The 70,774-nt window shown below is 44.1% G+C and overlaps 3 protein-coding genes across 6 annotated transcripts; 2 read left to right on the plus strand and 1 right to left on the minus strand.

Annotated features, from left to right (window-relative positions):
• The first annotated feature begins 5,593 nt into the window (after positions 1-5,593).
• LOC125720431 (uncharacterized) lies at positions 5,594-10,875 on the plus strand. The gene is made up of 7 exons (XM_048996274.1): positions 5,594-5,667; positions 7,596-7,907; positions 8,126-8,600; positions 8,995-9,163; positions 9,259-9,328; positions 10,656-10,761; positions 10,859-10,875. Exons 2-7 carry the CDS (start codon positions 7,896-7,898, stop codon positions 10,873-10,875), a joined length of 849 nt encoding a protein of 282 aa, XP_048852231.1. The 5' UTR covers positions 5,594-5,667; positions 7,596-7,895.
• Positions 10,876-13,221: 2,346 nt separating this feature from the next.
• Positions 13,222-25,405, plus strand: LOC125744904 (nck-associated protein 1-like). Of its 2 annotated transcripts, XM_049017199.1 has the most exons (32): positions 13,222-13,553; positions 15,933-15,950; positions 16,542-16,652; positions 16,906-16,998; positions 17,186-17,242; positions 17,339-17,481; positions 17,700-17,790; positions 17,884-18,021; positions 18,108-18,156; positions 18,252-18,408; positions 18,504-18,560; positions 18,643-18,739; positions 19,015-19,121; positions 19,199-19,331; positions 19,453-19,534; positions 19,720-19,778; positions 21,226-21,371; positions 21,474-21,606; positions 21,795-21,914; positions 22,002-22,141; positions 22,222-22,353; positions 22,619-22,837; positions 23,072-23,202; positions 23,299-23,396; positions 23,484-23,577; positions 23,680-23,762; positions 23,840-23,920; positions 24,002-24,095; positions 24,248-24,364; positions 24,441-24,550; positions 24,741-24,830; positions 24,919-25,405. In XM_049017199.1, exons 1-32 carry the CDS (start codon positions 13,446-13,448, stop codon positions 25,033-25,035), a joined length of 3,405 nt encoding a protein of 1,134 aa, XP_048873156.1. In that variant the 5' UTR covers positions 13,222-13,445; the 3' UTR covers positions 25,036-25,405. The 2 variants fall into 2 exon arrangements, with proteins under 2 accessions (XP_048873156.1, XP_048873164.1); XM_049017207.1 differs by lacking the exon at positions 15,933-15,950 and having other exon boundaries at positions 13,223-13,553.
• Positions 25,406-25,762: 357 nt separating this feature from the next.
• On the minus strand, positions 25,763-32,637 carry LOC125744914 (dnaJ homolog subfamily C member 10-like). 3 transcript variants are annotated; one of them, XM_049017229.1, is made up of 23 exons: positions 32,540-32,637; positions 31,790-32,079; positions 31,554-31,719; positions 31,357-31,407; positions 31,181-31,263; positions 30,947-31,078; positions 30,741-30,834; positions 30,463-30,540; positions 29,522-29,565; positions 29,289-29,420; positions 29,095-29,184; positions 28,882-28,992; positions 28,691-28,799; positions 28,467-28,594; positions 28,072-28,188; positions 27,878-27,979; positions 27,639-27,794; positions 27,369-27,502; positions 27,234-27,287; positions 26,980-27,127; positions 26,527-26,649; positions 26,321-26,434; positions 25,763-26,237 (listed from the first exon to the last, which is right to left on the minus strand). In XM_049017229.1, exons 2-23 carry the CDS (start codon positions 31,976-31,978, stop codon positions 26,226-26,228), a joined length of 2,367 nt encoding a protein of 788 aa, XP_048873186.1. In that variant the 5' UTR covers positions 31,979-32,079; positions 32,540-32,637; the 3' UTR covers positions 25,763-26,225. The 3 variants fall into 3 exon arrangements, with proteins under 3 accessions (XP_048873186.1, XP_048873193.1, XP_048873177.1); XM_049017236.1 differs by having other exon boundaries at positions 28,882-28,989; positions 32,258-32,625; XM_049017220.1 differs by having other exon boundaries at positions 32,258-32,624.
• Between the last annotated feature and the right edge of the window lie 38,137 nt (positions 32,638-70,774).

Below are 70,774 nucleotides of genomic sequence, written 5' to 3' on the forward strand. Positions count from 1 at the left end.
GATACAACGTTCTCACCTTCTCAACGTACAGGTTTCTAATTCCCGTTTTTAGCCTATGTATCATTCCAAAAGCAGCCATTGTTTACAGCGTAAACTTCGATACAACACCCAAATTTCTAGAGAAAATACGAAAACTAACCATCGTTACAACGTACAGCGCTCTCCCCGCCCACCACAACTTGCGTCGCTACATCTACCTGTATCTACCTGATCTTCGCCCGACAATGCACATTTGTCTATTGCGTTGCTTGGCGTTAAATGAGTTGCCTTGACCGATCGTTACTGGACTGCGTAGTAATAGCTTGTTAAGTGTTGTGTGCGTATTCTTTGTTTATTAAACCTTGTGAAATGCCGGTCATGCCGGTAATTGTGAATTCAGAATAATAATGGAAATAAAGGATTTTATGATTTAATTTGAGCAATATTTCATTAAAATTTTCAGGCCAAATCTTGCCAATTTGGATGCGAACGTTTATTTTAAAAATCCATTTTGACCAGCCGTTGTGTATTTTCGTTGCCGTTTATCGCAGGTGTTATGCTGAAAAAGGCATCCCTGCCGTAGAATGCATGCCTGTTTCGGGAGCGCGCACCACTGAAAACAGCGAAATGAAAGCTTTTTTGTAATGCGTAGAAATGATCGTTCCTGTTTACTTAAACTAATAAAACGTACGTAACACATCACATGACGTTGTATTTTGTTAAAATGCAGTGTAGCTGCAGTAGCTCCATTTTTAACAGGGGATGCCTTTTCCGGCAAGTACTTGCCGAAAAAGGCATCCCCTTGGATTTTGCATTTGTGCAGCTCCCATCATCAAGTGCCTTTGGGACTTTGTATTTGAGAGAGTGTTAACTTACCTGTGCAAGTTTCAGCAGTGTAGGTGCAATACAGCCAGTTTTAACAGGGGGATGCCTTTTCCTGCAGGTGGTTGCCGAAAAAGGCATCCCCTTGGATTTTGGATTTGTGTAGCTCCCATCATCAAGTACATAACAATAATAATAATAATAATAATAATAATAATAGATAATTCATTGATACTCATGGAGAAATTGTTTTTACACCTCCCTATTTACAGAGTAAGTTGTTTGCAAAGGGCAGCCATCATAGCTGTGGTGTCTCTTTGAAAACCCTAAAAGGTTATTTCCATCATCAAGAGCTACATAAAAATGAGGCACATTATCAGTGTGCGTGTTGTATGGCAGGTTGCAAGTCTAAATTCAGAAATTACAATGCTTTTAAGTGTCATGTTTACCGCCATCATCGGCAGTCATCTGCTGTGTTACAGTGTCAGTGTGTGCAAGGACCTTTTATATACAATCTTAATCACTGTCAGAAACAATTGATTGATCTGAAAGATCTTTTATGTCACCTAAAATCTCATGCTTAAAAAAAAGAGGAAGTGCATTGCCCATTCAAAAACTGTGATAGCAGTTTTTCAGTAAAATCATCTATTACATCCCATCTATTTAGAAAGCACAAGCACTCTACAGCTCTACATGTCTCTGGTACATACTGTTCTCCTTCAGCCCCTAGTGAATGTCAGTCCTCTGTTGCTGAAATCCAGTCAGATGAAGAGTCAACTGATGATCGGCCTGAGCAGGTATACAAGACCCTGCTCAAATGAAAAGTTTATACATGAGGAATCTATGCATGTTTTACATGAAATTGCAGGCAAACCATCTTATCCCTTCATCTACAATACAGTTAATCGTAGAAGAAATTAATAGTTTTGATGGAGTGTGCCAGCAGTACACAAAGACTCAGCTTACAGCATCTCTTCAAACAAAAACTAAATTATCAGAGATAGAAATTGAAGATGTATTGAAAACCCTAGATGACATAGATATTCATACATCCTGCAGTTCTGCCCTTTCCACAGAGTACAAAAGAAAACAGTATTTTGAAAAGAATTTTCCATATGTGCATCCACAATCAATTTTTCTGGGGTATGATGAAAATAGAAAAGAGCAATATGCTCAGTATATACCCATAAAACATACATTAACAACTCTACTAAATGATCCTGCTGTGTTGCAAGAATGCTGTACATCTGGAAATGAGAGTACACCTCTTATTTTAAATGATGTGTGTGATGGGTTGGTATTCAAATTTGATAGTGAATACAGCTGTGAAATGTATGTTTTCGGTGTTATCTACGTCACAAATAATATAGATGTACATGGATATTGCTTTAATCCTGTAATGGGTTGAAAAAATGACCAAGCATCCCCAAATTTTACACATTTTAAGTTGTTCTTGTTAGGAGAAAGCGCCGTAGCTTTCACTCCTACAATCTCCTGTGTGAGGAAGCGCCGCAGCTTACTACTCACACACTTCCACTTTTAGGACCCAGGAATAACGAGACAGCACACGTCTTTCTGTTTTACTTGCGCAAGGGTGCCCACTTCAGGTGCAACAGACAGTATCTGCGCCTCTGTTGAGTGTCACACCGGACAGTCCCTTGGCTTCTTTATTTATAGGGTAGGGGAGGGGTTACATGGGTCTTGTCTTTAAACTAGTCAATGCTGTGTGAGGCCTCCGTGAAACAGGGTTAATACAAAGCATTACATTTCTCAAGGTGGGCCCCCTGCTATGTTGACAGAATCTGTTTCCTTTCTCAAGGTCTCTTATTCCTGCTTCACAATCTGGTAGGCCCCTGTGAGGACATCTTGTCTGCAACCCTTTCTGGGCCATGGGTTAGTTGTTAAGGGTTGCACGTACACATATAGGAGGATAATAATATGATAAAATACACAGATACACTCTAACAGTCCCTCCTGTTTATCATGTTAATTATACATTTGCTTGTGAACAGACAGGAGCGAGGGTGTTGCGCCAGTATGCTTCAGGATCGGGCCATGCCGTTGAGGATTTCGGCTCGTCCGTCATGGTGCGTCATGCATCCACCCCTGCTCCTCTTCATCTGCATCTGTTTCCATGTTTTGGGTGAGGGACAAAAACATATTCTCCTGGGCTCGGAAAGCAGAGCTCAGGGCAGAATTAATCATTATACGAAAACAAGGTATCACTGTGATACAACAACAGAAGAACATCACAAAGAATGCAAAAAATGGTATACTCAATTTGAGTAATATGGACCACCAAGCCCCGGTAGTGAACCAGGACATCCAATAGTCGTTCTGCGTCCTTGTGTCGGTGGTCGTAGCAATTTGCAAGTCCTTCAGCCTTTGCATTGCCTTAGTCATGTTGGGTGAATGCACATTGTCAGGAATATATGTACAACAGGTTTGGTTCAACAGCACGCACACTCCTCCTTGCGCTGCAGTGAGGAGATCTAGCGCCATGCGATTCTGTAATACCATTTGCCTTTGTAGCAGTTAGTCAAATTCTTATTGGATACCACATCATATACATATCGATACCAATAGTTCCGTAGGAATGGATGGGTTTCGTCTCCTTTTATGCTAGTGAGGTGCACTCCGTCCGGAGTCCACCTTTTCTTCTCCCGCACCTCAGTGCCTGGTACCAGCCATAGAATCAATATTACCATAAGACAGAAAAGACTTCCTAATATTCCCTTAGCCCACCACGGACACCCTACCAGAGCCATCCTAAAGGAGTACAGTTCAGCTGTTTTCTTCACCGGGTTGAGACAACGAAAACCTATTGTTTCTTCGTGCCTTTGTAGCGGACTTCCACTGTTACTCCGCGAGTGAGGCGTCTGGTAGGGGTTGAATGAGCTTACAGTGGCTCTTGTGGATCCAGAAGGTCTTTCCGCGATTTTCAAGGCTGTTGGTGTCATCAGGAGGACTTGGTATGGCCCGTCCCACCGAGGTGAGGTCCAGTCTTTCCTTTGTAGGACTTTTATCAACACCCAATCACCTGGCTTCACCGTTTCCTGCAAAGTAGACACAGATGCTTCTGGCAGATTACCAGGGTGCTGGATATTCTGTTTGGAGATCAGCTTACGCATCCAATCAGCAAGTGTCTGTTCATGAGCCGCTTTCCCTACGTCAGTTGCTTCCCCTAGCAGCGGAAATGGCCTTCCGTGCACGATTTCAAAAGGGGTTAGTCCGTTTGCTGTGGGCGTTATCCGCATCCACAGTTTTACTAGTGCTAAGCATTCTGGCCATGGCCTGCCCGTTTCTTCCATTGTTTTCCTCAATCTGTTTTTTACAGTCCCGTTTGTTCGTTCCACTAAGCCTGCACTTTGTGGATGGTATGCACAGTGATTTTTTAGTGCAAAGCCCAGCGTTTGTGAGCATAACTCTATTATCTTGTTCACAAAGTGTGATCCATTATCTGACCGTATTACTTCCGGTATTCCATATGTGGGGAAGAAATGGGACACCAGACACTTGGCCACTGTGACTGCATCACAGTGTTTTACTGGGTATATCTCCACCCACTTTGAAAAAGTGTCTATTATCACTAGGCAGTATTTCACTCCCTGTGACCATGTTAATTCCACAAAGTCCATATGTATTGCCTGAAACGGTTGTGTAGGGTTAGGGAATTGGCCTCGTTTGGGTCTTAGATTGCCCTGCGCATTATGTTTACAACATATAAGGCATGCTCTACAGTAGTTTTTTGCAAAATTGGAAAAATTTATAGTGTAAAAATGTTGTTGTATTATATGTACCATCCCTCCTGTTGAGACATGTGTTACCCCATGACTCACAACCGCGGCGGTTTTATACAGGCTGCGGGGTAAGATAGGTTTTCTGTCTAACTTGAATAGGTCTTTCTCTTGTGTGGCTCCTCGCGAAATCCACTTGTCTTTCTCTGACATAGGAGCTTGTTGTTGTGCATCATATAGTACATCTTGTTCTATAAGGAATAACCCCTTCTCTGTTTTTTCTGGCGTTTGCTGGGCTGCTGCCTTTGCGGCTTGGTCAGCAAACGCATTGCCTTTCGTTTCCTCTGAATTATCAGTCTGGTGCGCTTTGCATTTACATAACGTGAGTGTCTTTGGTTTTTGTACAACGTCTAACAATCGAAGTAGAAGTGCTGCATGTGTCAAGGTTGCTCCTTGAGAACTTTTAAATCCTCTATTTTTCCATACTGCTGCATAGTGGTGTACTGCAGAAAACACGTATTGACTGTCCGTATATATTGTAATTTGTTGCCCTTCATATATCTCGCAGGCTCTGATAACAGCATATAATTCTGCTGCTTGGGCTGAGCATGTGGATGGCAAGGCTCCTGCCTCTATTACTTTGTCTTTAGTCACAACTGCGTATCCAACCTTATTTTTCCCGTATCTGTCTTTGACTGCAGAGCCATCGACAAATAAGGTTATGGCGCTTGGAATTGGAGTTAGTGCAATGTCAGCGCGAGGTTTTGTCTGTTCCTGTATTTCAATTTTGCAAGAATGTGCTTGTCCATCCGTTTCTAAGGGGAGAAGTGTACTGGGGTTCAGTGGACCGCATCTCTGTAGGGTTATATTTGGTTGCGAAAGCAGGAGTGATACCAAGGTTAAATGTCTAGTATGTGTCAAGAACGGTAATGGTGTTTGCAATAATATGTGAGATACCGCATGTGGAACTTTTAAGGTCAAAGGGTGGCATAACACTAATTCTGCTGATATTTTTACTGCCTCAGCAGCTGCCGCGCAGGCTTGTAAGCAATTTAGGAATCCTGCGGCCACAGCGTCTAACCGTTTGGAGTAAAACGCTAACGGTCTGTGTTTCGACCCGAAGGGTTGGGTAAGCACGGCTTTCATATACCCGTCTTGTGCATCTACACACAGTGTGAATGGTAGGTCGTAATTTGGTAAGGCCAGCACTACATCCGTCTGTAACATGTGTTTCAGTTTGCTGAACACCGCTTCTCCTTCGGGGGTCCATTGTATATGGTCTTTAAGGGTCATGTCTTTCCCATATATTAACTCCTGTAAGGGTTGTTTTAACGCTGCGTAGTCTGGTAGCCATTCCCTACAATAGGACAATTTACACAACCCGAGGAAAGACATCATCTGTTTCTTTGTTACTGGTTTAGGAGCTGTTTTAATGGCTTGTTTACGAGTTTCTAAAAGTGCTTTCCCATCCCCGGTAAGATAATGGCCTAAGTATTTCACTCTTTCCTGACAGTATTGTAATTTCTCTTTTGAGGCCTTGTGTCCCGTTTTGTACAAATGTTGGAGCACTGCCAAGGTCGTCTGTCTGCAATGTTCCTTTGAGTCTGCTGCTATCAGAATGTCATCCACGTATAGCAGGATCTGACTGTGCGCTGGCACTGGGCACGTTTGCATAGAATGGCGTAACGCCATAGTGTATACATGAGGGCTCTCGGAAAACCCTTGTGGTAGCCGGGTATACGTGTATTTCTTCCCTTTATACGTAAACCCAAACAGATTCTGTGAGTCTTTATGAAGTGGACTAATATTGTGGCTGGTGGGGCCTGGCCCTCTTCACCTGGGGCTGTACGGGGATTTGCAACCTCTACCATGGGAGCAAGCAATTCGGATTCATCTTCGGATTCCGATCGGTGCCATTGTGTTTTTTTTTCTCGGGATTTATTCGCATTCGTAAATGCGGGTCTGTCGCTCTCGTTTGGTGTGGCCTTGCACTCCCTCCTTCAGCTCCCCGCACAGCAGGAAGTGGGAGGTCTGGCATGTTATGATATGGTGGGGGTTGCTGTAGTACTGGTGGGCCGTCCGCTGGTGTCTGCGGGGGAGCAGACGGCGGTGTTTCCTCGTCTATGTTAACAAGGGCCGCTTGCAGCGTCTCCTTTTTCTTTTCCTGTTTCTTTTTTCTGGCTATATCACGGAGTTTGCTTTGTTCTAACCAAACATCGGATAAGACATATTCTCGTCTTTTCTGTACTTTGTCCTTGCCTGTACAGCGGCCGGACATCATTTCTAATTTCAATTCTGTCTGTAATCTCAGAATATTTTTTGTACTCAGGGTTCCTGAAAACCCATGCTTTTTCCGCCATTTTTGGTTGCTTATTATTCCTGCCCCCTCCTTATACCTTTCCATGAATTTCTCATCACCCGCTAATTCTACCTTGCTTTGACTTTGCCCCATTTTTTTTTATATACAAAAAATAATAAACCCTAAGTGCAAGTCCCTGGCATGAGACCTCGGGAGGACACTGGCACGGCCTTCTACTGTCCTCTAAAGAGACAGCGGTGTCAGTTTTCAGGGGTGAAACCCGTCCTTTTTCCCTTGGTCACCAGTATGTTGCACCTAGGTCGGGTGTATGGGGCCGCTACTGCCCTCTCAACTCACACCCGCTTTCCCTGCTGCAGCGTCGTGCTTCTCACCTGGTCCTTTATGACGAAGTGGCTCTAGTTCTTGTCCGGGGACCCGTCAGGCGCCAGCCCAGCCGTCCGGGAACAGTTCTAACCACCGGCCTGTGGCGAATTCACGTCGCAGGTCTTTCACTCACTCCCTATGAGCGAGACTGTCGACAGCTTTCGGTGTCGTTCGTTGGCGGACTGGTCGGCGCCCTCTGGTATCTCTCTCCGGATCCGGCTCGAAGGACCAATTTATGTTAGGAGAAAGCGCAACCCTTTCTGGGCCATGGGTTAGTTGTTAAGGGTTGCACGTACACATATAGGAGGATAATAATATGATAAAATACACAGATACACTCTAACAGTTCTTCATGTACTTCTGCAACCCTTCAGGTGGTCACAGCTCAGCAGGTTCAGACTCACCGATGTCAGCAAGTAGTTCAAGCACAGATTTCACACCTCGTCGGGTGTCTGACAACAGCTGGCATTTCAATTTTGAAATTCCTTGGAAGAAGATGCCATCTGAGATCATCAGAAAGTTGGAAACATGGAAGCGGCCAACAAAAAGTGAGAGACTTGAAATGATACGGCTGGTTGTTAGTGAAATCTTAACAATGTGCCCAACACCGGGGAAGAAACACATCAGTGAGATTGCAAGAAAGATGGCAAAGGCGTACCCTGTGGCATTCACAGATGTCATTGAAGGTGAAATTGACGGCAGTAGGTAATACTTGCACTCAAAACAGATGGTCAGCAGAGTGGATAACTTGAGGAGGGGAAGCACTTCACTCTCTTTTAAGAGACAAGTTATTAGTACCAGTGAAGGAGAGGATACACCACTTAGGAAGAGAAGACTAGACACTTACAGATGTATTAACTGGCAACCATAGCAGCTACCACCTGATGAAACCCTTGAATTCCAGACACATGCACAAGAGGAGTTAAAGAAAATGTACCAAGAAAGATGCCATGACACCAAAGCTATTGAGACCATGATGAGGGCCTCCTTCTTCACTCAGAGGAAAGATATTATCAGTGGAACTGAGACCTCTGACTTGGCAAAGGAATGGCCATATCTATTTGAGACAACTGGCATGAAGACTCATTTTAAAGAGCTTACAGGTGTGGACATTGATGAGAAAGCCATAACAAGTAAATGTGCCAGAGTTGTTTCATTCTTCAAGTCAACCGACAAGACAGTCAAGATGGAGACCATCTTCAGAGAAATGGAAACATCAGGCAAGAATATTGTAGATGTCAATGCTGCTGGGTTTCCTCAACTACTTCTCAAGTACTTCAATGAGGAAGAGGAACAGATTTTCCAAGTGGATCAAACAACCCTACCTGCCGAAGTGGACTATGCTGAACTTCCAAGTACATCCTGCATTGTTTTGTGTGGTATGTTTTTAAATATTTTTCTATTCTGTTTATTATTATTTTTTTATTCCTGCAGACTATTGGTATACTATTATTTTGCTATAATCTTTGGCTATTAAATGAGTAGTTCTCATGCTCCGACATGATGGAACAAGTTATTGATTAAGGAAAAATTAATTGATGGACTTTAGCTATGGCTACAGTAATGCAGATAAGGTGTCTCGGTTAGCGAGCATCTTTTCAGCCAGCAGGAAATGAAAAGAAATTTCAGAATACAATTCAGAACTCACTAAAATGTTAATGATGGACAACAAAATGCCATGTCTTGTGTTTCATAATTTTTGGACTTTCTTGCTTCTGGGTCAGATTGTAACAAAAAAATACTGTTTTCCTCTCTTGTCCCTATATATTACAGGAAATTCTCCTTTGGCAGCACAGTACTTCATGCTGTTTGTGGACCAGACCATTGTGAATAGCCACATCACTGCCTTCAGTGATGCTCTTATATTGATGTTTGGCTCTTATTACTGCATGAACATTTCTTACCCAGCAGCCCAAGGGGCGACACTTGAGTTCTTGCAGAGGTAAGAAAGCATAAGTTAGTTTTATACATCAGATATATATTATGTAACAGTTGGTCCACACTTTATTAATGAAGTTGTTGTATTTCAATCTATAGATGCCTTTTCAAGATGAACCCTGACAAGGGATCGAAAGTGGAGAAGGCAGCTTCCAGAAAGCAGCAGGCGGTCAGTCCAAAGGTTCTTTCCCTGATAACAAAAATCACAGACTATGAATGGAGGGAATAAAAGAGAAAGTCTTCAGAAAATTCCAGTTGTTGGATCCTGTGGATGGTGTAGTTTTTTTTTTTTTCTAATTTGATTTTTGATCATTTTCAGTTTTGCTCACTGAACCCTAGCTGCATCTGCTGTAAATGGAATGTAGATTGTAACCAATGATATCTGGTTGTTCAGTTATAAGTTTAATGGTCCTTTGTTGCAGTTGTTCTCAGTTGTCTGCAGACATCTGAATATTATTGCTTGATTTTTATTTGTCATTGTCATTGTGGATTCGTTGTCAATCCCTGTCCGATGCTCCCTAACCCTCGGTTCCTTAATAAAACCCCGTTATTCCCTGTACCTGGCTTCCCTTGCCTGTTTCCGGCACGATCGCCGCCACCTGTATTCCCTGATCGTGACAAGAGAGTTATTTTCTGTTATTTTACAGTTTTTTTTTTTGCGCCCCAGCTGCCGGAATATTACTGCTTTTTAACGTTTTTTTTTTTTACAGTGTGTACAGTTATATTATAAACTTCACCAAAGGCTTGAAATTTAAAGAGGTAATGTAATAGGAAGGGAGAGAAATAAGACTAGATTGAGAGGGTGTAACTACTTTCTCTAAGAAGGATCTAATAAAATATGCAGCGTTGGGCAGATTTGACAATGTTCACTGCAGTTACAATGGTAGGTACTTATTCCTGGGACCACATAAATACTTTTATTTTACATATTTCTGTGATTAAATGTATTGTTTGGACTGTGCTGTGCTTTTAACCAACGTTATTGAAGGTTCCTTTAGTTGAGATTTGAAAGTTACATAGTGCCGATGCACCCATGGACATTGCAAGTTCATGAATCATAAAATTTGTCAATAAAGATTGTTACATTTTAAAAAAATGTCTCATTCAATGTTGCATTATGTTTGTGACATCTACTCTCCTTGATGATTAAAATGATTTTTCCTTTTTTATTTTTGTGGTGACTTTGTCTGGCCTACATACTCAGACCAACACCATTGATGTCAGGAGAGGGTGCATCATCAAAGCCCTGTGTGCGTGAACGAAGAGCCTGAGAACTTCATGAAAGAATACATGTTAATTCTAGTTTTTATTCTCTAGTCCTTATATTGACATCTATAAACAAACCAGTTATGTACTTAGAAAAAGGGAATATTTAATTATAGAATCTTTCACTATGTAAATGAAATAAATGATAGCAGTAATGTTTACATGTATAAGTTAAAATGGGAGTGGTATAACATGTCTGTATATCCCCCCCCCTTTTTTTTCCTGTGAAGAATACAGACAGTAAAAGAAGTGAAGCTGCAATGATGGAGACAATGTTTGGAATCTATATCATTCGCAAAGAAGGTGCAGAGCCAGATGATGAATTGGAAGATGTAGGTATCATTCTGGAGGGTGTGCAAGTTCTGGATGAGTTGGAAAATGTACTACTTGCTGTGGTAATGTTGTTTGCACTTGTATGCACTCTTAACCTCAGCTACCCTGCAGAGCTGAGATACACGTTTGAGGCTTTGCAGAAAATAATCATGGAGCTTGATAGAAACAGACTCTCAAAAAAAATCAAGCACTGAAAACTCTACTTGCACGTTAGTCCTCATCAACAGTGATCAACAGCCACTTGAGCTTTTATTGCTACCTAGTCAGAATCCAGTCTTTAAAAACGTTCATTGTTTTCTACCAAGTTGTCTCCCTGAGTTTTTTTTTTATAGATTTGTTTTAATGAATGCATTTATATGTCGATGTTGAATATGAGTAATATGTTAACTGGGGCCAGGCTCAAACAGTGGGCTCCAATTCCCTAACTCAGCAGTTACAATTTTTGCTTATCCGTCTGCTTATTGTGCTTTCACAGCAATATCTTTTCAAGCAGTTGCTAAATCAGTGTTTCCTTTTCTGGTAAAGTTTTATTCCAACAAATCCAGTTTGGTTTGTGTTTTTCTTTTCCAAACTTCACGCCAGCTGGGAGTAAACTAGATATGACATATGTTTAAATTCCTGACTTTATAAACAGTCAAAAAACTTGTTGTCTGAATAATATACTTCTTATGATTAAAAAGGTCATCTCTTTGCCTAAAGCATTTCTGATAAATAAACATAACGTTGTTTTGTTGAATTAGCACAATTAATTCATGTAATTGTACTTACTATTTTAAAATGTAGTCGTAACTACCCAATTAAATTCAGTAACCCATAACCCTATCATACAATTTTAAATGCCCCAATAAAATCAAGTCAAATCCTACCTTTGTAAATATGTTACATTTACCCTTACAAATGTAGTTCTACTGAACCTTGGTAATTAACTAACAGTAGTCCCAATAAATCAGGTTGACCCAGCATGTTTACATTTAGGTCAGTCAAGAAAATTCTTTCTCGCTAAATTAAAGCATTTGACTTAGGTGGACATTCTTAATTAATTTATTTTATTACGTTCGCCTAACAAGTTATTTTTTGAGTGGTATAGTTGTATTGATTAGATTTACTAGTTAACATAGCTCACCAGTTAATCTATGCTGAAACCAACTGACAGATATACAGGAGAATAGTAAAACCTGCCAGACCAGATGAGGTTCACTGGTTTCTTATAGACCATTTATTTTTTGCGTACTTGCTTTCATATTCTTTGATTTGTCTATCGGACATGTCTAGAAAATTCACTCAGTAATTTTCAACGAACGGGTTGTGTGGTCTATTTTATAAAGTCGCACCATTTAAACAGTTAAAGAAAGATCAAACTTAAACATAAGCCGTTCATACAATGTAATACAATAAAAAACTTTTTAAAGTGCTTTAAAAAAAATAAAGCAAAAGGAATGCAGATAACCTCATTTACCTAGCAGCAGGCGAGGTCTGATAAGGCCGACTTGCAGGTCCCAGCTGTTGTCCTCTACATAACCGTGGCCTGTGCTGGGTTGTGCTGTGTCCTCTACTATAAGCACAGCGGCACCTTTCTACGTCTCGATTATCCGATTTCCACTGAGCGTCGTTATCTGTGTGAATTGCTTTCTCAAGTATGTCTTGGAAATTGATTTTATTTCCTGCCCGTTATATACATTATATGCATCCAAAACAAGACTCCCCCCAAAAAAACACTTTGATATCTGTTAAACTCAAGTTGTTTCGCGTGTGTTGATCTTACTCTTCTGCTTTATCTACCTGCCTGAGGCCACTCATCTCGTTAACTTCAGTTTGACAAATTAGAATGGGTTATTGATTCGAGGGCTTCTGTTTGACAGCTAAACAACGCCATCTACATAGGCCTATGATTCAATTCAGTATCCAGGAAATGTGTATGTGGATGCATGGATGAATAGATCAATGGAAGAATGGAGGGAGGGGTGGAATCGATTTTTGCCAGCTGTGATAACAGAAAACAATAGTTAATATATATTAAATATATTTTAAAAGAAGTTTCTGCTACCTTATTTCAATATATTTCTTCAGATGATCAGCATTTATACTGTAAATATACTGTATATCAAGATAAATTTTTATCTTGTAATATTTAAAATGTTGTTTTTATTATTTATTTTATGTCAGCATTTTGTGTTGTGAACAGCCAACGGCTTAGGTTTCAGGTTTCGACATTGGTAGAGACTAAATCAGCCCCGAACCGCCCGCCCCCCTAAACACACACGGTACCCCTACAATATTGGTAGTCCATATACCCAAATTTACACCCCGGTGTACAGTGTACTTGTGTAGAGGGTCTTGCTGCTCTTAGATACGCGGCGTTGTTAGTGTGAAATGGGCTGACTCATCCTGGTGAAAGTGGAAAGTAAAAATCAAGATTCTCTGAAGCCAATTTTAAGGAAACATATACGCAAGCAATAATGATAGCAAAAATTGGGCCGGGGGTGACATGAATAGTAACACTCTCCTATGTAAGCTAAGACAAGGAAAGGCGGGGCTGCCATTGAAGGATCTGCGTCAAAGTGCGCCTGCGCGTCGCATCCTGCGAGTGCAGTGAATAAATCACGACACATCTTGGTAAATTACAGGGTTACACCGTCACACCTTTACATCGCTACATCCAGCATCGCAGGCAGGCAAACGGCAACAGAATGTCACGGGCCACGCTTCAGCCGAGCCAACAGAAGCTGGCGGAGAAACTGACCATCATGAACGACCGGGGCATCGGGATGCTCACCCGTGTCTACAACATCAAAAAGGTGGGCTTTCACCGGCGCGTCCCGGGGAAAACGGGAGTCGCTCTTCGCCGAGTAGTGACCGATTGGGCACCCTGGACGTATGTGTGTGCGCCTGCTGACCAGGGACGTGCGTATTTAATGGATGGTTAATATTAAAATAAATGACTTGATGATTGTCATGATTAAGTGGTTACAGACCGTTGTGTTTATAGCCTGACTACTACAAAAACAGAAGAATAAATTGAAATGTAATGCGTAGTCTACATTACACGGTAAAATGGATAAAGCCCGTCGGCTCTACATTACACGGTAAAATGCATAGGGTCCACCTGGTCTGCATTACACGATAAAGATGTATCCTCGTGTATATTTAAAAATGCATCTGGTAAAATGCTTAAAGTCCGTATAGCTTACGTTATTTGGCAAATGCATACGGTGCGCCTGGTGTATATCATATCATAATGCGTCCGCCAGATTTACATAAATATTATACGGTGAAATGCATTAAGTGTGCCCTTCTGCCCGCCTTGGAGGGTTAAGCTACTGCGCAGCGACCCTCGGAGACATTTTGTGTGTTTCTGCTTGGATTTCCTTTTGTGCGCTTTTGAATTACTGAAGAAACTAGCCAAATTCACGAATTTGTTAGTGAAACAAACCCTTTCGTGTCTTCCAGCAAATAGACTGTATAGTAAACGGTTCCTATCACCCAGTACACCGGGGACCCCCCCCAGGTTTACTTGCGCGTAAAAAGTTTGTAAGACGTAAATCGTTCCGTTGACATAAACAGGTTGGGACTCCTGCTCCGTAGGATTTGTATAATGTGAATAGCTTTGTACGAAGTCCATGTATGGTTAAATAAAGGCAAGGCAAGTTTACACAGTGTAAAAAAACTCTCTCTCTCTCTCTCTCTCTCTCTCTCTCTATATATATATATATATATATATATATATATATATATATATATATATATATATATATATATGTGTGTGTGTGTGTGTGTGTGTGTGTGTGTATATATATATACATACACACACACACACACACACACACACATATATATATATATATATATATATATAAAGCAGTTTAAAGTCTTTTGTTTTACAAAAGTAGCACATTTAAATAAAATACATTAAAATCATATTACATTACGTAAAAAAAAATCCTAAAACCTGAATTGTTACTGGAAAGAAGTTTATATTGTAGTGATAGTGTATGACTTAACTGATTTATTTTATTGAAAAGCTGCAGCAAACAGTAATGTTCTAAGATCTGATTTAAATGACCTAACTGTTTTAGCAGACCACAGATCTTCAGGAAACTTGTTCCACAGATGGGGAGCAAAGCAACTTCACCTTGCTTGATCTTGAATCTGGGAACACTGATAAAACCTTTGCCAGATGACCTCAGGGGTCTTGGTGCTTCACGAATGTTCAAGAAAATCAGAAATGTACTTGGGCCCGACACTATTTAGTGCTTTGTACTCAAGCACACTTTAGCCATTAGTACACTTTATGCACTATAATGCACAGGAAGGCAGTGCAGTGATTTAAGGACCGGTGTGATATGCTCCACTTTCTTGGTGTTAGTAAGAACTCTGGAAGAATTCTGGATGAGTTGCAGCTGTCTGGTTGATTTTTTGCCAATGAATTTAAATAAATTTAATTAAATGTAATTAAATTTAATAAATCTAAATAATTTACTGTGGAACACTTTGCAGTTTTGGCTTTAGAAATTAATGATATATTATTTTAATCATGTAGACAGTAGTCTCTGTCAAAATTATGGTTTAGTTTGCATGTATCACAGGCCATAAAGAGGCATTGCCATAGATAAAATGAGAGGAATTAATGTGGATTAGCCTTTTAGATAAAACTGTGAGGAGGCTGTCATCCGTAACAAAGTACACGGATGATTTGTCCGTTATACCCAACTATGATGAATCATGTTATGTGCAGCTCCACCCACAGCCCTCTGTCACTGTCAGACCCAGCTGCAGAATGTCACTGGCTGGTTCACCCACAAACACCTCAGTTTGTTAACCTGGGCTTCTGTACACAGCAGTTTATTCCCCCCTTGGGTGTGTTTCCCAAAAGTAGAGTTGGTAACATAGCTGGAATCATGTAACTGAATGGCTCCATCTACCTAAGTTGCTAACAGGAGCTTTTAAGAAACTCATCCCTAGTGGGTAGACGTGATAACCAGGATGCTGGCTTTCATTAATAAGCTCTAACGCATTGGCTAAATGAAACCCCAGGTCCCTGGTGCGGAATAGCGTGGGTCCTTGCCTCCTCCTGCTCACTCCTGCTGCTTCTTCTCTGACCTGGGTGCACATGTACTCTGTTGGCCGCTTGTGTTTATATGTCCTTCTCTCTCTCTCTGTTGCAATGCCTCTCCCAGCAAGGACAAGTTTGGAAGGTTTGCACAGTTTTCGCTTTCCCCAAAACTGCACCCCCCACCCACTCGCCCTGTGATCCGTCTCATGCTCCATGACCCCCACCCAATATTTCAGGGGAGTGGCTGTGGCTGGGGGGGGGCGGGGGACTAACACGGCTCCCTGTGTGTGTTTGGGTCAGCTTTTGCTGCTTTGGAGGGTTGGACAGCTTAACTCCCTGGTACCACTGGATTCACAGCTTCTTCGGCCACTCAGACTTCCCTGCACACATCACATGCATCGCTGCTATTTGGCGAGCCTCCAGGGCTTCAAAATGGGGTGACTTGGGTCTTGGCAAGTTTTTATGGCATAGGCATTTTTGTGTTGCGAAGCGCCACAAAACACTAAAGTAACCCAGCACTTCAATAAATAATGCGGTAAGAGTTCATTTCCTCTGGTGACCACATGATAGGTGCATGCCCAGCATCACATGACCCATGAGAACCATGTAATCATAAATGCCCATCTATCCAGCGAAGCTGGGCCACCTGACAGGAAGCATTGTGACCGTGTCCCTGCAAGGGGTCTGAGCCACATTTCCTCTGCAAGCGACCTCTCTTTCCCTGTCCCCCTAGGCTTGCAGTGACCCTAAAGCAAAGCCCTCCTACCTGGTCGACAGAAACTTGGAGTCTGCTGTCAAGTTCATCGTTCGCAAGTTTCCAGCTGTGGAGACGCGAAACAACAATGTGAGTACTGCCATTCTCAGAGCTCTTTTTAGAGGGTGTCTGTCTCTCACCTTGTGACACTTATTAATGTTGTATTATGTGGAGGAGGATGGAGAGCATTTGGTCATCACCAGCTGGCATTGTTGTTGCTATGCACTCTGGGAATCGTGGTTTATCAGTATTTTTGTTTGGACTGTATTACCCAGGCCTGTGGCAGATACTGTTATGATGCTCAGTTTGAGTAACCCTTGCTGAAGTCCTGTTTTCGTCACAGCAACACCTTGCCCAGCTGCAGAAAGAGAAGTCTGAGATACTGAAGAACTTGGCTCTGTACTACTTCACCTTTGTGGATGTAATGGAGTTTAAGGTAGGAGTCTGTTATTCCTCCTTCTTTAAATTTTTCATACACAATGTGCTTATACATCCAGATAAAAGTGCATAATTCTAAGCAAAAACATTGACGCTGAAGGTAAGGCAAGGACTCTGCATCCAGAGCATGGTGGGGGTCTTCTTATACCAGCCTCTCAGTAATCCACCCCCGTGTTCTCCACCAGGATCATGCCTGTGATTTGCTGAACACTATTGACGCCTCCCAAGTCTTCTTTGACATTGTGAGTCCCCCACGGGGTGCATTATCATCATCTCATACACTGGTCTGTATATAATCCTCCATGTTCCCAGCTAGCTCATAATGATTCTCTTTGCAGACTGTTAACTTTGACTTGACTAAGAACTACCTTGACCTGGTGGTGACCTACACCACACTGATGATGCTGATTTCTCGGATTGAGGAACGCAAAGCCATCATCGGACTCTACAACTACGCACACGACATGACTCATGGGTCCAGGTACTGGTCCAGTTCCTCATGTTTTCATGGAAAAGACTTGGATTCTGGATTGTACTCATTTAGTCTAGCTGATTTTCATCACCAGGATCGGAAACCACCTAATGCTGCTGCTGGGGCAGAGTGAGGATGCTGTGGGAAGCTGGAGTGTTCATGTCATGTGTGCCCCCTTTTGGTGAAGCTAATGTTACATGAGGCTTTGCTGTTGCCTGTCGCCACAGTGATCGAGAGTACCCCAGGCTTGGGCAGATGATCGTGGACTATGAGAACCCCCTAAAGAAGATGATGGAGGAGTTTGTCCCGCACAGCAAGGTGAGTTCTATGCCTCCTCATGGTCCAAAATGCCAGCCTCTTTTAACTCTAACTCTCTAACCCCGAGTCCACCTTTCCCCGTTCCCACTGCAGTCGCTGTCGGACGCCTTCGTGTCCCTGCAGATGGTCTATCCCAGACGCAATTTGTCAGCTGACCAGTGGAGGAATGCCCAACTGCTGAGCTTGATCAGTGCACCCAGCACCATGCTGAACCCTGCCCAGTCAGACACAGTAAGTGCGGCAAGGCATACTCTGCTCATCACAAAAGGGTGTTGTCTCCCAACAAAGCACCTTTGTGATGGTTTTCTTCATTTCAGATGCCCTGTGAATATCTGTCTTTGGAGACAATGGAGAAGTGGATTGTGTGTAAGTAGAGGGTGAATCACAGATTGTGCCCATGGTTTGTTCAGTCATTTGTTCTGTCATTTGAGTAACTCGGTGTGTGGTACTCCCGGGCTCAGTGGGCTTCATTTTGGCCCACACGGCATTGAACAGTGAGCCAGTAGCCCTCAGCTTGTGGAAGCTGGCGCTCCAGAGCAGCTCCTGCCTGTGCCTATTCAGGGACGAGGTCTTCCACATCCACAAGGCCACCGAGGATCTATTTGTTAATATCCGCGGGTATGACCTCTCCCCACCACACACACTCACACACACACACAGCACACTACAGTTACCCTCCTCTGGATTCCTTGCTCTTTTTTCTTCTCTTTCAGGTTCAACAAGCGTATCAATGATATCAGGGAATGTAAAGAGGCAGCATTATCACATGCGTAAGTGTGCCCCCCTACTGGGCACAGTGCAGCTGAACAGAAGCGTGAGTTCCTGGTTGACCTGTGAACTTTCCCTGCACAGGGGTTCCATGCACAGGGAAAGACGGCGGTTTTTGAGGTCTGCGCTAAAAGAACTAGCCACAGTGCTAGCAGACCAGCCGGGACTGCTTGGCCCAAAGGTACTGACCAGAATCTGGAACATTATATCCAGACCAGAAGCCAGTACACTGCATGTTTGAATTCTAGACCTGTAAGTCAGTCCCATTTAGTTCGCTCCCATCAGCATCTCTTTGGTGATGTTTCTGCTTAGTCCGACCCAATCAGCATCTCTCAGGGTAACGTTCCCACTCTATCTGGCCCCATCTCCAAGGGTATTGTTTTCACAAAGTCCAGCCCCATCAACATCTCTCAAGTTAATGTCCAGCTCTCAGAGTAACATTCCTGCCCTGTCCAGGCGCTGTTTGTCTTCATGGCATTGTCCTTTGCCCGGGATGAGATCGTCTGGCTGCTGCGTCATGCTGATAATGTTCAGAAGAAGAACACAGATGACTTCATCGACAAGTAAGGATGGTGACCATGACAAAAGAACGCAGCAGGATGGGCATAAGATCTGTTGACACCCCCGCCCCCCCAAACAGGCATATTGCGGAGCTCATCTTCTACATGGAGGACCTGAGGTTCCACATTCGCAAATACGGCCCGGTGATGCAGCGCTACTACGTGCAGTACCTGTCTGGGTTTGATGCTGTCATGCTCAATGAGTTGGTGCAGGTGTGTTTTCCCTCCCCCCGTCCCCCTAATCACAAGCCCCATCAGGTTTGTGTCTCACGAGATGGAATATTAGTGATGATGCTGATATGTAATTGTGTGCTTTTGGTTCCTGGCATTCCAGAACCTGTCTGTTTGTCCAGAGGATGAATCCATCATAATGTCCTCGTTCGTGAACACCATGACGTCCCTCACCGTGAAACAGGGTACTCCTCTTTTCTGATGGAAGGTTACCCCTTCCAGCTCTGGGTCTCCACTAAACAGGGTGAATGTGATGCTGAAAGGATGTAGAGATGTTTCCGAGCTGCCAGCTTTGTGCTGTTTACAGTCAGTTGGTTTCAGTTCTGTCCACTTCCAGTTTGAATCACACACACTCCCCTTTTCTCTGCAGTGGAAGATGGCGAGGTGTTTGATTTCAGGGGCATGCGGCTCGACTGGTTCAGATTACAGGTAAGCACTGGGCCTGGGGGCTGGGGCTTGTGTATGGCTCTTGGTGGTAGGTCACAGGGATGGAAACAACTGATTCCTTGGCTAGTCTGAGTCAAATCCCGAGTCATTAGCCCTCAGGTCCAAACTGAGTTGTGAATCATGTAACTTGAGTCCCTGCCTACTGGGACACCCTTCCAACTCATTGAATTCAGGTGTTCCAATCACTTCCACAGCCACAGGTGTATAAAATCAAGCACCTAGGCATGCAGACTGCTTCTACAAACATTTGTAAAAGAATGGGTCACTCTTAAGAGCTCAGTGAAATCAAGCGTGGTGCCGTAATAGGATGCCACCTGTACAATAAGTCCATTCGTGAAATTTCCTCAATTAAATATTCCACGGTCAACTGTTATTGGTATTTTAACGAAGTGGAAGACTTGGGAACAATATCAACTCAGCCACAAAGTGGTAGGCCATGTAAAATCACGGAGTGGGGACAATGCATGCTGAGGTGCACAGTGTGCAGAAGTTGCCAACTGTCTGCAGAGTCAATAGCTACAGACATCCAAACTTCGTGTGGCCTTCAGATAAGCTCAAGAACAGTGTGTAGAGAACTTCATGGAATGGATGGATAGATGCGGTGGTGTAAAGCACGCTGCCACTGGACTCTAGAGCAGTGAAGACGTGTTCTCTAGAGTGACAAATCTTGCTTCTCTGTCTGGCAATCCAATGGAAGAGTCTGGTTTTGGCAGTTACCAAGACAACGGTACTTGCCTGACTGCTTTGTGTCTAGTGTAAAGTTTGGTGAAGGGGGGATTATGATGTGGGGTAGTTTTTCAGGGGCTGGGCTTCCAGTGGTAGGAACTCTTAATGCTGCAGCTTTCAAATTCATTTTGGACAATTTAATGCTCCCGACTCTGTGGGAACAGTTTTGGGGATGGCCCCTTCCTGTCCTAACATGACTGCGCACCAGTGCACAAAGCAAGGTCCATAAAGACATGGATAAGCGATTCTGGTGTGTAAAAAGCACCGTTCATTGGAGAAACATCCCGTGTGCCGATTGCCGGTGAGGGGTCAGGAGTTTCCCGAAGAAGGCACTCTTCTTTTTGTGAAGCACTATCCTGGATGCTGAGTAATTTCTCAAGTGTCTGCCACTGATATTGACACCGGTACCTGGTGTTTCCCTGCTAAGACAGAGGCCTGTATTCCTCACAGGGAGGCCGGCTCAGCCTCCAAAACAGAAGCAGCCTTTCTGATCACTTGAGTTTGTTGCCTTACCAAAGTGTGGAATGGAGGATTATCTGCTATCGTAGACTCTGAAGGAGCTGAGCCTAGCCAGGAAGTTCAGGTGTCTGTGGCCCTGATTCTCTATCACAAGATACACATGGTCTCTAGAAGGGTTACAGTTGTGGAGGTGCTCACGCAGGAGACACACCTTCTTGTGTCCTCATGGAGCTCTCCTTACCAGGCCTACACTAGCGTTTCAAAAGCCACACTTGGAATCGCAGACCACCGTGACCTGGGCAAGATGATGAACACCATCATATTCCACACGAAGATGGTGGACTCGCTGGTGGAAATGCTGGCGGAGACCTCTGACCTCTCCGTATTCTGGTAGGTGTGACAGCCGGACAACAGGGGGCGCTGTTCCTCAGCACTGCTCCTCCGCAGGCTGTTTACCTTTCCTTCTGCCCCGTCTGCTGTGTTTTTTGTCAGCTTCTACAGCCGTGCATTTGAGAGGATGTTCCAGCAGTGCCTGGAGCTGCCCTCTCAGTCCCGCCACTCCATCGCCTTCCCCCTGCTCTGCACCCACTTTATGAGCTGCACTCATGAGCTGTGCCCCGAGGAGGTGAGGGGTCTGGGGGACCCCGCTGGGGAGTATGGCACCCACGCTCCTTCCCCTTACTGCTTATCGCTGCTTAACTGCTTTGCCTGGCGGTCGTACGGGCCTTTGACCGCACCCCGCCTGTGCAGCTGCGTTCACACCTGGCTTGTCTATGTCAGCTAATGCCTCCTGACCCCCCCCCCCCCCCACAGCGACACCATATTGGCGACCGCAGCCTGTCTCTGTGTAACATGTTCCTGGATGAGATGGCCAAGCAGGCACGCAACCTCATCACCGACATCTGCACAGAGCAGTGTGCCCTGAGCGACCAGGTGAGGCCTAGCTGGGGCTTCCCCTGGGTCCCACCACCCCACCCTTCCAACCCCACAGCCATGACACACAGCTCTCATCTTATCCAGCTGCTGCCCAAATACTGTGCCAAGACCATAAGCCAGGCAGTGACCAAGAAATCGAAGAAACCGCCAGGGAAGAAGGGCGAACCAGAGCTGGAGAAGCCGGGTGTGGAGAGCATGAGGAAGAGCCGTCTGCTGGTTACTAAGTAAGCTGCACAAAGGGGGATTTTAGCTTTGCCTTGGGAGAGATGGGGGGGGTAGTGACACAGCTGCCTTACCTCCTCAGCCTGGACAAACTGCACACGGCGCTGTCAGAGCTCTCCTTCTCCATTAACTATGTGTCCAGCATGCCGGTGTGGGAACACAGCTTCACCCCCCGGGAGTACCTCACCGCACACCTGGAGATCCGCTTCACCAAGTGAGTGCCTGCCCACCCCCCAAGGCCGTTGGACCTGTTATGTGTGTGGTGACTCACTCATCATGTCAAAGCTGACTGAATACCTTAATCAAACTCAGAATAGAAAAGGCTTTACTGTCATTTCCTGACTGCGCTGGAGAGCCTCTTTGCCACCATGTGTCCTAAGCACTGACCCTGATGCAGCAAGACTGTAGCTTCACCAGAGTACCTCTTACTGGTGCTATCACAGCAGAATCATGAGTGACATCCCCCATGTCCTCCACAGGGCTATTGTGGGCATGACCATGTACAACCAGGCAACACAGGAGATCGCCAAGCCCTCAGAGCTGCTTAGCAGTGTGCGCGCCTACATGTCCGTTCTGCAGGCCATCGAGAACCACGTGCAGATCGACATCACACGAGTCTTTAACAATGTTCTGCTGCAGCAGACACAGCACCTCGATAGCCATGGCGAACCCACCATCACCAGCCTCTACACCAACTGGTAGGTGGCAGGCATGATGGTGCCCCCTTGAGGTCGAGTCTGCTCCTCCGGCATCCCCCACACTATCTACAGATTTCTTAAAAAATGTGGAGTCATATCTGCTGTGGCTCAAGTGAAGGACATCTCCTTAAGGTACAACAGTTCCTCCTGGACAGCAACTGGACCTCTTTTGAAATAGCTGTTTCAGGACTCCCTGTTGGTCCGATTCGAAATGACAAATTGCTTCCCCGGCAGGTATCTGGAGACCTTGCTGCGGCAGGTGAGCAACGGTCACATTGCCTACTTCCCAGCCATGAAGGCCTTTGTGAATCTTCCTACAGAGAATGAGCTGTCCTTCACCGCCGAGGAGTATTCTGACATATCCGGTAAGGCTACTGCCTGGGCTTTGGTGCCAGAACACTGCATCACTGAAGGTCAGCCAGGCTGGCACATGACGTTCTCCCCTGGCTGTCTGCCTGCAGAGATGAGGTCCCTGTCGGAGTTGTTGGGGCCATATGGCATGAAGTTCCTCAGCGAGAGCCTCATGTGGCATATCTCCTCACAGGTGGCCGAGCTCAAGGTGGGCCTGTGCGTCGCCCACCTCTGTCTCGCTCCATGTGTTCCTGCATCTGACCTTCATCATCAGCTCTGTGTCTATGCTTTACAGAAATTGGTGGTGGAGAACATGGACATTCTGACCCAGATGAGGACCAGCTTTGATAAGCCCGACCAGATGGTGGCGCTCTTTAAGAAGCTGTCATGTAAGTGTTCCCTGGGGGGGGGGGGTCTTCCCTATGGGGGGTTATCCTACGCCAGGGGCTCTGTCCCCCTGAAACATGAGTGGCTCTGCTCTCCTGTGGCAGCCGTGGACAGCGTGCTGAAGAGGATGACCATCATCGGTGTCATCCTATCCTTCCGCTCACTGGCCCAGGAAGCACTGAGAGATGTGAGTCTGCCACCTGCTGATGGGGTTTGCTCAATATGTTTACTCTGAGGTCACACTTCCATGGAACTTCTCCGTAGGTGCTATCTCACCATATCCCCTTCCTTGTGAGCTCTGTGGAGGACTTCAAAGACCACATCCCGAGGGAAACTGACCTGAAGGTGCGTACCCCACGGGGATGTACTGCGGGGATAACACCTCCCACCCATGACCCGGTGATAATTTGCTTCTCCATGCCACAGGTGGCCATGAATGTCTATGAACTATCTTCTGCTGCTGGTCTGCCCTGTGAGATCGACCCTGCCCTGGTGGTGGCGCTGTCCTCTCAAAAATCAGGTGTGGCATATACATTCGTGGGCTGCATCCCATAAGGGTGCCAATGGGAGACTTGACACACTTATGCAGAATCTGGTCAGCTGAAATGGTCTGAGCTCTCAACCATAAGGCAGGGTAGTGACAGCTACATGCATCCCGCTCTTGTCTGACAGACAACATCAGTCCGGAAGAAGAGTACAAGATTGCCTGCTTGCTCATGGTGTTTGTGGCTGTCTCCCTGCCCACCCTGGCGAGTAATGTCATGTCTCAATACAGTCCAGCCATTGAAGGTGAGCCAAGCAGCCCTTGCTCCTGCATGTATATGGAAGTCTGCCTAATAGTAGGCTGATCCACTGTTTTTTCCAGGTCACTGCAACAACATTCACTGCCTGGCCAAAGCGGTGAACCAGATCGCAGCTGCACTGTTCACTATTCACAAGGGCAGCATTGAGGATCGTCTCAAGGAATTCCTGGCTGTGAGTGCACCCCACCCTGGGTTAGGCCCTGGCCTAGGTCCATGTCCCTTTCTCCTGCCACTTTCTCTGGCTCTCTCACTGCATGAGCATCCTTCATGCACTGAGCATAGGCCTCCTGATGGGAAGCTATGGTTAGAGGCAGGATGACAGATGAAGGTGCAGATTAACGCCTCAATCTTGACTCCCTCAGCTGGCGTCTTCCAGCTTGCTGAAGATTGGCCAGGAGAGCGACAAGGTGGCCACACGCAACCGGGAGTCGGTGTACTTGCTGCTGGACATGGTGAGGCATGCCCTACAGGCCTTCTGTGACTCATGCTGTCACACTCACAAATCAGGTTTTTACAGTGGTTCTTTCTCAACTTCACCAGATCGTTCAGGAATCGCCATTCCTCACCATGGACCTACTGGAGTCATGCTTCCCCTACGTGTTGCTGAGGAATGCCTACCATGCTGTGTACAAGCAGAGCGTGGCGTCTTTAGCGTGAGATGGCACTGCGGCAGGCACAGGCTCCAGGAGGATCCATTCTAAAGCCCACAGTGGGCAAGCATACTTTCTTCCACTCTGGCGATGTGCTCTGTGCATACTTTGTGCATGAGGAGGGACATTGTTGCCACGTCCCTGGATTTCATATTGTGTATGTGTGGGTGCGTGTGTGGTTTGTGTGAACCTGCTTTTTCATGTGATCTTAACTACCAGTCCACAACTGCTCGTGTGGGGCTCTGCAGAGCGGGTAGTGAATACAATTGACCTAATTAACCATCTAACCACTTTTTACCTGTTAAATTCATGGAGATTACTGCACCTTCATAACAATGATAAATGTATTTAAAGACAAATATAGCAGCTTGTCTGAATCTAAGGGGTGGAGCTTGTCGCTGTGGGGAGGGCAGCGGGGCATCACATTACACGGATGTGGTCAGGGCACAGAGCCAAGTAGGATCTTAATGCTGCAGCCTAAACCAACCTTAGTATGATGCTGCTCTCACTGACAAGGAAGTGCCTAGGAAATACCTAAATGTGCACAACTCAACCCCCCCATTCTGAAGAGGTATGTCCTGGATCGCTCACAGTTCATCTGATGCCTCCTGACTGGAAGAATTAGCTGACAGATTAAAGGTTATAACAGGTTTGAGAAATGCTAAAGATGGCCCTGCTGAAGATGTTCTCAGCCTCAAGCTGAAGGTCAGAAATGCAAAAACACCAAGCAACAGTCAACTGAAAAAAATCTATTTATTAAATTACAGGGGGGGCTTTAACAAATGAAACCAATGTCACTGGATTTTTTTATACAATACACAAAGCCATCTAGGTGTGCAGAGCAGGTAGCAGTGCCTTGTCCTGACCAGCATGGTTTGGAGTGTCACCCCCATGACTGGAGAGCATGGGTGACAGCAGCAGCTCGAGGGAGCCCCCCCCCCAAAAAAAAAAATAGTACTAACATCAGATCAGGTAAAGCACAAGGCTGCCAGTCTCTTGCCTCAGACACATACAGGCAGGTCCATCAGGACATCACGTTGGGTATAAGCAGACAGGACTGAGGCACTGACCAGTGCTGCCATAGTACAGACACATTAAGCTAATGTTACCCTTATCTGCCTCTGCTGCTTGTGCGTCCAGCGTCTGAACTGCATTTCCCGTGGTCAGTGAATATGCCCCCCAGGGCAGCAGGTCAAACTACAGCTCATCCTGTGGGTGGGGGCACAGCATGTGATCCTGGGCAATGACATGTTCCTACACATGCATGACGGCAGCCCTCTGCTGTGACTCACCTTGAGTTTGGCCGTGCCCTGTAACTGTGGAGAGAGGGCCTGCAACCTCTGGCTCAGCATGGCAGCAATGGTGCTGGCGTCCCTGCTGTTGACATGCTCTCCTCCCTGGTCGCGCTGGACCCCGGACACCCAATGGTTAGCGTGCCCATCACATGCACCAATGAACTTACCACTGCCCTGAGAAGAGTGCCCCCAGCAGTCCTCACCTTGGTAGCATCCAGGTAGGGGTAGAAGCGCACAGTGGGGTAAGCCCTGATGCCTGCAGCCTGGCATGTCTGCCCATATGCCTGGCAGTCCAGTTTGCCTGCACGTACGGTACCCTTCACCAGCTAAGGGGATAAAGCCAGCAAACAGCTCATCAGTGCAGGAGTCAGAGTCATAAGCCTCAGTGCAAGTGATCGGAAGGTTGCTGGTTCAAGCACGACCTCTTCAGAATAGTAATGTCTGTGGGTTATTGAGCAAAGCCCTTAACCCCCAGCTCCATGGATGCTGCTATGGGTGGCTGCTCTTCACTACTAAGCTTGCTCTCACCTACATGTGTTTGTGTGTCATGGAGAGCAAGATGGGGTAGGTGAAAAGAGAATTTGCCCTTGGAGATCAATAACGTGTCATTTCATTTAATTTCATGTAAAGGTGAACATGGAAGGACAGGCTCTCACCTGGGCGAGAAACTCAAACTCAGGGGCAAAGTGCTGGCAGGGTCCACACCAGGGGGCGTAGAAGTCTAGCACCCAATGCTCCTGACCCTGCAGCACCTGGGTCCTAAAGTCCTCAGGGCTCAGGTCCACAGACACTCTGGGCAGAAACCTGGGAGTAAAACCCAGTCAGAGGCTGAAGGTTAAGGGGTTTCAGTAAGGAACAGCATACAACTGCAAAGTATACACTGATATATTGGCTGCTGAATAGAACTTACCCCAGTGCCCACGACCGCAGTGAGTGGGCATCCCGGTGCCATCCATTATAGCTTCTGCATCAAACAGAAGCAGAAGACAGTCAGTCAGCACACAGACAGACACAGAGACTGCCAGAGGAGTAAGACCAGGCTTACTGGTAGGATTCTGGCCACGGCGCCTCCTGGGGGAAGATACGGAGCTCTGGGTAGGCGCGCACATTCTGACCCTGGCAAAAAAAGTGGTACTTCTGGCAGTCCACTGTGCCCACCCTGACCAAGCCAAGCACCAGCTGGGGACACATGGAAAGTCTCTGTCACCAGGGCTGATGTCCACCTGCTTACCCTGATTAGGCCAAGCACCAGCTGGGGACATATGAGGGGGCTTTGTCACCAGGGCTATGGCCCACCCATAACCACAGGTCATACCCGGGCCAGCCGCCTCCACTCAGGCAGCAGTGCTTGGCAGGGCCCACACCACGGCGCAAAGAAGTCCAGCACCCAGGTCTCATTGGGTTGGCGCTGTAGCACCAGCTGCTGGAAGCTGTCTGGGGTCAAAACCTCCACCACTGGGTTCACCAGATCCTGGGGGGGGGGGGGACAGATAGTCAACGCTGGCAAGAGGCAAGGGGGTCACATGGGGAAGGTGAGAAGGGCCATCTCCTCACCTCTATGAACTCCAAAATGCTACTGGCCGAGTGATGACCCTCATAGTGGTGTGTCTTGGACTGGTTGAATATGACAGTGGTTGGGTATGCCTGGATGTTGTACTGTAAGAGGAAAGTGCATCACCAGCCGCACTCTACACCTGCACAAACACTAATCTAAACCCCACCCCACCACCCCCTACCCTGGGACTCACCATGGTGCAGAGAGCATCGTGCATGGTACAGTCCAGGGTGCCAAACTTCAGCTGGCCAAACAGCTCTATGGAGGCCTTCCTCAGCTCTGGGAGCAGCGCTCGGCATGGGGGGCACCACTGTGGGGGCAGGGCTGACCAATGAGGTGCTTGGATGGCACCCCGACATACCTCAGCTCTTGGAGCAGTGCTTGACAAGGCAGACACTACTACAGGAGCAGGCAGCCAATGCTCACCAATGAAGACGGGATCACACCCAAACTGCAACATCAGGTGATTGCCACAAACATTGCCCTTTATCTTCTCATGCAGCTGCTCACTCCGCTAATACCCAATAGAGGGCGGTGGAGTCAAGGCTAAACCCAACCGATACCCACCCCCTCGGGAGAGACACTCACAGGGACAAAGAAGTCAACCAGCCAGGGCTCCTTCTTGTTGTGAGGGAAGTTCTCAGGTCTCAGTGTGGTGACGTGAGAACTGACGCTCTCCTTGGCAAAGGCTACTATGGTGTACAGCAAGTACTTCCCTGGAGACCAAGAATCCAATACAGCACATCGGGATTAAATATAGCATCTACGTACACCTCTTGAGGCCCCAGTCCATGCACTCACTGATTCCTCACCATGGTAGACCTCAAAGTCATCAATGCCCCGGAAGACAGCAATGCTGGGCTTATGGATGTACAGTGACTTGCAGAGCTGCGCCTCAGCCAGGCAGTCCACCCTGCCCACCTACAAGGTGGCAACAGCAGCTCTCAGGTACATGCTCTGCAGCTCACACTCATGGTTTCACCTACCAGGGGGCAGCACTCACCCTGACATGCACCTCCCTCAGCAGCGGCTTCAACTTCTTGTACTCGCTGGACGCCTGGTCTTTGTGTTCGAAAGTGAAGCTGAGCAACCAGTGATGGTTAGCGAGCTTCTTCTGGGGGAAGAGCGAGCAAGAGCAGTGTGAACCGTAGCCTCACAGAACCAAAACCAGGACCAGGCCGGACTACACGGAACCGGCTACACCCGGCACCCTTACGCTGAAGGTGTCCCAGGTGACGGCCTCCAGGTCTGGCAAGTGCTGCATCACCTCCCTGTAGATCTCCCTGGCATCCAGACTCATGATTACCTATGAAAACACAGTGTGCATCAGATAGCTGCTCATAATGAGAAAAGAAAACCAGTGACCCCAGCTCAATGGGAGACAGTCCACCAAGGGGCAGGGAGCCTTACCAGAGCACCATCCCTCTGGCTGAGGCTGACCCCAGGGGGGAAGTAGGCTGTGAAACTGGTTTCCACATTAAGACTGGTGCAGAGCTCCGCCTGAGTAAAGCAGTCCACCCAGCCGACATGGACCAGACCATCCTGAGATCACAGGGGGGAGAGCGTTGATGTATATTTGCAAATAGAAACCAGGAGGAAGGGCAAGATGTGGTTTGTCCGGGGGTGGGGGGGGGAGTCCTCACCAGCATGCCAGCCAGCTTCTGCCTCGTCTGAGAGCCCAGACAGTCTCAAAGAAAAAGAGAGCAGCAACAATTTTAAACATCTGAAGCCAGTTGAACAAAATACCTTAAGTTAAGGTTTTCCTTAAAGGCTGAGTTTTGGATTCCTTATAAAAAAAAAAAAAAAAACGATGTAACGTTATCCCACTAATAAGAACAGGCAAGTTTCATCCTGGGCACCTGCAAAATTAGACAGGCGTGCATCGAATCATGGAGACATGCAAAATGCATTTAAAGTAATCGAGATACAACAACTATTTTATCTGCTTAATTGTTCCTCCAGTACTTTTATGTATCTCCCAAGTTAGCGTCTGTGCTTGTCGTCAACCACCCAGCAAAGTTTATCGTTATATGCTCCACTCAGTTGTTGTTTGTCGAGCAAAAAAGTACATATTTGCAGTGAACACTATATAGCAGAGGGAACAGTCCACATTTTCATTAGATAAATGCAGTGGCAACAAAATCTGGCTCTTTAACTTTTTTTATATTCATCAGATGAATACTATGTTTCATTTTCATGTCATTAAACAAATATTTAAATCATGTTTTCGTTTTAATTATCATCACTCAAAAAGACCTTCGTTAGGCTATATTCTCTTCAACATTTTTGTCAACAAAATTAACACTGGAGGCGATAACAGGTATCACGAACAGGCATGAGGGTAAATGGTCTCCATGGAAACTGTACAATTTTACTGCTGTAAAATGTCTTTCATCCCTTAAGATTTTTAAAGGAAACCTTTTAAAGGATTCTATGCAAGACCTTTAAATAAATCCGTCAGCTAAGGAGAAATAAAACCATAATTGTCATACTTAAGGGGAAAACTTAAGGTGTTCTGTGCAACTGGTACCTGTCCTTCTAGGATAAGGTTTCAGTCACTCTTCAATGATTCTGTCTAACTCACCTCTGGAGTTGGTGCAGAAGGTGAGCAGCCAGCCGACCCCTGACACCTGTGACTTCTCCATCTCTGTGTGGATGTTACCTGCAGGAGGACCATTGCATCTCAGCATGTTTGGCACAGACAAACCCAGTCAGGCCCGTTCCTCACTGGCTGCGTGCCTCTACACAAACTGGGCTGAAGTGACATACATGGAAATTCCCCACCAAAAGCATTTTATTAGCCCATCCACCAGCTCTGCTTCCTATTTCCAGCTTGGGCTTAGGGCAACTTGGGAACTTTACCATGCCACAGTTCCGTCACTTTGCTGAGCACAAACTGCATGGCGAACTTCATGAGGCCCTCCTTGGACCGGTCACCAAAATACTTCTGTGCATTCTGTCAGGAAGGGGAGAGGTGGGGGGGACAGCAGAGGCCGTGAGCTGGTGGGCTGGTTGGGGGCAGTGCCTGTTAGCCAGCGATAGTGACCAATGGGGGCAGAGGTACTCACCATGCCAGCCTTGAACATGTAGAGGCTTGGGTAGCTGCTCACGCCTTTACTGCGACACAATCTGTTGTTATCGCCACAGTTCACAGCTCCTATCTTCAGAACTCCATCCATCTCCTTGGAAAATTCCCTCCACTGGGGGGTACCACATTTCAGGGAAAGAAACATAGTGATCATGAGCAGTCAGCGTTTGAACACACACAACTTGATGGATGGATTAAGGAGTGCAGGGCTCACCATGGGTGCCAGGTCATGACAGTGCGAGCAGCGTGGAAAGTAAAAGTTGACAAACCAGAGCTCTCCAGAATCCACTGCAGCATCTGAGAACAGGCGAGACACAGGTGAATGCTGCAGTGCCCCGTCATGCGAAATTGCATGCACGCTGCTGTCAGGCGGGTGCCCTCAGCACTTACCAAAATCTCCTCTATCCAAAGTGATGATCTCTGGGTCATCATCATAAATGCCTTAGGAAAGAAAAGACGACAAGCCCATCATCGTAGGCACAGGAATGCCAACCAGTAAGCAGGCAAGACCAGGCTGCCTTGGCACCAATAGTCACATTTGAGGAATCTGCCACTGCAGGTAGGCAAGACTCCCTATGTGTGCATACCGAAGTCGTAGCGGTAGAAGCTCCAGCTCTCATATTGGCCACCCTGATAGCTGTCTTGCAGACCCTTCTCCCCATACTTGTCGTATTTCTTCCTGAGGTCCTCATCCTTCAGCACCTCATATGCCCGGTTAATCTCCAGGAACTTCTCATGGGCATTTTGATTGTTCTGTGAGAAGACAGCAAAGGATGTCAGGGGGCTGGAGGGACTGAGGGGGTCACAAATGTGATGCACTTACTGGGTTTTTATCAGGGTGCATCGTCAGAGCCATTTTCTTGAAGGCCTGTCGGATCTCCCTGTTGGATGCATCTTTGGACAGCCCCAGGAGTTTATAATAATCTTTATCAGCTGAAATGACACTTAGCAGAAAGGGTGCTACAAAGATGTACAGCAATGTCCTGCAGAGCTTTGATGAGACACACTCCATGTTACTCTGGATACTCAGTCTTGATCTTGAGGCTTTCCTGTGCGCTAGTCCTTCACAGAACCATCAACCATGATTTTGACAGGTGCAGGTTTCAGTGGAATCTGTGGAAAAGCAAGAGAAGAATTTCTAGCTAAATACAACAAGACAAAATGACTAACCTTTAACAGTGCTACCAAAGACTTCCAAACAAACATTTAACTCTAATGCATTCAGTAAGACCATTTGCAGCCCCTAGAGATTTTCATGGAGACACGATGTCAGAGACAAAGAAAAACGAACCTGAAAGGTAGCCGTCGGGAGGAGGCGGAAGCCAGCCTGAGGATCTTTACCGAATTACACCAATTAGTTGCCAGCTAATCATACCCTCCCTACCTTACCCACTCGTTAAAGTTATGTAATCATACTATGCAGAGCATCACAAAACAGTAGTAGCGCTCTTCAAATGGTTTGTACCACCAAAACCTCAAATGAGCAGCTACAGTTATCTTCTGGGAACTTTGTTAGCGTCGCTTTTCTAAATATGATCCCGGTGATAAAGTGAAAGAATAAGAAGTGTTTTACCAGGTAAACCAGACCGCCACCCAGCTCAATATCCAGCTCTGACAGCGTGAGCGAGAGGAACCAGTGCGCGCGCACGTCACGCACTCCGTGACGTGATGGCGCTACCCGACTAGAACGTTTACAGTCATGATAAAAGTGGCCAATCCGAGTGCTCGCCGCCCCAAACTAGCCGCTATGTATACGAAGACAGCTTTTGTGCCGTATTCTGCACCCCTGCCGTGAAATGCACCCCTGTCGGGAGCGCGTACTGCTCTTTTCTGCTATTCAAAGGGAGAAAAGACGTAGTTCCGTCAATCTAAATATGCAGTATTAAATATTAAATTGCATTTTCATATTTAGGCGACCTTTATCACTGTTTCACTTCACGAAGGCTGCATTTAACCCATATAAACTGTGACATGTAGACGATGAGCCCCGAACGAGAACGTAGGTGATTTGTCTCGTCATCAGTTTACTGTACTAATTTGAGAACAAGGAAGTCTTTCGCTTTAATAATCAAAGCAAATGTTATAAATATGTATATTATTCCCTATACATATTTAGTCATTTATTTTTCTCCACAATGAAGAGAATGTTCTGGTGCAGTGATCTGAAATACCTAAACAAATAAGATGTTTGTCTTTATGACGGCTAACCTGGCAGGAAATTCATTTCCATTCTCCCCTTTGATTCTATCACGAAATGCTGCTAGCAACCGACTTATTTAAAGAAATAGATAATAATTACTGAATTTCATGAATGCCATGCAGCGCGCCGAGGGGGATTTTATTGTTTCTTTTTTAAGAAACTGGGTCATTACCTGTGTTATTAGTACTTTACAGAGTTCGCACTGTTTATTGATGTTCTATTGTGCAGATTTCTGAAAAGCATATTAGGAGGAGATCAACTGGGGGGGTGCCATTCACGACAGGTGAATGGCACCCCCTTTGAATTTTGCAGGGAAATGGACATCCAATTTTAAATTATTTAGGTTCCCCTGAATAATGATGTTTTATGGAATGACCTACAGTTAGACAGATACAGAGGGCTCCATTATGTCAAGATTCCTTTTTCAAGTAATGTAAATATCAGTTGCTAAACTTGCCATGCATGTTTTGGTACCAAGTTTGCATCGTGATTCGCAGTTAAAATTACAATTTGAACGCCAATGAACTTGAATGCCAAAAAATGAATATGTTGCCTCATGGCAACACATGTAATGCACTGTACTTACACAGATTATGAAACAGACCTTGCTGATGTCAAATGGGATATGGATAAAGTAATGCCATATTAAAATAAAAGCAATAAGTAAATAAATAAGTAAAATTAGCCACATTGTCAAATAAATAAGTAAATAAATAATCCTACATAAAACAGAAAACTAATAAACTGACAATTTCTTATGTGCATGCTGGACAAATATAGTCCTGATCAATAAGGAGGATTCTGCATGCAGTCATGGTGGTACCCTCTGCTGCAAACATCACAGCAGACCTAAAGACAAGGGAGAGTGTTTCCACTGAAGTATAGTTAACACTTATCACATTAAGTATTCAAAGCAATTAATGTAATCATAATAGGAAATTCAGGGAAGATTGTTGCCTACATACAATAACAGTTGTCCTAAAACATCAGTATATAGAAAAAACAGATGAGAAGAACAAGGGTGACAGGACGTTGAACTGCTCAAATTAATGGCTGTAAATATTTTGCAAACATCAATACCAGCTGGTTCACTATCTGCCCTCATATCCTCACTGACTATCTGACAGGTAAAAACTCTCTCAGTGACTCCTATTGGAGTCAGTGTCCAGTGTTTCATGAAATTACTTGTGCAGGTTACAGCTGGAAACTCACTTGCACTCACTTGGGAAATACTGAATTTCTTATCTAGCAAAACACCTTTTTCTTCCAAAAAGCAGCCTGACTGATTAAGTTAAATCCATTTGCCTGTACATTTTTGACTGAAAGACTGAAAAAGACTGAAAAATTTCCCAAGAGAGTGCAAGTGAATTTTTGATGTTATTAAGCCTTTAGTTTGTAGTCATTGTTGGAAATATTAATTGCATTTGTTATTAAAGATTCTATGCCATCACAAAATAATTTGCCTATTGAATCTCAGATAATATCTATAGGAAAACTTTAATGTTGAAATAAATAATTACAACTAGAACATTAAGTTTCTACATTATAATCGAACCTTCTGTATCTGTAGATCACTCCATAAAACATCGTGATTCAGGGGAACCTAAATAATTTAAAATTGGATGTCCATTTTCCTGCAAAATTCAAAGGGGGTGCAATTCCCGGCAGGTGCCCTGCCTTGAATGGCACCCCCCTGTATCTTTGTCTCTGGTGATTAGATCCCAAAATGCTTTGGACAGTACAAAGTGTACTACCTGAGCAAATTTCATTTATGTAGGACATACGGAGCCAGTATTCAAAGGGGGTGCAATTCACGGCAGGTGCCCTCTCGTTGCGTCTCCCAATCCGTACCATGAAGGACCCAAAGCATTCCACGCCTCTTAAAAAAAAACGGGGGATTTAACAAACGCAGCCATGTAGGGGGAGGTCTGCCATCTTGGGCACAGTTGGGCTCGCTCGACATCTCTGACAGTCGCTGCAAGAAAGCTGTCACCGAAGCTCCGCAAAGAGACGTTCTGCGCCTGGATGCTTAAGGCTTTTGTCAGTATCCTGGACTGAATCTAAGACTATTGGGTGAATGACATCATGTTCAAGCTGATCACTGTGGCGGAGCCTACCTCCTACATGGATCAACCGCACTGATGCATCATATTCCGGTGCTAGCGTGACCAGCCGGCTAATAGAGGATACTAGGTTTCCTTGCTGCCATGTAGGTATAGTCATCACTGAAGCTGTCCAACTGAGCTTGCCTAAGAATGTCTCTCTCTGCTGCTTGATAGTCTTCAGCCGTAGGACCAGACTTATTACCTGCCTCAACCAGCCTCCTGAAGGAGGAAAACTGCTCATAATCTGGCAATGGGGGGTTAGTAACCACCTCGGTTAGACAACAGAAGGTGGGTTTCCTTAGTTTCCGGTTTGGTGAGCCAGAATTCTGGAGAATACAACAGAAAGGCTGGTCCGTCATGCCAATGGTTTCCTCCTGCCAGGTCCCTCAAGGTCTTCCCCCGGGTTATGTCATCTAACAGGTTACTGGCCAAATCAACATAACGCCAGGGTCCAGCATCGGTCAGCTCCTGGATTTCTGACACTCTGGTGCTGACAAACACTTTAACCTGGCACAAATCAGACTGGAGCCAGGTGAGCACTGTTGTGGAATCAGTCCAGAGAATCACATCGACCAGTGAAGTCCCAGGGCTTGCTCTTGGGGGTCCACCCCTGACCCATTAAGCCAGAGCACACTGCTGCCTGACCTTGATTCCTTTGGCAAGTGACTAATGACTTCAGGAGTGTTACTAGCCCACTGACAAAGTTCAAACCCACCTACAGCCAGCACTGTTTGCAACTGGTTCGACTAAGTGTTTGGCTATATCTTTGGAGGGCAGGCTCTTCAGGCAGTTGTCTACACAGAAGCAGCGATCCACTGCTATCCAGAGATCTTCCTCTGACTGACTATGGTCAAACACGTGCTTCTGGAGAGAAAATGTAGGATAGCATGGGCTACATGTGGTACCGAAAGGGAGAACCTGTCACTCATATACAGTATACTGGGTGGTTCTTCTTTCTGTAGGTCCCGCCATAGAAAATGAAGAAGAGCCTTGTCCTTGGGGGAGTAACCTCACTTAGTGGAACATGCCTTTGATATCACTGCTGAAGGCTGTAAAATGTTCCCTGAATCTCAGCAGGACACCTAACAAACTCGATGTTAAGGTTGGTCTAGGCAGAAGCAAGTCATTAAGGTTATTACCCTGGTAAGTAAATGAACAATTAAAGACAATCTGATTTTTCTCATTATGACTCACAATGTGATGGAGTATTTACCAGGATTCACCGGTTTGATTCAGCTCCTGCTCCGAGACCTTAACAGCATACCCTGCTTGCTCCAACTTTTGAATTTTGGCTCAATAGGAGGCTGCTTTCTCTGGCTCTTTGACCAATCGTCTTTCTGTGCTATGGAGATAGCTGCTAGCACAGCTTCCTTCAGTGCATTGAGTTTGGGCATGTTCCTTACCCGTAGCAATAGGGTGGCAAAATGCTGAACTCCTTCCACTTCTACCCGTGCTGTTTTTGCATCCAGCAGCCTCATAGCTTCTTGGTCCTGTTTGGATCGGGTAACAAGCTTCTCGTTCCTATAAGGCAGCACATCCAGTTGCCAGAGTCTTTCAACATGTTGAAATAACTCCACAGCTGGTGATGAGGTGGACACATGTAAGCACTGCATGGGTTGGAGCTACTGCTGAATGAGCTTGGTAGGTCCCTGGAGGGTCAAACCTAACCTAGTCTTTACTGCTACTGGTCCCCCAGGTGGTCCTAAATGCACAGGCTCCACTGGTGTAATTAAGTGGGGGTAGTCGGACCCAATTAATACTAGAGGGTGGGCATTATCGAATGCTTGAAGTGGCAAACCCTTTAAGTACTTGTATCTCCTTTGCAGTGATTTCATGGCGTGAGTGTCTTCCGCTAGGCCCAATTGGTCAGCAGTGAAAGCTCCCTGGCTTCTGAAGGTCTTCTGTAGTTGACTGGCAGGGGATATAGTGAATGTGACTGATGTACCATGAATAATTCAATTCAATTTATTTTTATATACATATTTTTATATACAATTTATTTTTATATTATTTTTATATACTTTTCACAACAAAGTTGCCCCAATGCGCATTACAGGAGTGTATTGTGGAACATCCTTAACAGAGATAACGACAGAACACAGAAACAGTGAAAATGGAAAAATGAAAGAGAAAGCTAGATGACAGCGGAGGAGAGGAACCAAAAACTCCCAAGTAGGGAGAAAAAAAACTTCTGGGGGTCCAAGGTCAACTCTCAGCCCAACCCCCCTGGGCATGCTAACATTACTGGACGAGGGTAGAGAAGTAGCCAGATTGTTTGCTAAGAGCAAGGTGTAAACTGTGATCCGGTCCTAGTTAAAGTCCATCAGTGAGACAGTCCTCCACATAGGCCTGTGCTGGTTGGCAGGATGGAAGCTGCACCAACATCGTCATAGATTGCAGGTCACATCTGTGATGGCACTCTTCCGTAGACCCTGATGGCAGCTCAGAAGGTGCCCCCTCGGGCACCCTCCAGACATGTGGGAAGAAAGGCAGAGAGTGCAGGTGTCAAAGAGTGCACTGATACATTAATGGACAAGCACGGTAGGTAAAAATGGCACGTACAGCAGCATCAGCAGCCATAATTACGGTGTTAAGTGTTAACTTGTGGGTAAGCTAAACTGAAGTAATAGGTCTTCAGTCGAGATTTAAAGACTGAGACCGATTCAGCATCCCCAACATAGGCTGGTAAGCCATTCCACAGTATAGGGGCCCTGTAGCAGAATGCTTTACCACCAACAGTCGCTTTAGTTATATGTGGGACTACAAGGAAACCTGCATTCTGCGACCTGAGTGGACGGTGCGGGCTGTAAACTTGGAGTAACTCTGTTAGGTAGCTAGGTGATAGGCCTTTAAGTGCTTTATATGTGAGTAGGAGAACTTTGAAGTCAATCCTGAACCTCACAGGAAGCCAGTGCAGGGAGCTAAGAGCAGGCGTTATGTGTTCAAACTTCTTTCTCCTAGTGACAATTCGGGCTGCTGCATTTTGAATCTGCTGCTAAGTATGCAATGTGCGGTGTGTGCTCACGGATAACAGAGCATTACAGTAGTCTAACCTACTGTATACAAAGGCATTTATCAGTTTCTCAGTGTCTTGCATAGAGAGAAATCGTCGTAGTTTGGCAATGTTACGCAGCTGCAGGAAGCACACTTTCGATACTGAGTCCACATGAGATTTGAATGAGAGGCTTGTATCTAAGATGATGCCCAGGGAAAAGTTCAGCCCCTTGGAATGGATTTGGAAATAATGGCATTCTTATCCGTGGACCTGCCTCCAAACAATAGAACCTCGGTTTTCTGGGCATTTAATGATAAAAAGGTTTTGGCCATCCAGGTCTTTAGTTCAGTAAAACAATTAGCTAAAGTGACAATAGGTGCAGTGTCATTAGGCGTAACTCACATGTATATTTGTGTGTCATCTGCATAGGAATGATAGTTAACATTATGTTTTCTCATTATGTCACCTAAAGGCAGCATATATAGAGAGAACAATAACGGACCGAGAACTGACCCCTGTGGTACTCCATATTTGACTGGTGACATAGATAATGGAGTACAGTTACTTTACACTTGGACATATTGATATCGATTAGTCAAGTATGATTCGAACCACTTAAACACCAATCCATGCAACCCAACATCAAATTTTAGTCTTTGTAATAGGATAGTATGGTCAACCGTGTCAAATGCTGCACTAAGGTCTAAAAGCATTAACACCATTGCATTATCAGCATCAGTCGCCATTGTTATGTCGTTTACGACTTTAGTTAAGGCAGTTTCAGTGCTGTGCCCTGGACGGAAGCCCAACTGGAATCTGTCCAGTATGTTGTGCGTCTTCAAGTATGACTGAAGTTGAGCAGCCACAATCCTCTCCAGAACTTTGGACAGAAATGGTACGTTAGAGACGGGTCTATAATTAATAAGCTCCTCTGGGTCCAGACCTGATTTTTTCAGTAGTGGTGCGATTACAGCTACTTTAAATTGGTCCGGCACATCACCTGAGGGATGCATCAATTATGGCTGTTATAGGTCTTGCCAGAACATCTAGGGATTCTTTGAGAAGTTGAGTGGGGATAGGGTCCAGTGGACAAGTGGTTGGTTTGGTTTTAGTTATTATTGTTTTTAACTCCTGTTCACTGGTTAATTCAAAACATTAAGGGTGTGCGCATGTTGTGTTTGCATTACCACTATTTGTGAGCTATCTGAACATGTTTGATTTCTGATGTTTGTAATCTTATCATTGAAGAAGTCCATGAAATGTTCACTACTAATATTACTTGATAGCATAGGTTCAGCCTTATTTATTAGATGAGCTATTGTCCTAAAAAGGTAACGAGGATTATTTTTATTTTGATCAATCAGTTTAGAATAACTCTAATGTCCTGACGTACTGTTCTCAGAGCAAGGTCCTCAGGCTTCCCTTGAAGCTTAAGGGAATGGGCAGTAGTAGGAAGTAGGATTGTGTGCTCCGAGACATTGTCTAGGATAGCATAAGTCTCCAGACTGTTCTCCATTGCGCAGTATCACTTTGCTGACCTTCAACAGCTCTTGGCTACAACCTGCTCGCCTATCGAAATAGAGGACCTCATTAGCAGAGCTGACAAATGTACTGCCTCCTCCTGGTTGGACATGTTCAAAACACCTCTCCAGGGAGGTGTCCAGGAGGCATCCTAGATAAATGCCTGAACCACCTCAGCTAGCTCCTTTCAATGTGGAGAAGCAGCCGCTCTACTATGAGCCCCTTCTGAATGTCTGAGCTCCTCACCCGATCTCTAAGGCTGAGCCCAGACACCCTACGGAAGAAGCTCATTTTGGCTGCTTGTATCCACAATCTCATTCTTTCAGTCACTAGCCAGTGCTCATGACCATAGGTGAGAGTCGGAATATCGATCGACCCTCTTTATCACAACAGAACGGTACATCATCCACATCACTGCCGACACTGCACCAGTCTGCCTGTTGATCTCTCCCTCCCTTCTTCCCTCATTTGTGAACAAGACCCCAAGATACTTAAACTCCTCCACTTCAGGCAGTAACTTGGATGAGGCAATCCACTCTTTTCTGGCCGAGAACCATGATCTCCTTGAATCACCACCTTATCGTGGTGAAGAGGTTTGTGTGCCACTTTGATCATAGGAGCTATGTTATCAGGGGTAATTGCCCCTGGTAGGGTCACCCAAGGCAAATTGGTCATTGGCGACAGGCTAGACAATATGCAATTCACAAAGAGCCCTTAATTAATAAGTATGAAGTATAAAGAGCTCCTAATTAAGAAATATAATGTCACCCCACCCAGACCTGGGAAACCGGGGCCCTGCCCTTGAGTCAGGCACCGGGAGGGAGTCTTCAGGCGAGCGCCTGGTGGCCAAACCTTTACCCATGAGCTCTGACTGGGCATAGCCCGAAGAAGTTAAATGGGTCCGCCCTCCTGTGGGCCCACCGCCTGCAGGGGAGATGTGTGGGGGCCAGGTGTAAAGTAAATTGGGTGGCAGTTGAAGGCAGGGGCCTCAATGAACCGATGGTTGGCTATCAAATATGGTTATAGGTACATACGTTTTACATGAAAGAATATATTTTATCGAAAATCTTTAATCTCAGGGTACACTCACCCAAAGGATAAAGTGATTCCCTGTTTCTGCCGTTTTGCCACCAACACATCTGGGGAAGAAGACTGTGCCCTCTGGTTGCATGCTCTGATGCACAATTGTATAGAATAATGTTAGAATGTGATGCAATTCTGCACACATATTTGCACACCATATTTTTTATTTTTCTATTGGTACATACAAACATTACCTTCAAAGACCACTCCAGAGTGTGGTCAGAGATTTTCCTCTGTGCATTCCAATCACGCCGCCAAGTAACAAAGACAAAGGAGGGGAGCACTTTTACCTAACAAAAAAATAAATAAATATGATAACATCTGTCTCTCTCACTCTATAAATGTATGATGTATAAATGTTTTTAGTTTACATACGTTTTGATGTCCTTGGGCAAGTTGTGCAATTCTATTATTGACAACCTGTAAAACCACATTTGGTGATTAATTAAGTTTAATTTATTTTTAAATTGTATGCAGAACAAAAAACTTCAGAAAACAATGAAATTCTTTGTTTCCCCTTGATTTCATAGTAGGGTTACTATAGAGTTTATACTCGCATCATTCAAGGAAGAGGAGGTGGATGTCCTTCTGGTTCTTTTGTCAGATACTCAGGAGAAAGGAGGCTATGCAGGTCAGATAAGCTCACATAATTTTCAACAAATGTAACCAGGGGATGCCTACGGTCCTTCACTTGCAAGTGAACTTGCAGCAATCTCTCCTGTTTTTCAGATTCATGCCACAAATCAAAAGAGAAGAACAGTAACATTTTTCTTTCTTATCTTTGAAAGAATGGGGCATCCCATCCAGGATGGGGCGCCAACCAATCGCAGGGCACACTCACACAGCAGTCACTCACACACGCACACACACCTATGGGCAGTTTGGGAATTCCAATCACCCTCAGCATGTTTTTGGACCGTGGGGGGAATCCAGAGTACCCGGGGGAAACCCCACGACAACACGTGGAGAACATGGAAACTCCACACACATGGACCCTGGCGGTGACTCAAACCCAGGTCCCAGAGATGTGAGGCGACAGTGCTAATCACTGATTGCCGTAAATAAACATATGGGGTCATTTTTCCTTTCTTTCAGGTAACTAATTATATTTCAATTTTTTACCTCCAGTCTTCTGTAGTTTCATAAACACCTTTGGGTATATGTCTTCGTACAGAAGAAGCTCATCCAAACAATTAAAAATGTCTGGTATGGATCCCTCCATTGACACTCCCAATTCAGTGCAGACAGTAACCAATGATGATCTTTGTGGCTGGAAAAACAAATAAGGTGATTATCATACAGTAAGAAGTCCAATACTGTGAAGAAGAAATCAAGACTTTCAAGATTTTCAAATATCTTTTTGGATTCAAGGATAGTGTTCTCTGTTAGTGGAGATTTGACTGTCATTTTAGGATCTGAAAAAGATTTCGAAAAGCCTTTAAAGACCTCTGTTTTAGGGACAACAGGTAGAATGCGTGAAGAATTCCCAATACATGGAGCAAAAGCAGAGCAATTCAGTTCACTGAAAGGATTCTTTGAGTTTGTTCCTAATATGTAAAAAAATTAAATATCCTTTCAGAAATTTTAGAAAAATGTTCTTAGCAACAAAAATAAATGTAATATTACAATATTACCATCACAAAATCCAAAAGCAATCAATTCTTTCTCCAGGTTTGACCATCTACTTTTGATATTTATGGATAAATCATTCTGTTGAATGACTTTTTAAGAGACGTACTGTGGAATAAAAACATTCATTTGATCAGGTTACCATGTCTATTAGTTCTATCATTCTCAATAATATTATACTCCATTTCCTGTTGCTGCAGAATGCTGCTGTTTTTATAACAATATGAAACTTTGACCCAGTAGGTCAAAAGCCACTTTCCAATTTCCAATAGCCTAGCCTATAGTCTACCTTAAACATGCTTAGAGCACTTACATTAGCCTAGATTTGGGCAAACGGAAGTGATTCATTAACAAGAAGTCTATATTTATATATTTTACAATTAAGTGTTAAATATGTAATGTAATTTATTGAATAATACGGAGTCCCATGAGGTGATGTGCGCACAACTTATGTTGTGCTAACAAACTAATTATCTTGTGTACTTAAGTTATTATCATGTGGGAACAATATATTCAATGTTTGTTATTCAAGACAAGATAATTTACTATAAATTGGTATGCATCTCTGTCAAGGACGGATTATGGGTTATGTGGGCCCCTGGGCAAAACGTTCGCGAGCCCCCCCCCCCCACCGACACCACCACCACCACCAGCACCACCACCACAACCACCACAATTCAAGGGCCCTTGGCAGCCAAACGCCCTCCCTATAGGGTCAGGGGCCCTTGTAGGCAGAGGATCAAAGAATGTAGGCCCTCTAAAATAGACAAACGAAAATACATTGTTGATAAGTGTTGCAAATTGTTTTGGGCTAGGGGCCTCACGGGCCCCCTGCACCCCAAGGGCCCCTGGGCAGCGGCCCCGCTGGCCCACTCCGTAATCCGTCCCTGATCTCTGTGGACTTCAAATGCACACAGACACCATATAATGGACAGAAATCAGCTAATTTGACTGATTTTATTTTCACGCTGGAATCTCAGACAAAATGTACAAAATGCATGTAGTGAGTGATAGGAAATCATTCTGCTGTTGAAATGTATGTAGTGCATGATACATTTCATGGACAAAATTGATTTGCCTTTGTGTAACCACAAAATACATTTTGTCTTTTGCTGAATCAGGAAAGACAGCACCACAAAATGACTTTCTTTCTCTCACAAAATGCATTTCAAGGAACAGTACTTGATTTCTTCATTAAGTAATGCTTTTTGTGGCACATATTGTGTTTTGTGCAGGAAAATGAGCACTTGATACTTGCTGCCCCATACAAGAGCAGCAAGAATTTCATTGTCAGAGACCAGTGTAAAAATAAAACTTCATTAACTGAATTCTGTCCATTATATGGTGTCTGTGTGCATCTTAAGTCCTTAGAGACCCATATGAATTTATAGTAAATTACCTTGTGGCTAAGAAGATAACTAACTTGCTACCACAAGATAACTTGTGCACGCAAGATAAAAAAAAAACACCTTATGGGCCATTTGCTGCGTCAAGCGGTTTGGAAAATGGATGGATGGATGGGCCATTTGGGGCTTGGTAGAATAATGTTCTTGAAGTGAAAAAAATTTACCCTTTAAAAACATTTATAAATCGAAATATTGTAAGATGGACCACTGTAACCCAGAGAGCGTCTGCAAATGTCGTATATTCCATTCATATATATATATATATATATATCCCCTCCTGGAGCCGAGACCTTATCGTGGTGGAGGGGTTTGCGTGTTCCAATGATCCCAGGAGCTAAGCTGCCTGGGGCTTTAAGCCCCTGGTAGGGTCGCCCAAGGCAAACAGGTCCTGGGTGAGGAACCAGACAAAATGCGGCTCAAAAGACCCCTTATGACGAACAAAAACATGGGCACACGTTTTCCCTCGCCCGGACGCGGGTCACCGGGGCCCCCTCCTGGAGACAGGCCTAGGGGTGGGGCTTGATGGTGAGCGCCTGGTGGCCAGGCCTGCACCCATGGGAAGAAGGCACGTGGGGCCCCCCTCCAATGGGCTCACCACCTGTAGGAGGGGCCAAAGGGGTCAGGTGCAGTGCGGGTTGGGCAGTGGCGGAAGGCCTGAGACCTTGGCGGTCTGATTCTCGATTGCAGAAGCTAACTCTAGGGACATGGAATGTGACTTCTCTGGTGGGGAAGGAGCCTAAGCTGGTGCGCGAGGCTGTGAGGTTCCGACTAGATGTAGTGGGGCTCACCTCGACACATGGCTTGGGCTCTGGAACCAGTCTCCTCGAAGGGGGTTGGACCCTCTTCCACTCTGGAGTTGCTCACGGGGAGAGGCGCCATGCAGGGGTGGGCATACTTATTGCCCCTTGGCTGGGCGCCTATACATTGGGGTTTACCGCAGTTTACGAAAGGGTAGCCTCCCTTCGCCTTCGGGTGGGGGGTCGGGTCCTGACTGTTGTTTGCGCTTATGTACCAAACAGCCGTTCAGAATACCCACCCTTTTTGGAGTCCTTGGAAGGGGTGTTGGAGAAAAGCTCGTCCCGAGGACTCTCTTGTTCTGCTGGGGGACTTCAATGCTCACGTGGGTAATAACAGTAAGACCTGGAAAGGCGTGATTGGGAGGAACGGCCCCCCCGATCTGAACCCGAGTGGGGTTTTGTTATTGGACTTCTGTGCTTGTCATGGATTATCCATAATGAACACCATGTTCAAGCATAAGGGTGTCCATATGTGTACTTGGCACTAGGACACCCTAGGCTGCAGTTCGATGATCGACTTTGTGGTCGTGTCATCGGACTTGTGGCCGCATGTATTGGACACTCGGGTGAGGAGAGGGGCGGACCTGTCAACTGATCACCACCTGGTGGTGGTTTGGCTCCGCTGGTGGGGGAGGAAGCCGGTCAGACCTGGCAGACCCAAGTGTATAGTGCAGGTCTGTTGGGAACACCTGGCGGAATCCCCTGTCAGGAGGAGCTTCAACTCCAACCTCCAGCAGAACTTCGCCCATGTCCCGGGGAAGGCGGGGGACATTGAGTCCGAATGGGCCATGTTTCGTGCCTCCATTGTTGAGGCGGCTGAAAGGAGCTATGGCTGTAAGGTGGTCGGTGCCTGTCGTGGCGTCGCTGGTGGACACCAGTGGTGAGGGATGCTGTCAAGCTGAAGAAGGAGTCCTTTTTGGCCTGTGGGACTCCGGAGGCAGCTGATAGGTAACGGCAGGCCACATGCCTTGGCTTCAGCGGTCGCTGAAGGAGTTGGCAAGGCCATGGAGAACAACTTCCGGAGATTCTGGTCAGGGTGGGAAAGCGGTACAACATCAACATCCAATAGTGGGCATGGTGCGCTGCTGACATCAGCTCGGGACGTTGTGGGTCGGTGGAAGGAATACTTCGAAGACCTCCTCAATCCCACCGACATGCCTTCCAATGAAGAAGCAGAGTCTGGGGACTTGGGGGTGGACTCAGCTATCTCTGGAGCAGAGGTCGCTGAGGTGGTTAAGAAGCTCCTTGATCCACCCGGATGGATGAGATCCACCCAGAGTTCCTCAAGGCTCTGGGTGTTGCAGAGCTGTCTTAGTTGACACTCATCTGTGGCATTTTGTGGACATCGGGGGCGGTGCCTCTGGATTGGCAGACCGGGGTGGTGGTCCCCCTCTTCAAGAAGGGGAACCGGAGGGTGTGTTCCAACTATAGGAGGATCACACTACTCAGGCTCCCTGGTAAGGTCTATTCAGGGGTGCTGGAGAGGAGGGTCCGTCGGATAGTCGAACCTCGGATTCAGGAGGAGCAGTGTGGTTTTTGCCCTGGCCATGGAACAGTGGACCAGTTCTACACTTTCGGCAGGGTCCTGGAGGGTGCGTGGGAGTTTGCCCAACCAGTCGACATGTGTTTTGTGGACTTGGAGAAGGCATTCGACCGCGTCCCTCGGGGAGTCCTGTGGGGAGTGCTCCGGGAGTATGGGGTACCGGGCTGCCTTATAAAGGCTGTTAGGTCCCTGTACGACCGGTGCCAGAACCTGGTCTGCATTGTTGGCAGTAAGTCGGACTTGTTCCCGGTGAGGGTTTGACTCCGCCAGGGCTGCCCTTTGTCACCGATTCTGTTCATAACTTTTATGGACAGAATTTCTAGGTGCAGCCAGGGCGTTGAGGGTGTCCGGTTTGATGACCTCAGGATTAGGTCTCTGCTTTTTGCAGATGATGTGGTTCTGTTAGCCTCATTGGACCGTGACCTTCGGCTCTCACTGGAGCAGTTTGCAGCTGAGTGTGAAGTGGCTGGGATGAAAATCAGCACCTCCAAATCTGAGACCATGGTCCTCAGCTGGAAAAGGGTGGAGTGCTCTCTCCGTGGCGGGGAGGAAGTCCTTCCCCAAGTGGAGGAGTTCAAGTATCTCAGGGTCTTGTTCACGAGTGAGGGAAGGATGGAGTGGGAGATCGACAGGCGGATCGGTGCGGTGTCAGCAGTAATACGGGCGCTGCATTGGTCTGTCACGGTAAAAAAGGAGCTGAGCCAAAAGGCAAAGCTCTCGATTTACTAGTCAATCTACGTTCCTACCCTCACTTATGGTCATGAGCTATGGGTATTGACCGAAAGAACGAGATTGCGAGTGTAAGCGGCCGAAATGAGTTTTCTCCGCAGGGTGGCTGGGGTCTCCCTTAGAGATAGGGTGAAGAGCTCAGACATTCGGGAGGGACTCAGAGTAGAGCTGCTACTGCCGCATTGAGAGGAGCCAGTTGAAGCATCTGGGCATCTGTTTAGGATGCCTCCTGGACGCCTCCCTGGTGAGGTGTTCCAGGCATGTCCCACTGGGAGAAGGCCCCGGGAAGACCCAGGACACACTGGAGGGACTATGTCTCTCGGCTGGCCTAGAAACGCCTTGGGATTCCCCCGGAGGAGCTGAGGAGCTGGATGAATTGGCCAGGGAGAGGGAAGTCTGGGTTTTCCTGCTGAGACTGCTGCCCCCGTGACCCGACCTCGAATTCAGCAGAAGATAATGGATGGTTGGATATATATATATCCATCCATCCATTTTCCAAACCGCTTATCCTACTGGGTCGCGGGGGGTCCGGAGCCTATCCTGGAAGCAATGGGCACGAGGCAGGGAACAACCCAGGATGGGGGGCCAGCCCATCGCAGGGCACATTCACACACCATTCACTCACACATGCACACCTACGGGCACACACATGCAACTCCAATTAGCCTCAGCATGTCTTTGGACTGTGGGGGGAAACTGGAGTACCCAGAGGAAACCCCACGACGACATGGGGAGAACATGCAAACTCCACACACATGTGACCGAGGTGGAGACTCGAACCTGGGACCCAGAGGTGTGAGGCAACAGTGCTAGCCATTGCACCACCATGCAACCCCCACAGTCACATATCTATACATAAAATTACAATACTTCATTAATAACATAAATGTAGTATCTCCTATTTAAGTGTTATATTCTCCATTCACATATAGTGGACTGCATATTGTTTACTGTACAAACAAAGAAGTTCATCGCCATACAACACGTCGCATCATGAAATGTACATAAAAATTTTAGGCATATGAAAATAATGTACAGTAAAATTTTTAAAATCACATTTTTGAAATTACTGTATTGTTTTTGACTGTTATTCAGTCTTTTAATGTTAGTTGTTTAGTTTTCTTGGGCGGATGTTTTGTGGTTCTCTTCCTTGTTTTTGGCATCTTTCAAGCGACCAGCCTGCCAACAAACGTATGCTCAGTTGTACTGTTTTATTTTAGCATTATTTGTGTATAATTAAGATTATTTTAATTTAAGTCTATAATCTTGGTCATAGAAAAACATAAAAAAATTAAGTGTTTCTGAGGTTTGAATGAATTATTTGTATTTACATTATTTTAAATGGGAAAAATTGATTTGGGTCATGAACTGAGTCCTCGGACGAATTAAGTTTGTGAGCCAAGGTACCACTGTATTTCGTACAGGTCTGAAAACAGGTTTTTTTAAACTCATCCTAGGATTATCACCCAGCCTATATGAATCTGGTATCATTCGAAACAGCAGACAGTCGCAGGGCACACTCACACACCATTCACATGCACACCTATGGGCAATTTATCAACTCCATTTAGCCTCAGCATATTTTTGGAGTGTGGGGGGAAATCGGAGTACCCGAAGGAAACCCCACGATGACATGGGGAGAACATGCAAACTCCACACACATGTGACCGAGGTGGAGACTCGAAAAAAAGAGTAAAACCAGAAACCTGCATATGAGTAAGGCAACACTGAAAGTAGTGACGTTAAACTGCCGCAGAGAAGAAGAAACCTTGGGAAGAGGTCATCCAGTCCTCCTCTGATCAGGCAGCCGGCAGCGTGACGTGTTACAGTTCCAATCAGACTTCGTTTAAAGTACAGTGGATGATATGATGCAGTGGCCAACAGTATGGATAGACACATGGCTAGCGGACAGTGGACATTGGCAGACAACATCTATGCAAATGAGCAGAGAAGCTTCCTTGGCTTTATCCTCAGGGTGCACAACACGATTGTGCATTGGTGGCCGGCGGATATACATATGGAAATTGAAGTTAAAATCCTTGCTACTATACTTTCTATGCCACCCTTACAAAAAGAATCCAGTATGCTCCAGAATTTACAGGACACAGCTAAGTGTCTTCTATGGGAAATTTCATCTGTAGGATGAGTTGTATGTAAAGTTAGTGATAGCTGTGTTATGCAATCACTTGACTTTTGGATTACTTGAGTACCTTCAAGAAACATCAGAACTTTCCAGAAAATAGTGAAGTAGACACAGCATTTTTTCTGAAAAAGTATTTCTTAAGCAAAAATTATGCAAAAATGAACATTTAGAAAATCTTTCAATATGTGCCACTTGCTTATTTATAAACTTTTGTAATGGTATTCCTTAAATTTGTGGAGTGCCAAGTGTCATGACCTGCTTGTACGATCCTTGTTTGTGCCACGCCCCCTCATTAACCACATGTTCTACCCCGATTGTAACCAGCTGTTTTCTGTAAGTTTGAATAGCCCTGTGTATTTAGTCCGCGTTTAAGTCTGTTTCCCCAGTCCAGTCATTGACATAGGTTTCGTGTGTAGTGTTCGTCTGGTAATAAACCCTCTCTTTTGGATTTCCGTGTGCCCGATGCTGATTTCCCCGCTCTACACTCGCTCGACCCGTACACGGTCACCACAGAATGACTCAACAAGAAGACACCTTGGATCGATGAGGATGGATACCTCAACCTCACCGACGATGTCCGGGACGATCCAGCGGCTCCGGCTTGGATGTACTAGAGATGTCCCTGCCCGGTGACGTGCACTTGGCGGATGAAGTGTGCGACAACCTCCGGCGGCGGAAGCGATGATGAGGCAGGTGGACGTCAACAGCAGGCTATCCTGCAGTCTGCTGCCCGAAACACTCCAGGTTTCACTGAAGACAGGGAGAAAGAAAAAATGGTGGAATATCCGGATGAAGGACATGGGATCTTCCTGGGAGCTACCCTGGTCTCTGCTGCTTCCCCTGGGTGCCGGGAGATGCCCCTCCCGATTCTGAACCCGGCTGTGTTCTACCCTGACGTCACCATCACCACTTTGCACAAGCGGGTGCCTGAAGCCCGCATCACCGCCGCCATGCAGCCTAGGAGTGCAGCGCACCTGCCCGCTCCTTCGCTGCCAGCGCCGGTAGCTCAATGCCAAGGCGCAAACCCCTGCTCTGCCCTCTGTGGTCCTCGAACCTCCAGAGGTTTCTGCATGAGTGAATGATGCTCCGCCACCCACGGTTATTGCACCGGCAATCGATGCTCTGCCTCCCGCAGTTGATGCTCTGCCCCCTGTGGTTCCTGTGACAGCGGTTCCTGCAGCGCCCCTTGTGGTTCCTGTGGCTTCGCCGCCGTACGAGGTCCCGGCCCCACCTCCTGCTCCGCTCGAGGTCCCGGCGCAGAGGCCCCCTCCGACTTCCTCCTCGATTCTTCCGCCTGTCCCTTAGCCTGTCTCCTCACCCCCTTCGTGGTCTCATCCTGCTCCTGCCTCCCTATTGCCTACGGCCCCTCCAGCTGCCACCCGTCACCAGATGTGGCTCCCTCTGGCTCTCCATTATCCCCCAGCCTTTCCCGTTTGGCCTCCTTGTTTTGTCCCTCCTGTGTTTGCTCCTAGTCCCTCTGTCCCTCCTGTCTTGCGTCCTCGTCCTCTTGTGGTTCCTCCATTCACTCCCGGTCCTTTTGTCCCTCCCTTTGGTGTGTCCCCTGTGTCTCCCTTCCTGGTCTGCCTGTCAGCGTTTCCTGTCTTGTGTCAGGTGTTCTCTTTGTTGCTTCTCCTGCGCCTGTTCTGCATGTCTGTCCTGTTCCTGGGGTCTAGTTGATGGTTTTTGCTTTTGTCTTCCAGGTCCTATGTCCCCGGTCCTATCTTGTCCGTTGCCTCCCCTGAGGCCCACCCGAAGTGCATGCCTTTGGGAGGGGGTTCTGTCATGACCTGCTCCTACGATCCTTGTGTGTGCCACATGTAGCCCGGGTCCTGAACTACCACCCTTTTTATATTTTAGTTATCCCTTAAAGTTAGTTATTCAATTGGGAAAATGTTAAATGTTACAGGCTTTCCCAACTAGCCAATCGTTGAGCCTTCTTTGGTAACACCCTAGCTCTGACTCCGGCTACCTCTTGGCATGACAGTTTTCGTTTTTTTGGAGCCCTCGCACTAACAGCTGATGTGTGCTGGGCTGGTAAATGGTCAAATTTGTCATTATCCATAAGCAAGATTAATACCTTTTAAAAATGTATTAATTCTTGGTAAAACCCAATGGCCATTAATTGCTGCACTGTTGCATTGAGCTTGTGGAATGGAATCCAAAGTGTGAGGTATTCCTTAATCCCCCTTCCTCATGGATCGTGAAGAAAGGAGGAAGGCTAATATTTGTTGGGAAGAGGCCCAAATGTAAGGAGGGCTAATTTGAGAAGTAGAAGGGTTTTTATTTTGCCGGCTTTATCATTTAACTGTGTTTTTTTTCCTAATCGTTTCCTGATGACTGTCGTTCTGGATGTCACTGACCTGTAGTAATAGTTATAAAGAAAAGCCAAAACCCAAACGGTCTGTGTCTGTTTCATTATTGATATTCACAGCACTGGCTCTTAAAAACGTAGTGTTTTCTGATCATTGGCCCAATCGTCAACATTGATTATCACCTACCTGTACCCTGCTACCACGCTGTGAGGGTAAAAAGGGGTTACACACGCACACCAACATTCACTAGTATTAGCTTTCTGATCTCATGACAGACCATAAATGAGTATTTCTATTAGCAATATCTAGTCAACAATGGAAGAATCAGTGTCTTCTAAACACTGTGACATAAAATACAGTTAAAATGGGCCTGTCACACCCCGACCGACGGTGCCTGCCGACAGATCCGCCTAATCCCCACCCATGGGCGGGTCTGACCGGGTGTTTCGCATGAGACTAATGACGGGACAGTCTTAAGCACGGATCACCAGCGAGACCACGCAAAGTATTGAGCCATACCCATGTGCCTTACTGAGCAATCTCGTGTCCTCCGTGTTCCCTTTGCTTCCTCCCTTTCTCGTCTGCCTTGTATACTTACCGCTCCCTATTCCTTTCCTCTCCCCAGACCCGTTCCCGCACCTGAACCGCCTTCCACGCCGAGTCCGGCTCCTCTCGTGCCCCAGTCCCTTTGTTCTCGTGTCGTGTGCCTCTTCGTTGGACAGACCTCCCGGCTTCAGACCCTTGCTCTCCATCACCGACCTTCCTGTTTGCTTAGCCCTAAAAAAAAGGTTACCTGGTACCTTGGGCGGAGCTTAATTCTCCGCTTCTGACGTCATAAGAGGAAGTGGCTTATCCTTGATGCTGATTGGTCGAGGGTTTATGCCCATATATGGTATCAATACATGCTTATGCCACGTTTTGCCGATAGGGGGCGACATGGTTTTGGGAGATTGCCCTTATGTCCATATATGGTATCAATACATGCTTATGCCACGTGTTGCCGATAGGGGGGTTTGGGAGATTAATAGAATAAAAATACATTACATGTATTTTATTAATGTGCTTTTTGTATTACGTTTTTAAGGTATAATAAAACATAGAGTAGGATAATGGCAAGCTAGCGCATACACGTTCAGCGGGGGCGTCCGTCCGGCCCCGTGTTGTTAGTAAGCGCCGCGGCGTATTTTAAAAGAAAGCACACAAATGTTTTAAAAGAAGAAAGCACCAAAAGAAGGAAAACTTTAGGGGTGTTTTAAAAGAAAAAGCAGGGTGAATTTAAACAAACATGCCCGAAAGAAGCAGCAAATTTAAACAAGCGAAAACCAACAAACAAGCCCCGTCGTTTTAAAAGAAGCGATCACTCATTACATTTAACCAATACGAAAGACTTTAGTTATATTTACCAGGTTTGAGAAAGCATGCAAGCGGCAAACTTTTAGAAGAAATAGGACGAAACGATCCCGGAGCTCCGACACATGCAACTACTCTGTTTGAACAACGCGGGGCGGAATGGCCGATCGCTAGTCCGGCGCTTGGCGCATGCGCACCCACGCCGCATCCCCTTTCAAAATGGCTACGCCGGCGGAGCGCCTGTTTTAGCAAATAAAACCCCTATAGCCGTAATGTTTTTAAGGAATGAAGCACTTTTCTGCCAATGTGAATAATAAAGTAAAGCGGTCTGAGCATTTTCGACAGCAATAATCAAAGAATAACGCGGCTAATTCTTGTTTAAACGAGCGCATGCGCGTAGATCCACACAGTATTTCCTTTATTGAGCCAGCTCGTTGCGTCAAGCAACTGTCAAATGGCGATCAATTGTCAAATTGTCTCATACAGAAAATGCCAGCCATATGTTTGGGAGCCAACTCGTTGCGTCAAGCAACTGTCAAATGGCGAACAATTGTCGCTGGACCAAGAATTCATGCATCTACCTTTGCAATGCAACTACCTTTTTCTCGGGTCGACAGCACAACACCCCCGGATTGCTTAGCTACATTTAGCTAAATTTATCTACGTACGGTTAATCAAAAGGTGTAACCAGAACTTGAAAAGATGTATGACAACACATGCTGAGCTTTTATTTCAAATAAGCCCCTTTAACCTCATCGTTTTAAGCAATGAAACTCTTTTCGGCTAATGTGTTATTTAAAGTAAAACATCTTAAGCATTTCGACAACAAGAATCAAGGAATAACGCTGGCGATCCTTGTTAAAATAACTCTCTCCATGTCGTGCTTGTGCGTACAGCCACGATACCCACACACCACTGTCTTTTATTGAAAACAGCTGAGGCAAGTCGTTTTCGGAACTTTAAAGTGTGTATACAATAAGTAAACGTGTGTAAAAGAAGTATAAAATGTGTTATAAAGCGCATAGCCAACGATAATTACTAAAGAATTTAAGCATAATAGCCCAGACTTACCATGGCCTATAGCCGGTAGAAATGGAGCTATCCTACGGCCTACAAGATAAAAGCATATGGCACCAAATTGGAATCGGTAGTCTTTAAAGTAATAAAATACATTATATGAATTTATTAATGCGATATTCTAAATACGTTTTAAGGGGTCATCGGACGCATCGAGCTTTTCTAGCTAGAGAGGAAAGGGAGTCGGGGCAGATTTGAATGGTAAAAGCAGTAGTTGTGTATTATTAACGGTTTATTTTTTAACAAAATGTCCTATTTTATAACGGTAAAAACACAGCAATACTGTTTTTAGGGGGGATTTATGCGTATTGCATGTCTAGACATGTCGATCAGCTAATGTCCGCGGCAGTGGGAAACGGGTCGTAGGCGCGAGAGCTTATGGAGCCGTGAGTGATACGCCTATGAGAAGGAAGCGTCAATTGACAAATTGTTGCAGAGTGCGTGTAACATCTCGTTTAACCGCTGGTCCTGAGTGTGACAAGCTGACAGACAGCATTCACGCCCCGGTAGAATGCACATTACGTCTATTTGTTAATCTGTTTTATTCGTAAATAGTATAAAATAATATATGTCTAATGGAAATAAAAGTCGATGTCTAACACCACAGCTCTGGGACTCTAGCATAGCCCCGGGCGCCCCGCTGCGGGCCTGTGGGGCTGGATGAAGGATCTAACTTCAATTGCTTAATCAGCAGGGTAAAGTGCCGTAACTTAAACGGGGGTATGACAAATTAGTATAAAGTTTTAAGCCAATAAGATTTAATTAATAAAATAATTTAGTTGTATTTTGTTAGTTTTATTTTCAATAAAACACACCCAGCGCATTATTAATTTAATAGATGCAGGAACTAGTGAGCGGTATTTAGCTACGTACTTCAAAAACATTTTAAAAACTTTGTTAGACTAATACCTTAGTTATTTTAATAATTTAAGGGATAAAAACATTTGTCGTGTTTGTCAATGTGTTATTTTAAGTAAATGCGTTATTTTCCAACGCCAAAAGCCCTGTCATGTTTTAAGTGAGAAATGATATGGACTAGCAACTCTCTCTGGGGGAGCAACCCCGGTTAGGTACTATTAAGCAGCATTTAGTGACATGCATCAAAACACATTTTTAAAAACTTTGAAAGAATAAAGCCTTAGTTATTTTAATAAATATGTTTTTCAGTAAATGTTTATTCACGCGCATGCACACAAACACACACATCCCGGAGGTCGGGGGGCTTTAGAGTTTAACTTTAGGTTGCTGATCGCAATGTGTGACCAAACCCCAAAGCACCCTAACTTAGTCGTTTACTAACTTATCGCGAAAAACAGACAGAAATAGACTTGTAAATTCTAAAGAAAAGACATTAACTGTTTTTTGTTAATGTTTAAAGGTATACAAACTACAGTTGTATCGGAAACGCACACAAAAACACTAAAAGAGTTTGCTCAGTCAAAAAAAAAAAAAAACACCAAACATATATTGTTCACGTTTTTTATTAAAATGTATAAGGATTGTTTTGTTATAGGGAAATTTTTAATTAATATGAGTGTGATATAAGTCATTTAGTCAACAAGATTTGAGGCAGAACCTAAATGGCGGCTTGAAATGACCGACCAGGCAGGTAGAAGTGTGCTTTCCTTATCTCACAAGTCATGGAAGGCTGGGATGGGGGACACATAAGTGGGGGGTAGGAACTGTGGAATCAGGCAAGGGGGCAAGAATTTAGGATATAGTCTTGTTATTTTAAAGAAGGTGTACATGATTATTTAATTACTTTTAATAGGTACCAGTAAGATGCATTTAGCACCATGTTGCAAATACACATTAAAAACTTTAAAGAATAAGGTCATAGTTATTTTAATAAAGACATCCTACAAGGTGCCCACGGCCCTAACTTATATAATCTACAAGCTTGATCCGAGATGCTTGCTGAAGTACAATGCTAAGTTGACATCGGTAACGGAGCTGCAGCCTGTTTGATAGTTAATGAAACATAGTTCAAATTCAACAGTGTCAGCAGTCATCCACGATGCAGGGAGACTACAGATTGACTATAACGACCCCGTTTATCAGCTGGCATTATTAACATTTTTTTTGACAGAATAAAGCCTTAGTTATTTTAATAAATATGTTTTTCAGTAAATGTATACTCATGCTCATGTGCACAAACACACACACACACACCGGTGGTCAGGGGCTTTAGAGTTTAACTTTAGGTCTGTGAAAGTATAGGACCGCAATGTGTATACAGACCCCAAAGCACCCTAACTTAGTCGTTTACTAACTTATCACGAAAAAACAGACAGAAATAGACTTGTAAATTTTAAAGAAAAGACATTAACTGTTTTTTGTTAATGTTTAAAGGTATACAAACTACAGTTGTATCGGACACGCACACAAAAACACTAAAAGAGTTTGCTCAGTCAAAAAAAAAACACCAAACATATATTGTTCACGTTTTTTTATTAAAATGTATAAGGATTGTTTTGTTATAGCGAAATTTTAAATTAATATGAGTGTGATATAAGTCATTTAGTCAACAAGATTTGAGGAAGAACCTAAATAGTGGCTGGAAATGACCGACCAGGCAGGCAGAAGTGTCCTTTCCTTATCTCACAAGTCATGGAAGGGTGGTGGGATGTAGGAACGGTGGAATCAGGCAAGAGTGTAAGAATTTAGGATATAGTCTTGTTATTTTAAAGAATGTGTACATGATTATTTAATTGCATTTAATAGGAACCAGTAAGATGCATTTAGCACCATGCTGCAAATACACATTAAAAACTTTAAAGAATAAGGTCTTAGTTTTTTAAATAAAGACATCCTACAAGGTGCACAAGGCCCCAGCTTATATAATCTACAAGCTTGAGCTGAGATGCTTGCTGGAGTACAATGCTAAGTTGACAACGGTAACGGTGCTGCAGACTGTTTGATAGTTAATGAAACATAGTTCAAATTCAGCAGTGTCAGCAGTCATCCACGATGCAGGGAGACTACAGATTGACTATAACGACCCGTTTATCCGCTGGCATTATTTAAATTTTTTTGACAGAATAAAGCCTTAGTTATTTTAATAAATATGTTTTTTCAGTAAATGTGTATTCATGCTCATGTGCACAAACACACACACACACACCGATGGTCAGGGGCTTTAGAGTTTAACTTTAGGTCAGTGAAAGTATAGGACCGTGATGTATATTCAGACCCCAAAACATACTAACTTAGTCGTACATGAGTCTTATTGTGAAAAAACCGACAAAATAGACTTGTACACTTTAAAGAAAAGACATTAATGGCTTTTGTTAATGTTTAATTGTATAAAAATTTTAGATGTATTTGTTAAACAGTCAAACAAAAATGTGTTATTTTAAAGTAGTATAAAATATAACCTTAACTTTGGACGCAAGATGAACAATCTACACACACAGACACACACACACACACACACACACAGCAAAGCACCAAGCATGCGCACAAGCGCACAACCAAAGGTGGGCTTTTAGAGTTTTCTCGATCAAAAAAAACATCAGACATATATAGTTTACGTTTTTTATTAAAATGTGTAAGGATCGATCTGTTAGAGCGCAATTTTAAATTAGTATGATTGTGATATAAGTCATTTAGGCAACAAGATTTGAGGAAGAACCTAAGTAGCGGCTAGAAATGATCGACCAGGCAGACAGAAGTCTGCTTTTCTTATCTCACAAGTCATGGAAGTGTAGGGGGATGTAGGAACTGTGGAATCAGGCAAGGGTGTAAGAATTTAGGATACATTTTTGTTATTTTAAAGAAGATGGCCATGATTATTTAATTATATTTAATAGGAACTAGTAAGTATTTAGCATCATGCATCAAATACACATTTAAAACTTTGAAGAATAAGGTCTTAGTTATTTTAATAAAGACATCCTACAAGGTACCCCACGGCCCCAGCTTATATAGCGTCTACAAGAATGATTTGAGATGCTAGATGGAGTACCATGTTAAGTTGACAATGGTAACTGAGATGCAGCCTGCTTGATAGTTAATGAAACATAGTCCAGATTCAACAGGGACAGCGGTCATCCAATATGCCGGGAGACTAGAGAGTGACTATAGTGCCCCATTTAACCGTTGGTCCTTATTTTTAAGAATTTTGACAGAATAAAGCCGTAGTTATTTTAATAAATACGTTTTTTCCAGTACATGGTTGTTCATGCCCATGTGCACAAACACACACACACACCGGTGGTAAGGGGCTTTAGAGTTTAACTTTAGGTCAGTGAAAGTATAGGACCGTGATGTGTATTCAGACCCCAAAACATACTAACTTAGTCGTACATGAGTCTTATTGTGAAAAAACGACAAAATAGACTTGTAAATTTTAAAGAAAATACATTAACAGCTTTTGTTAATGATGAAATGTATAAAAGCTTTAGCTGCTTTTCTTAAATGGCCAGAAACCCTCTAACAAACCTGCTCGACATTCCGCCATCCGATACTATGCACCCCTACATCTTGAAATGTTACAAATTTCATTGCAGGGGTCATCCCGTCTAGTACTTAAACAGCATCAGTCTCCTATAGTGTAAGAACCTGGTCTTTGATAAACCTCAGGACAGGGCCTCCAAGTCTTATGAAAGGTCTTTAAGGACCATCCAGTTCTGGTGGCCGTTTGGGAAATGAGGAAACAACTTTTGCACAAAGTGTCTGCTTTGAAATAAATGAAAGAGATGTTTCTTTGGCATGTTATGCTTGACTGATAGGATTGTGACTGTTGCAAACACCCCATCCTCATATAAACTAATAGTGTTGAGCCAATTTTTCTGGCCATTTAAGAAAAGCAGCTAAAGCTTTTATACATTTCATCATTAACAAAAGCTGTTAATGTATTTTCTTTAAAATTTACAAGTCTATTTTGTCGTTTTTTCACAATAAGACTCATGTACGACTAAGTTAGTATGTTTTGGGGTCTGAATACACATCACGGTCCTATACTTTCACTGACCTAAAGTTAAACTCTAAAGCCCCTTACCACCGGTGTGTGTGTGTGTTTGTGCACATGGGCATGAACAACCATGTACTGGAAAAAACGTATTTATTAAAATAACTACGGCTTTATTCTGTCAAAATTCTTAAAAATAAGGACCAACGGTTAAATGGGGCACTATAGTCACTCTCTAGTCTCCCGGCATATTGGATGACCGCTGTCCCTGTTGAATCTGGACTATGTTTCATTAACTATCAAGCAGGCTGCATCTCAGTTACCATTGTCAACTTAACATGGTACTCCATCTAGCATCTCAAATCATTCTTGTAGACGCTATATAAGCTGGGGCCGTGGGGTACCTTGTAGGATGTCTTTATTAAAATAACTAAGACCTTATTCTTCAAAGTTTTAAATGTGTATTTGATGCATGATGCTAAATACTTACTAGTTCCTATTAAATATAATTAAATAATCATGGCCATCTTCTTTAAAATAACAAAAATGTATCCTAAATTCTTACACCCTTGCCTGATTCCACAGTTCCTACATCCCCCTACACTTCCATGACTTGTGAGATAAGAAAAGCAGACTTCTGTCTGCCTGGTCGATCATTTCTAGCCGCTACTTAGGTTCTTCCTCAAATCTTGTTGCCTAAATGACTTATATCACAATCATACTAATTTAAAATTGCGCTCTAACAGATCGATCCTTACACATTTTAATAAAAAACGTAAACTATATATGTCTGATGTTTTTTTTGATCGAGAAAACTCTAAAAGCCCACCTTTGGTTGTGCGCTTGTGCGCATGCTTGGTGCTTTGCTGTGTGTGTGTGTGTGTGTGTGTGTCTGTGTGTGTAGATTGTTCATCTTGCGTCCAAAGTTAAGGTTATATTTTATACTACTTTAAAATAACACATTTTTGTTTGACTGTTTAACAAATACATCTAAAATTTTTATACAATTAAACATTAACAAAAGCCATTAATGTCTTTTCTTTAAAGTGTACAAGTCTATTTTGTCGGTTTTTTCACAATAAGACTCATGTACGACTAAGTTAGTATGTTTTGGGGTCTGAATATACATCACGGTCCTATACTTTCACTGACCTAAAGTTAAACTCTAAAGCCCCTGACCATCGGTGTGTGTGTGTGTGTTTGTGCACATGAGCATGAATACACATTTACTGAAAAAACATATTTATTAAAATAACTAAGGCTTTATTCTGTCAAAAAAATTTAAATAATGCCAGCGGATAAACGGGTCGTTATAGTCAATCTGTAGTCTCCCTGCATCGTGGATGACTGCTGACACTGCTGAATTTGAACTATGTTTCATTAACTATCAAACAGTCTGCAGCACCGTTACCGTTGTCAACTTAGCATTGTACTCCAGCAAGCATCTCAGCTCAAGCTTGTAGATTATATAAGCTGGGGCCTTGTGCACCTTGTAGGATGTCTTTATTTAAAAAACTAAGACCTTATTCTTTAAAGTTTTTAATGTGTATTTGCAGCATGGTGCTAAATGCATCTTACTGGTTCCTATTAAATGCAATTAAATAATCATGTACACATTCTTTAAAATAACAAGACTATATCCTAAATTCTTACACTCTTGCCTGATTCCACCGTTCCTACATCCCACCACCCTTCCATGACTTGTGAGATAAGGAAAGGACACTTCTGCCTGCCTGGTCGGTCATTTCCAGCCACTATTTAGGTTCTTCCTCAAATCTTGTTGACTAAATGACTTATATCACACTCATATTAATTTAAAATTTCGCTATAACAAAACAATCCTTATACATTTTAATAAAAAAACGTGAACAATATATGTTTGGTGTTTTTTTTTTGACTGAGCAAACTCTTTTAGTGTTTTTGTGTGCGTGTCCGATACAACTGTAGTTTGTATACCTTTAAACATTAACAAAAAACAGTTAATGTCTTTTCTTTAAAATTTACAAGTCTATTTCTGTCTGTTTTTTCGTGATAAGTTAGTAAACGACTAAGTTAGGGTGCTTTGGGGTCTGTATACACATTGCGGTCCTATACTTTCACAGACCTAAAGTTAAACTCTAAAGCCCCTGACCACCGGTGTGTGTGTGTGTGTTTGTGCACATGAGCATGAGTATACATTTACTGAAAAACATATTTATTAAAATAACTAAGGCTTTATTCTGTCAAAAAAAATGTTAATAATGCCAGCTGATAAACGGGGTCGTTATAGTCAATCTGTAGTCTCCCTGCATCGTGGATGACTGCTGACACTGTTGAATTTGAACTATGTTTCATTAACTATCAAACAGGCTGCAGCTCCGTTACCGATGTCAACTTAGCATTGTACTTCAGCAAGCATCTCGGATCAAGCTTGTAGATTATATAAGTTAGGGCCGTGGGCACCTTGTAGGATGTCTTTATTAAAATAACTATGACCTTATTCTTTAAAGTTTTTAATGTGTATTTGCAACATGGTGCTAAATGCATCTTACTGGTACCTATTAAAAGTAATTAAATAATCATGTACACCTTCTTTAAAATAACAAGACTATATCCTAAATTCTTGCCCCCTTGCCTGATTCCACAGTTCCTACCCCCCACTTATGTGTCCCCCATCCCAGCCTTCCATGACTTGTGAGATAAGGAAAGCACACTTCTACCTGCCTGGTCGGTCATTTCAAGCCGCCATTTAGGTTCTGCCTCAAATCTTGTTGACTAAATGACTTATATCACACTCATATTAATTAAAAATTTCCCTATAACAAAACAATCCTTATACATTTTAATAAAAAACGTGAACAATATATGTTTGGTGTTTTTTTTTTTTTTTGACTGAGCAAACTCTTTTAGTGTTTTTGTGTGCGTTTCCGATACAACTGTAGTTTGTATACCTTTAAACATTAACAAAAAACAGTTAATGTCTTTTCTTTAGAATTTACAAGTCTATTTCTGTCTGTTTTTCGCGATAAGTTAGTAAACGACTAAGTTAGGGTGCTTTGGGGTTTGGTCACACATTGCGATCAGCAACCTAAAGTTAAACTCTAAAGCCCCCCGACCTCCGGGATGTGTGTGTTTGTGTGCATGCGCGTGAATAAACATTTACTGAAAAACATATTTATTAAAATAACTAAGGCTTTATTCTTTCAAAGTTTTTAAAAATGTGTTTTGATGCATGTCACTAAATGCTGCTTAATAGTACCTAACCGGGGTTGCTCCCCCAGAGAGAGTTGCTAGTCCATATCATTTCTCACTTAAAACATGACAGGGCTTTTGGCGTTGGAAAATAACGCATTTACTTAAAATAACACATTGACAAACACGACAAATGTTTTTATCCCTTAAATTATTAAAATAACTAAGGTATTAGTCTAACAAAGTTTTTAAAATGTTTTTGAAGTACGTAGCTAAATACCGCTCACTAGTTCCTGCATCTATTAAATTAATAATGCGCTGGGTGTGTTTTATTGAAAATAAAACTAACAAAATACAACTAAATTATTTTATTAATTAAATCTTATTGGCTTAAAACTTTATACTAATTTGTCATACCCCCGTTTAAGTTACGGCACTTTACCCTGCTGATTAAGCAATTGAAGTTAGATCCTTCATCCAGCCCCACAGGCCCGCAGCGGGGCGCCCGGGGCTATGCTAGAGTCCCAGAGCTGTGGTGTTAGACATCGACTTTTATTTCCATTAGACATATATTATTTTATACTATTTACGAATAAAACAGATTAACAAATAGACGTAATGTGCATTCTACCGGGGCGTGAATGCTGTCTGTCAGCTTGTCACACTCAGGACCAGCGGTTAAACGAGATGTTACACGCACTCTGCAACAATTTGTCAATTGACGCTTCCTTCTCATAGGCGTATCACTCACGGCTCCATAAGCTCTCGCGCCTACGACCCGTTTCCCACTGCCGCGGACATTAGCTGATCGACATGTCTAGACATGCAATACGCATAAATCCCCCCTAAAAACAGTATTGCTGTGTTTTTACCGTTATAAAATAGGACATTTTGTTAAAAAATAAACCGTTAATAATACACAACTACTGCTTTTACCATTCAAATCTGCCCCGACTCCCTTTCCTCTCTAGCTAGAAAAGCTCGATGCGTCCGATGACCCCTTAAAACGTATTTAGAATATCGCATTAATAAATTCATATAATGTATTTTATTACTTTAAAGACTACCGATTCCAATTTGGTGCCATATGCTTTTATCTTGTAGGCCGTAGGATAGCTCCATTTCTACCGGCTATAGGCCATGGTAAGTCTGGGCTATTATGCTTAAATTCTTTAGTAATTATCGTTGGCTATGCGCTTTATAACACATTTTATACTTCTTTTACACACGTTTACTTATTGTATACACACTTTAAAGTTCCGAAAACGACTTGCCTCAGCTGTTTTCAATAAAAGACAGTGGTGTGTGGGTATCGTGGCTGTACGCACAAGCACGACATGGAGAGAGTTATTTTAACAAGGATCGCCAGCGTTATTCCTTGATTCTTGTTGTCGAAATGCTTAAGATGTTTTACTTTAAATAACACATTAGCCGAAAAGAGTTTCATTGCTTAAAACGATGAGGTTAAAGGGGCTTATTTGAAATAAAAGCTCAGCATGTGTTGTCATACATCTTTTCAAGTTCTGGTTACACCTTTTGATTAACCGTACGTAGATAAATTTAGCTAAATGTAGCTAAGCAATCCGGGGGTGTTGTGCTGTCGACCCGAGAAAAAGGTAGTTGCATTGCAAAGGTAGATGCATGAATTCTTGGTCCAGCGACAATTGTTCGCCATTTGACAGTTGCTTGACGCAACGAGTTGGCTCCCAAACATATGGCTGGCATTTTCTGTATGAGACAATTTGACAATTGATCGCCATTTGACAGTTGCTTGACGCAACGAGCTGGCTCAATAAAGGAAATACTGTGTGGATCTACGCGCATGCGCTCGTTTAAACAAGAATTAGCCGCGTTATTCTTTGATTATTGCTGTCGAAAATGCTCAGACCGCTTTACTTTATTATTCACATTGGCAGAAAAGTGCTTCATTCCTTAAAAACATTACGGCTATAGGGGTTTTATTTGCTAAAACAGGCGCTCCGCCGGCGTAGCCATTTTGAAAGGGGATGCGGCGTGGGTGCGCATGCGCCAAGCGCCGGACTAGCGATCGGCCATTCCGCCCCGCGTTGTTCAAACAGAGTAGTTGCATGTGTCGGAGCTCCGGGATCGTTTCGTCCTATTTCTTCTAAAAGTTTGCCGCTTGCATGCTTTCTCAAACCTGGTAAATATAACTAAAGTCTTTCGTATTGGTTAAATGTAATGAGTGATCGCTTCTTTTAAAACGACGGGGCTTGTTTGTTGGTTTTCGCTTGTTTAAATTTGCTGCTTCTTTCGGGCATGTTTGTTTAAATTCACCCTGCTTTTTCTTTTAAAACACCCCTAAAGTTTTCCTTCTTTTGGTGCTTTCTTCTTTTAAAACATTTGTGTGCTTTCTTTTAAAATACGCCGCGGCGCTTACTAACAACACGGGGCCGGACGGACGCCCCCGCTGAACGTGTATGCGCTAGCTTGCCATTATCCTACTCTATGTTTTATTATACCTTAAAAACGTAATACAAAAAGCACATTAATAAAATACATGTAATGTATTTTTATTCTATTAATCTCCCAAACCCCCCTATCGGCAACACGTGGCATAAGCATGTATTGATACCATATATGGACATAAGGGCAATCTCCCAAAACCATGTCGCCCCCTATCGGCAAAACGTGGCATAAGCATGTATTGATACCATATATGGGCATAAACCCTCGACCAATCAGCATCAAGGATAAGCCACTTCCTCTTATGACGTCAGAAGCGGAGAATTAAGCTCCGCCCAAGGTACCAGGTAACCTTTTTTTGCCCTACTTGTACCTCAGTTCTCGGATACCCAATAAAGGCTTGGGCTGCACGCACGTCTGGATCTTTGCTCCCCGTCCTTGATCGGCATAACAGGGCCAACATGCCAATAAAATTAAACTGAGCAGGGTCCAAGGGGCTAATGTAAAAAAGAGTGTAGAACAGTGTTTTATAGTTTGGATGCTTAAAAAGGCCTTAAAGGAATTGGGAAATACTGCTGAAAAAAAATAAAAACTGTTCTCACACAAAAAATAAGCACAAATTTGTGTGTAAGAATGGTTGATAAATGAGGGCCCAAGTCTTTCTGAAGCTCTCTGCGAGTGGTGCTTGGCTTTTGGACATCTCTTTGATTATTCTTTTGAATCTTCTGTCAGAAATCTTGTGAGGAGCACCTGGTTGGGGCGGGTTTATGGTGAAATGATGTTCTTTTCACTTCTGGATTATGGCCCCAATGGTGCTAACTGGAACATTCTGAAGGTTAGAAATACGTCTGTAACCAATGCCATCAGTATGTTTTTCAATAATCAGGTTGCAAAGGTCTTTTAAGCTCTTTGGTTTTATCCATCATGAGACACTTCTTGTCTGACACCATGATAATGAGAGAGCTTTTTATAGACCATCAATTAGCACTGATAGGGGCAGGATTACTTTCTAAATACTGGCAGATTTCAGCTGGTTTCTTGGCTTTCCATGCTTTTTTGCACCTCCTTTATTCACGTGATCAATACTTACTCCCTGTGTCATTTCACTTTGTTACACATAATTTATGGACTTATTTGTTTTTATTTCTTTGTATGTGTGTATTACACTAGTTGTTACAAACATCTGAGGCCCTTCATGTCAATAGTCCCATTAGAAATATATTTACTGAGAAAAATGTTGACATACTCAATACTTATTTTCCTCACTGTACCATCTTACCTCTTAGAAAGGCCAGCAGTAAAATGCAAAGGATTAGCCTTACTACAGCAGAGACCTGGGTGTGGTCACATCAGCCAAACAACCACAAGCTTCAAAACAGTTCTGCAGGGACCTGTCTCAGTGAATCTCTTGGCCCACAATACAAGTATATATTCCAAACTACAAACATTTCTGACATATCAGGCTGTTAATGTAACCGTTATAATTCTAGTATCTGTAGTATACAACAACCATAAGAAAAACACAAATAAGCGCAATTACACTAGTCATTCTAAATACTGTAAAATTCTGTGCAAATTACTTATATTTCAAACACTTGCAACTCCCTGTAGGTCAACTGACCTACATTACAATAGCAAATTCTTCAGAAACATCATATACAGGACATTTATAGTTCTATGTTTTCTTGATCATAAATACATTAAAAAATAGGGGACAGGATCAGAAGGTATACCTCCTACAGGCTAATTACACTGTCTGCTCTCATGCATTTCTTGTCTGTCTCCATAACGGCAGAATACTGATCGAGGAAATGGTTGTACTTAGAGTTGTGTATTCAGTTACATCAGTTATCATACTATTCCATTCTATATTCACCTTATAGACAGGTTCATTAACTAATAAAATGAGGATTCTGTTTAATACACAGACATGTTTTATGCACGGGTCTTTCATCTTTAGTTAGTTTTGGTGGCAAGATTTCTCCTCCCTGGAAAACAGACTGAACTTCTTCAACCTGGTGCCTGTTTGCCTGGCACCAACTTTGTCCACAGTCTGATGTTTTACCTACTGTACAGAAATCACTCCCAATTCGGACATATTTCTAATGTACAATCACCCTTAAAAAAGACTGTCCATAAAAGATCATTATACTCAAATTATTATTCACAATAAAAATTATCTAGGTTTCCTTTCAAAGACAACGGTTAACCAAAGACACTTGGTCATTCATTACTCCTGGTGCTTATCTTGCCAGCGCCAAGTTTTTTTATTTGTTTAATTACGAAAAGGTTTTTTTCCAAAACTTTCTTAAAACTGTATCATTAGTTATACCTTACACCAGGTATGGACAAGGATTATGTGTCGATCTCCCGTGACATTATGTTTTCAGCCCAGGAGTTTTATTTTGCAAACCAGCCTGTTATTGCATCTTCGTTCTGGGGTAACTTTGATAAAGTATGCCACACTTCAGTTTTTACACCTGGAACACACTTGATGCATGGAGTGTGCTTCACGTCTGCGGAGAGTACTGATTTTTACTTTGGCGCCCATGTTAATAGATTAGACCAGCCATCCTGCCTGTGTAAGATGCACATCTCATGCCTCACCACAGAAGCACCTCATCTCTAGAGTCAGTGGCGCCTTTTTCTCATGCATGCAATAAGCAGTTCTCAGCAAAAAATAAACAGTTAATCTGTTTATAGACATCCTGAAATCATAACAGCAACATTACATAACTGACACCCCTTATCATGGTTTAAATGTCTAGGCTATATATTGTGGAAGTAAAATTGGACATTGGTAGGCCCGGGAGGGAGTCATATTGGATCTGTTATGTCTTAGGCCATAGGCAAGAAGAGATTGTTTTGAATACTGTGTGACCTCGCTTCGCGATAGCTGCCTGCAGTAAGTTCCGCAGACCCCGAAGAAAGCTCAGACCTTGGAGAGGCAGACAGCGGAACAAAAGGGGGGGGGAGAAACCACCTGCAGGAAGAGATTCAAAGCTGCCCCAACTGGTGCACAACGAGTTATAGCTTTATAAAATAGTTGCAGCAGACAATAGATAGTATGTTACGTGGGAGTGCAAAAGTATAAGTAATCATGTTAATCATACTAATCATATGTTAAGCATGTATTTGCAGTGAATCAATGACAATGACGTCAATGTGCTAATCATTAATTAATGAAACACCCAAACATTAATAGTAATTCAATGTCATATGATCAATATCTATATACGGATCTCAAGTAGAGTCTAGAAGCCGAGACAGATTCCAGTAAACTGACCAATATGGGTGTATTTTACCTTGCTACCATGGTGAACCAATAGAGCAGGAGAATTGTGTTTGTTATACATTTGAGCTTGGTTTGTTGGTGTTTAGTGACCAGTCAGGACTTAGAAGTCCTTATTGGGAATTTGGAGTTATGGTTTAACAACTGGTTGCTCTATGTGCTCTGTGTGACTTGGTACCAAGTGCCAGAGTGTGACGGGAGCGCTTTGCTGAATTGCTAGAATAAAAGAGATTTTCTTTACTCACCAAACTAAGAAGTCCAGACTTTTATTCTAAGTGACTCTCTGTGTTATGAGAGGTTGATTTATAATTTTTCTACAACAGACATGAAAAATATAAATATTATTTAAATTTTAATCTTAGAAAGAAATCTGAGAAAGTGCTATAGCCATTAGTTGCCCAAACTGTAACTGTGCCACACCAGTTTCTATAAGAAAGCTAAATATCATACATGCTTCAACTAATTCTTACTCAAAGTTTTACTCTACTTAGGGTAGACAAATACACTGGCTGCAAAACATCCACAGGGGGCTTTACAAACAAACAAATTTATTTTTGTATAGCGCATTATCACTACATTACATCGTCTCAAAGCGCTTTACAGCATCCTCACCCAAAGCCCCCAGTGAGTAAGCCATAGGCGACAGTGGCAAGGAAAAACTCCCAAGAAGGAAGAAACTGTCACGACCACACAGGCGGGACCTACAAGGTCTGGGAAGTTAGGGTTAATGAGACGAGGGATAAAGGCACCCTAATCACACCAGTCCACCGCGAAGTATTGCGCTGATGTATTCGAGCCTTGCGAAGCACTTTCTTGTCTTACCCTGATTCCTGACCTGATCCGTTTACCTCGTGTTTGTTCCTTACCTGTTTTGCCTTCCCTTTCCAGACCCGTTCCCATACCTGATCTGCCCTCCCTGCCGAGCTCGGCATGTCTCGTCCCCGCTTCCCTGTGTGGTCGTGTCCCGTGCCTCTGTGTAGGATTGACTCCCCGGCTATCGACTTACCTGCCTGTCCTTCGACCTCGCCTTTTGCCTGTCCCTTTCTGTGCTGTCGCTTGGCAAGCGCAAATAAACCTTTCGTGGGTTTGCAATTCTGGATCCGAGTCTCTCTGTTCTGGTTACCGTGACAGAAACCTTGGGAGGGACCAGACTCAAAGCGGGAGCCCATCCTCCAGAGGCCGGCAGGGAGAGTCAAATAGGAGAGATGGTTAAGTGCCAAGTCGCACTGTCCCAATCATAAGATTTGAAAAATAACCGGGAAGCAGGGAGGTGATGACAAGCTGGTGCCGACTCTCCTTCCAATCGCCAGGCAACCAAAAGTAAGGCAGGGGGTCATACATGGAAGATGACACAGGCAGAACGACGAGCTGGATGCAGGGACGTCACTAGTAGTGTCGACGTCACATGTAAGTAGGGGAGACTATAGGCAGTGCTAACAGTTAGGTGAGTGCAAAATGAAGTGCAATGTGCAAGCTCCGGCAGATATGGCAATGGCAGCATAAGTAGGAGGGAGAGGCAAGTGGGAATGCAAATAACATATACAACTAACATCTGCTTATATACTGTATCTTGACCTCCAATCCAATTGAAATTCTTTCCAGTATGCCTTCTTCGGACTGTGACCGATCAGGCCCCATGAGTGCAGGCCTGGTTACCAGGCGCTCGCCATTGAGCCCCACCCCTAGGCCTGGCTCTGGGGGGGGGTGCCTGGTGAGCTGTGTCTGGGTGAGGGAAAACATGAATCTATGTTGTTAGTCATCATAAGGGGTCTAATGAGCCGCACTTTGTCTGGTTCCTCACCCAGGCCCTGTTTGCCTTGGGTGACCCTACCAGGGGCATAAAGCCCCATGCAACTCCTGGGATCACTGGAACATGCAAACCCCTCCACCACGATAAGGTGTCGGCTCCAGAACACTTAAATATGCAAGGACTAAATATGTGTCCCTGATAAAGGGCCAATATAAACAAAATGTATATTGATAGAGTTGACTAAACATTTTTATTGTCATCATGCAGATATAAATTACATTTTACCTACTTGTATAAGTATATACATCTACCAACTATAAAGCAAATCTGTTATATGATTATTAGTGTTTTGCTAGATTACACGATATTCTTGTGTGGTGTGTTGGAATGAATGAGTGTTACCTGCTGGTCACACCAACACCCCTTCCAGCAACAACCTATGCTTCCTTACTTGATCGCCCATCAGAGTACTGACCAGGTCCAAACCTGCTCAGTGTCACATAAACTACCTAGGCTGAACTGTAGATAGTGTGGTTGCTGATGCTGCGTTGAATTTCTTTGAATTTAAATGAATTAAATTCTTCCTCCTATCATTCCAATTCAACATCCTGTAGGATGTGGCCAATTTTATTCAAAGTCCAGTTCAAGAGTAAAATGCAACACAATTCTCAAATTCTCAATTTTGCATGACGCTGGTTATGATTAGAGAGGTAGGGAATAGGAGGGAAATGAGCAGTAGGGCATCTAGTTCTCTCTTTTTTCAGAGCTACTGTTGTGGTTTTCTCTCTCCCCCCCTCAATCAGGAGTCAGGAGCCACTTGTGTAGATCTTCAGATTCAGTCTTTATTGCAACAGTGAGGTTACAACCAAGGCTGGACACCCTGCAGGAGTGTGTCCAATACTGTTTTACACCAATTTTTATACAAGTTCTTATCATTCATCAATATCTTGTCACTTGAGCATCATTCCTTCAACCATTTGCAATCATTGTTTTTTCCCTTGGTTCACACCCCTAGATGATAAGTTTGACAATCATCTCTTTTACTGTTTGGTGCCTCGGCTGAACATTATGGTGGCGTGACCATCTCCACTTTTAAAAATGCTCAGCCATGAACTTCTGGTGAACTCAGGCAAATCCCTTCCTTCAGTAGTAAACCTTGGCAGCTTCAGCCTGTTTCACATTGAGAGCAGGGGTAGCCAATCTTATCCACAAAGAGTCGGTGTGTATGTGGGTTTTTGGGATACCCTTTAGGTCAGCTATTCAAACCCAGGTGTGAGGACTCTTCAGCCAATCAGCCCTCTAATTATGGAGTTGCAGCGAAAACCTGCATACACAGCGGCCCGTTGAAGAAAAGATAGGCTAACCCTAA

Source organism: Brienomyrus brachyistius, chromosome 1 (genome assembly GCF_023856365.1).
Source record: "Brienomyrus brachyistius isolate T26 chromosome 1, BBRACH_0.4, whole genome shotgun sequence".
Lineage (NCBI taxonomy): Eukaryota > Metazoa > Chordata > Actinopteri > Osteoglossiformes > Mormyridae > Brienomyrus > Brienomyrus brachyistius.

What these genes read in the sequence shown, in the direction of transcription:
- LOC125720431 (XM_048996274.1), top strand. An exon ending in ACACTTGAGTTCTTGCAGAG is followed by an intron (nt 9,164 to 9,258) that starts GTAAGAAAGCAT and finishes TTCAATCTATAG; the next exon opens with ATGCCTTTTCAAGATGAACC. An exon ending in CTTCCAGAAAGCAGCAGGCG is followed by an intron (nt 9,329 to 10,655) that starts GTCAGTCCAAAG and finishes TTTCCTGTGAAG; the next exon opens with AATACAGACAGTAAAAGAAG.
- LOC125744904 (XM_049017199.1), top strand. Translation starts at nt 13,446, where the DNA reads ATGTCACGGGCCACGCTTCAGCCGAGCCAACAGAAGCTGGCGGAGAAA. An exon ending in GACATGACTCATGGGTCCAG is followed by an intron (nt 17,482 to 17,699) that starts GTACTGGTCCAG and finishes CTGTCGCCACAG; the next exon opens with TGATCGAGAGTACCCCAGGC. An exon ending in GAGGCAGCATTATCACATGC is followed by an intron (nt 18,561 to 18,642) that starts GTAAGTGTGCCC and finishes TTCCCTGCACAG; the next exon opens with GGGTTCCATGCACAGGGAAA.
- LOC125744914 (XM_049017229.1), bottom strand. Translation starts at nt 31,978, where the DNA reads ATGGAGTGTGTCTCATCAAAGCTCTGCAGGACATTGCTGTACATCTTT. An exon ending in TGACTTTGAGGTCTACCATG is followed by an intron (nt 28,595 to 28,690) that starts GTGAGGAATCAG and finishes CTTGGTCTCCAG; the next exon opens with GGAAGTACTTGCTGTACACC. An exon ending in CTGCGGTCGTGGGCACTGGG is followed by an intron (nt 27,128 to 27,233) that starts GTAAGTTCTATT and finishes TTTTACTCCCAG; the next exon opens with GTTTCTGCCCAGAGTGTCTG.